This window comes from Prunus avium, chromosome 3 (assembly GCF_965620075.1).
Source record: "Prunus avium chromosome 3, drPruAviu1.hap1.1, whole genome shotgun sequence".
In the NCBI taxonomy this organism is placed as follows: Eukaryota; Viridiplantae; Streptophyta; class Magnoliopsida; order Rosales; family Rosaceae; genus Prunus; species Prunus avium.
Genome location: NC_142286.1, coordinates 25,152,314 through 25,224,052, shown reverse-complemented (window position 1 = coordinate 25,224,052; position 71,739 = coordinate 25,152,314). Strand labels below are relative to the sequence as shown.

The window sequence follows — 71,739 nt, the reverse complement described above, 5'->3', positions numbered from 1 at the left end:
CACCGAGCACTGTGAAAAAATGATTCTAATGTATTATTAGTGTGCCTGTTTGTCTTTGCCCTTCCCGTGTATTTGTATTTTTTTTATAAATTTCTCGTTTTCGGAAATAAAATAAAAGAAAGTTGCACAAGACAAAGAAGAAAAACAAAACTCACTTCCCAAACTGGAATAAAGGGAATGCGACAAACGAAAAAGAAACAAATCACACTTCCCAACTGAAATAAAACAGAGACGACAAACTAAAAAGAAATCAAAACACAATGCACCAGAACAGGGAGGAGAAGAAAGTAAAGTGAAAGTAGAAATGCTTCCCTTTTAACTGGATGCAACCGCAAATTGCTCAAGAAATGCAAAGTGGTGTCGGCTCCCTTATGAGCATATGTCTATTTAAACCACTTCTCGATTGAAAGGAGGAGTACCCTGCATTTCATCCTGCAAACTCAAGAAAAACCATCAAATAGTCTAGACATAAAAATCAATGGCATCTTCAGCTATGCTCATTGATGACCTTAACCTTGAGTTGTCACTTGCACCACCAAATGCAGAGATAAGGGCTCCTCAAAACCCTATCTTCCCAAACTCCTCATACCATCATGGCTCGACCTCAAACTTCTCTGAGGCGGTGCCGTGTAGGGCAGTACTGCCGGAAGGCATGACTGTCAGCAGACTTACAGTTGCAGATCATCTGCATGTGGCGCAGAGGTCTGACAAGATGGCAGTGGACGAGTCCCACAATTTAACCGTGCTCAACGCGGTCTCGGCCACAAATTTGGGCATGCGCCTACTGGCGAGAACACGAGAGTGCGGAGCACTGAGTGAGGAGGTGGCTGCCCTGAAGGCTCAAGTGGCAGACTTGCAGAAATGGCTCTACTGTGCCAACCAGCAGGTAGAAATGCTGCAAAAGAGAAATAAAGACCATGTAGAGCTACTGCAGATTCTACAAGCAAGAACAAACAGAGGCAATTAGCAGAGGCCTCAGGTGGCGCAGAATGCAACAAAGAACATGTGATTAGGAATTTTATGTACGCTTTCATTATTGTGTTTGTAATCACATGTTATGAAAATAGAATAAGCATTCACGCCCAATTCTGATTGTGCATTAATGAATTGAAAACACTTCCCAAACTTATATAAAACACTGTTTATAACTGATGGAGATTTAAGATTAAACAATGCCATATAGAAAAATTGGGATGGATAATCACATAATGAAAGGAAAAGTAAACAAACAAAACGTTGAACTAACAATAAAAGTTGAAATAATCAAACTAACAACCGTCTTAAAATAAAACCCAAAAACAAAATAAACGAAAAATTCAAAAGGGTACAATACTCAAAGTACTACTGATCATCATCAGCATCATCACCATCATCATCATCAACAACATCATCATCATGTGCAGAGGTCCCGGGTTGACCTGGCATCTGGAGGTGCGTCCAAATGGCGTCAATAGAGGTGCTCATATGCTGCATCTGCTGGTGGTGGTGCTGCATCTGCTGGTACTGAAGCATCTGCAAGTCCCAAATGGCTTGGAGAGAGGGCTCCCAAGCAGAAGTGTCGACAGTGGGAGCAGGTGGGAATGGCTGTGCTGGGGCCGGCCCATGTGGTGGTGGTTGTGGCATATGGGGCGGCACTGGAGCAGGTGCATTGCGCCTCTGAGAGATACTCTTGGACACATAAGTGTCCGAAATGGGACTCATGGGCTCAACAAATATATCATTAGAGCGAGCCCGAACACCTGAGCGTTCACAAATCATGCTAACAAGGCAAGGATAATATATGATGCTTTTCTTACATGCACAAGCCTTCAAGAGTTCAAAAATAATGTGAACAATAGGTAGGGAAAAAATTCCCTCATGCAAAATTTTCAGGATCATGACCCCTACTTTGGGAATTTCCGACCGTTGGCCGGATGGGTAGATGTTGTGGCGCACAAAGCTCCACAGGATGACAAAGCAGGGTGTCAACTTACCCTGAATGAGGACAGTCTTTTTGGTTTGAGATGCAAAGGCAGCAGGGTCAGCATAAAAAAGTGTTTCAGCTGCGCTTTGCATGTCAAAATCCCTACCCAGATATTGTTTCCAATTATGAGTATCCTTCTCAGGTATGTGAAGAACCTTAGAGATAATGGAGGTGGATAGTTCAAAATTTTTGCCCCGAACCTTAATGGGCACATCTTCATTATCTCCAGACTCTTCCCTAGGGAAAGCAGCATAAAACTCTCGCACAAAAGATTCATTGTATTTTTCATAGATACGAGCTAAAGGTAAGAGGTTTCGGTCCCTAAGAATGTGCTGGACCGAAATAAGTCCAGCGGTTTGGATGGAGGGACTAAGATCTAGGTTACACTCAGTAACCACAGTGGCAGTGAGCATTGCCTCTTCAGGTTGAGGTGCACTTCCTGAAGAAGATGCATCCCTTCTGGTACTCTTTCTAGCTCTAGACATCTAAGGAAAATAAACCTATATGCACAAAGCAAGACAACAACAAGATTCATGCCACAATTCCCAAACATGCAATATGCCACAATGCCAAAATGCAATCCACATTCCCAACATTCAACCACAATTACAATGAGTCAATAATAAACACAAATAACAACAACAGTGGTCAAGATAAGAGATTAGAGTAAGAAAACATACCCAATTGAGCAAAATCACACCAACACAACCACAAACCACAATCAAAAACAAAAACAAATAAAAACAAGTTAGAAACAAGAATAAACAATAAGAAAAGCAATTAGAGTAAGAAAATCAAAGAGAAAACACCAAAGAAAAAACGAAAATTACCTTGGGTGAACAGTAACCCTAACTGAAAATCTTCTAAAATTGATGAAAACACTTGAAATTTCAAGGAATAGATGCAAAAAATGGATTCTACTCAAAAAAACAAGTGAGAAAAGTGTGATTTGAGTAAGGATTAGGGTGGGTTTTGAGTGATTTAGAGGGAGGGAGAAGAGAGAAAACGAAGAGAAGGAGGCTGGCTGTCGCTGGGAAGAAGAAGAAGTGAGGAGAGAGAAGAGAGAAAAGAAAGAAAAAGAGCCGGTTTTTAAAAAAAATCGCGACGAGCGACCGGTCGCAAGTGATAGGCGACCGGTCGTTTTGAAACAGATTCAAAATAAAAGAAATACGAGAAGAGCGACCGGTCGCAAGCGAAAAGCGACCGGTCGTTTTTTCACAGATTCATTTTTTCGAAATACCAAAAGACCGACCGGTCGCAAGGCAAAAGAGATCGGTCGTTTTGAGGCAGATTCAAATTTTTAACCATTCGCGCAGAGCGACCGGTCTCGATGGAAAAACGACCGGTCGTTCGTGGGTTTTTTTTTTTTTTTTAATTTTATATTTTTTTGTTATAAATATTTTATTTATTTATTAAGGACTTACCTTCCCAACTCAGTTTTGCACCACAGCAAGTACATCAATGAAGTGGAGCAGTTCATCTTCTTGATGCAAAACATTCTCATGGTAGATTTTCAACCTATGCCCATTAACCTTCGATTCATTTCCCGTGCTAATATGTCGGATATCAACTGCACCATAAGGGTAAACATTAGTAATAACATACGGGCCCGTCCAACGGGATCGAAGCTTACCTGGAAAAAGCTTGAACTTAGAGGTAAAGAGTAATACTCTTTGCCCTATTTCAAACGACTTCCTAATGATATGCCTATCATGAAATGCCTTTGTTTTTTCCTTGTAAATTTTTGCGTTCTCATAAGCATCATTGCGAAGCTCGTCCAGTTCGCTCAGTTGTAACGTTCTGATATTTCCTGCTTCCTTCATGTCGAAGTTGTACTTCTTAATTGCCCAAAGGGCCTTGTGTTCAAGCTCGACAAGTAGATGACAAGGTTTACCAAAGATTAAGCGAAAAGGAGACATACCGATTGGAGTTTTGTAAGCAGTTCGGTAGGCCCAGAAAGCATCGTTAAGAAGCATAGACCAATCCTTTCGAGTAGGACCAACAGTCTTCTCTAATATATGCTTCACCTCTCTATTGGAAATCTCTACTTGCCCACTAGTTTGAGGGTGATAGGGGGTGGACACCTTGTGAGTTATGCCATACTTCTTGAGTAGGGTCTCAAATGATCGATTGCAAAAATGGGATCCTCCATCACTAATGATGGCCCTCGGCGTTCCAAACCTGGAAAATATTTTGGCTCGAAGAAAGCTAAGAACAACTTTCGAATCATTAGATTTGGTTGGAATTGCTTCCACCCATTTTGAAACATAACCAACCGCAAGTAGAATAAATAGATTTCCAAAAGATGAAGGAAATGGTCCCATGAAATCTATTCCCCATACATCAAATATTTCAACAATTAGAATTGGATTTAAAGGCATTTGATTTCGAGATGAAATGTTACCCATTCGTTGAAGGTACAACAAATAATCACCAAGCTGCCCACCATGAGAGCGCCTATTCCGGGACTTCCTCTCAAGCTTTATCTAGTTGCAACAAACACAGCGGTTGGGGCCTTACTTGCCCAGGATGATCATGAAGGGGAAGAAAGTCCCATTTATTATGTGAGTAGACAATTGAGAGGTGCTGAAACAAGATACCCAAAAACCGAGCTCTTGTGCCTTGCCCTTGTCTATGCTGCGCAATGCCTGCGACATTACTTTCTTGCTCACAAGCTGCAGCTCATGGTGAAATCTGACCCCGTAAGATATTTGCTCACGAGGCCGGTGCTATCTGGACGCTGGTTGCTACAACTATCCGAGTTCGATATCACATGCGCAGCCCCCAAGGCCATTAAGGGGCAGGCTGTAATTGACATGCTGGCTCTATTTCCTGAAGTAGAAGAATCGACCCTTTCTGAGCAGGTTCTGGGGGAGCTGCCGGAAGTAGTTGCTGCAGTTACAGAAGAGGAACCATGGACCTTTTACTTTGATGGGTCTTCTACGTCAAAAGGTGGAGGAGCAGGTGTGGTGCTCATTAATCCAGAGGGACAAGCTACAGCCCTCTCGTTCAAGCTAAATTTTCCATGCACAAACAACACGGCAGAATATGAAGCTTTTATTATGGGAATGTCTACAACAAGAGAGATGGGTGTAGAGAAAATCAAGGTTATTGGGGATTCAAACCTGGTGTTAAGTCAATTACAAGGGAATTTTGCTGTGAAGGAGGCGACACTGGCACCATATCGTACAACGGCCGAAAAAATCATTAATTCTTTCAAGCAAGTCGTGATGGAGCACATTCCCGGAGTCACCAATAGATATGCTGATGCACTGGCTACATTGGGATCGAAGCTCTCATTTGTCGAAGAACAGCCTAACATCACTGTGATAAAGAAAGATGTGTCTGTAGTCGAAGCAATGTTCCAGGAGGAGCTGCCGGAAGCAGAAGATGATTGGAGGAAAGCTGTGAAGGAGAAGATGAGCAAGGGAAGCGACATCAAAGAATTAAAAGATTACACGATCATCTTTGGAGAGCTCTACAGGCGCCTTCCGGGGGGTATTTTGACTCGGTGTATAGGAATAACAGAAGCGCAAAGAAGGTTGCAAGAAGTTCACGACGCCACCTGCAGCTTGGAGCCAGTGGTCAGTTTGTATAGGCGCCTGCAACGCAAGGGCTACTACTGGCTAGAGATGAAGAAGCAAGCGGCTGAAATCCAATCTAATTGCCCCATGTGTTCTACAATACCCTCCACCGAAGAATCTTTCACTATTTCATTCGCAGAGGATTGGAGAGCTCTTTACTTAGCATTTTTCGTCGAAAGGACTCTACCAACCAATCCCAAGCTTGCCTACAAGCTCAAGAAGACAGTAAAAAGGTATTTTGTAGACGGGTCGACGCTTTACCGTAAGGGGTTTAATGGCGAACCATTGAGATGTTTGGGAGAGTCAGAGGCACGTCAGGTCATGCAAGAAATACATGCTGGAGAGTGTGGAGAGCACCAGGGAATGAAGAGGCTTCACCGGCAGCTGCTGAGTGTTGGGTATTATTGGCCTACCATGAAGAAAGATGCGCACGACTTCGTCAAAAGATGCCACACATGCCAAATTCATGCCAACCTAAGTCACAAGCCTCCCACATTGTTACAGGACATGCGCACTCCTTGGCCTTTTCATACTTGGGGGCTCGATTTAATTGGAACGATCCATCCTCCTTCCGACGGTTACATATGGATTCTCACTGCCACGGAATATTTCACGAAGTGGGTTGAAGCGATCCCTCTTCGAAAGGCCACGGGAGCTGCTATTTCAAATTTTATTCGGGAATATATCGTGTGCAGGTTTGGAATTCCATACAAAATGGTCACTGACAATGGCACTCCTTTTGTTAACAAACAAGTGAGCTCAACACTTAGCGGCTATGGTATCAAGCATCGCCGCTCCACACCTTATTACCCACAGGGAAATGGTCAAGCTGAGGCCACAAACAAGACCATATTGAGGATTTTGAGCAAAATGGTACACGAGTACGAAGGAGGTTGGAGCGTCCACCTTCCAGATGCCCTGTGGGCTTACCGCACCTCTCCAAGAAGCGCTACAGGTTTTTCGCCTTATTCTCTTGTGTATGGGTCTGATGCCATTTCACCCGTAGAAATCACCATCCCCACGGCCAGAGTATCGGCTGTCAATGATCTCGAATGGGATATGAAGTCATGCTCAGATTGGCGCCTATTAGACCTCGAAGCTGTCGATGAAAAAAGAGCTGAAGCCGAAAGAAGAACATCGCTTTACCACAAAACCATTGCACAAGCTTACAACAGAACAGTCAAGCCGCAAGCCTTCAAGCAAGGGGACCTCGTGCTAAAGGTCGTCGAGCATGTGAGGAGACAAGTATCGGGGCCTTCCAAATTTGCTCCGCAATGGGAAGGGCCATTCGCAGTCAAAGAAGTTTACAGCAGCGACTATTATCGCTTGATCTCTGTCAAAGAAGGCATGCTAACGGATCCCATCAACGGGAAGTGGCTCAAACTGTACTACTGCTAAGTTAGTTTTATATTCTGCACTTTCGTTATGGCATTTCTTTTCATTTCAAATATGAACTCCTTCTATGGTCTCACTTGGTATTTTGAAAATTATTGTACGATGCACCACTATGGTAGCATGAACTTTGCAATGAAAATGAAGGAGTATTTTGAAAAAGAAAACTTGCCTCTGAAATATTATTTTATGTATCCCAAACTTACTTTGCACCAACCACTGTATATATGTACGTAAAAAAAAAATTGATAAAAACATGCTACTTAGCAGTAAGACATGCCAAGCAAAGCTACTTGGATGGGATCCCGAACTATCAAGCCCAAGCAAAATAACATCACTAAGTGAAGCCAAGCTATTGCAAACAAGACATGCGTTCTTGAGATGCTGGAACAACGAAATCATGATTCTCTTTTGGCAAACAATTGGGATATGCGAGATATCTGGGAATTTTTACAAAAATCATGATGAAAATCAAGTGCACTAAATCTGGTCCCTTCAAAGCATGATGAGAAGGTGTTTTTCAAGCTTAGTAGTTAGGCAAGCCATGCAAATAAAATTTGGGAATTCTACCAAAATTTTGACAGCATATGCTCCGTTTTTAAAGATATCCAACCTGTCAGAAAATCTCAAATGATCTCAAGCAATTCGCAAGCACAAATTCCACCAACCAGGCAGCATATATATATATATACCAAACAGAGGTTACAATGTGTCTCCAGCATCCAAAAGAAAATAAAACGTAGGTTCCAGCAGCTTGATCACAACAGCGTTACAATACAAGGATTTCACAGTACAGGTGTTAGGACATCTAAAGGGAACACAACCTAGGCAAAGCCAAGTTATACAAGTCAAAAAAACTAGTGTGTTCTTCGATGTGTCAGGCCAGCTAGCTTTACACCAAGCAAAAGAGTAACCTGCGAGACAACGTAAGGACGAATGTTAGAAGGAAATAAGCTGGTACGAAGCAAGACTGCTAAAGAAGGAGCATGAATAAGAAGGGATGAAGAGTCACGAACCTCAAAACCATCGGATGCAGCTAAAAAAGGACAGCAGAAGCCTTGCAGGAGGATCTGGTTATTGTCTCTGCCACGCAGCCAGCACCATCGGCGGAAACACCTTGGGTGAGAAGGAGGGCGCGCAGTTCCCCATGCTGATCTTCCAGCTCACGTTGCTTAGGACTCAGGGCCTCTGCCGCTGCTCTTATTTCATCATGACTGGAAGATAACTCCATGCTATGAACAGCCCGTGCCCCGAAGACCGCACGTGCCAAATCTCGCACCAAGCTCAGAAGGAAATCTACCCGAAAGCCCAAGGTCATGGCTTCACAAATTGCATCCCGCCAGCAAAGAAGTTTGTGGTCCGTAATATCCAGCAATTGCATGGTATCCATTCCGAGAAGCACTTGGCCAAGAGTCCGGAAGGCAGCGCACCGCGAAAAGAAGGAGGTGATGCTGGTACCATCCATGAAGTCTCCGTATTTGTCTATGAATTTCTCCAAAGCCGCAACTATCTCGGGATAAACAAGAGCTCCCCGAAACATTGCATAGCCAGTAAATTGATGACAAAGCGGCAGCAGCTCATCTGCAGATCGAAGGACCTGGGCTCCACTATCAAAGAAGGCCCTAAATGTAATAAAGGACCGTTCCCACTCTTGCCAAGACGTGTTAGATGAGTACCCTGCAGGAATGATCTCTGTAACAATATCCTTAGCCAAGACTTCCTCATCAGTAATAGCATTATCAAATGGAACCAACGGAAGAGGTGCTGGAGAGCTCGAGCCCGGTATTCGAAGAAGCGGTTGAATGTGGGATGAAGCGGGCGGTGTACCATGAAAAGTAAACGTCTTACTCTGGAGAGCTGCTGGAAGAGTGGGTGAGAGGTCGGGCTCTAGGTTCCTTCGAAGGAGGTGCTGGATGATGGGCGACAATGGACTCGCAGCCTGGGACATAGATGCTTTGTCTGGAGAGCTTGCTGGTACTATGGTAGAAGAGGACTCGGCAAGGGCCGCTTCGACCAGTGAATCGAATGTGCTGGAGGAAGAAGGTACCACAGGCACAATTGCCATACCATGAGCAACATGCCCAGCCTAAATTTTTTTTTTTTTTTTTTAAAAAAAAAAAGGGAAAGAAAAAGAGTAAGCAAGATAAGAATGAGGCATTTAGCGAGCTACGTCATGTGCATAATTAGAAGGCAAGAGAAGGATTGCCCGACTAAAGAAGAATGGAAATAGGAAAAGAATATGTAAGCAAAGCAAACAATGGATACCTCTTGGGTACTCTGTACAGAATCAGCAACAGCAGCAGCAAGGTTTTGGTCATCAGTAACATCGACAATCTGCAAAGTGAAGGCAAAGGGTAAATAAGCTGCTCACGGAACGAAGAAACAAAAGCAAAACAGGGCATGAGATGGATACCGATTCAATGTTGATGCGACGCGCATTGCTATTTGTGAAAACAGCCGAGCCACCTTGCTGTTCCGGGAAGCTGCTGGAATGTACAAATGCATCCCCAGCATGATTGTGGTAATCACCCTCACCAGAATCCTCGCAAGTGCCGCCAATGCCACACACGTCCTCTCGCTCAGGAACACTAGCCTCAGTCTCGATGGCATCATCGCCATCACTATCATCATCAATGGTCACCACAGCCTCATCTCCAGAAGCCTCACTATCACTTGTACGAGCCCTGGTAAACCGTGCATGTAGGATACGCATGCTACGACGTTTCAGAGCCACGTCGGGACTCACAGGAGCTGCATCGCCTCTTTTCCTCTTCGGGGTGGCGCCCATTTTTTCTTGGGAAGAGAAAAGAGGGAACTTTAGATGAATAAATAAATAAATAAAAAAGAAGAAGGCAAGGCAGGCAGAAGAAAGTGGTCGGCACTTACTGCAGAGAGGGATGGTCTCCAGCGCCTTGCCGGTGCGGCCCTGGCTCTCGGATGCAACAGGTTTCGAAGGCTGTGAACACGCTGGGGGAGTTACTTCTTTAGCTCGGGGAGGGCCACTCGATGCCACCTTTGGGATGAACCTTTTAGGTTTACTTGCGGTCTGCTCCTTCTTCGCGCTTGGCTTCTCCTCCCGTTTTTGTTTACCTGATACCGGTGTTGCCCTTTTTCCAGAACTGCAGGGGCTCTGTGCTCCCGGTTTTTGCTTTGACTTGGAGAACTCCTCGACAATGTCGCCACTTTTAGAAATAAATGGCAGGTTGCGTTTCACGCTCAAGGGGATTGCTTTCTCTTCCGATACTAGACCAACAAGGCGAGCGGTAGTCGGAGGCAATTTGCCACAGGGGGAGGACTGGAACTCGCGCATGGAAGCAAGGCAGCGGTTCCAGTAGGCTTGATATCCGGGAGAGAAACCACCAATTCTTCTCTTGCCGGCTAGGAAGGGGGGCCTAATGTTGTCCGGTATGTTGCGGTTGCTCCAAAAGGCCCTATGAAGTAGGAAGGGGTCACCGTGGCTAGGATCGTGTGGCACGCCTTGGTCAAGTCCAAGCTGTCGTCTGACCCGGTGGGGTGAGTAAGTCGCGGAGACTTCCGAGCGGTTGTCGCCTAAAGTGGGCAGTGGGAGGCATGCGGCATTCAACAAGGAATATCTTCTGAAACTGCAGCCTTGAGACATCACGGCTGGAACCTCAACAATGTCATCAACATCAGCATAAAAGGGCACGAAAGTGAAGGTTTCCGCTGAAATGCCGTACGGGCGAAAGATGAAGTACTCGATATCATCTAGCAACTTTAGAAAATCCTGGCCTTTCCTCTGCACCTGCTTGAACCACCTGCAGACAAGAGGGAGACTGTCCGGCATAAAAGAACCATTGCCCGTGTCGGCAGACTGCAGAGCACGTGAATAAGGGAGTGGGCACACATCCAGCCCCTTGAGGTGCTCCCACAGAAACACTTGCAAAAAGCCGGAATTCAGAATAGTCTCCACGCCCATGGTTCCCGCTGCATTTTTCTCCAAAATTTGGCACTGATCAAGCAACCCATACAAGTGCCCTAAGAACACGGGGGCTAAAGGAATTGAGTCACCCCGAGCGATAGCCAAAGACAAAGGGAATACTCGCTCGTGTAGGCAGTCCTGGGAAAAATCACAAAGGACAAAACGCCCAAGCCACAGTGATATAAACGCAGCCAGCCGCCAAGGCCCTCGCTTATTCACATCACCAAAGTACTGTATCCAGTTGCTGAAGCGAAGTGAGGTGCTGGGAGAAGTAGGAGCGCCCTTTCGTAGGACTGCAAGAATGCCTATCTCTGCCGGAGTAAGGGCAATATCAAAAGGACTCCGATTACCGCAGACGGGGAGGCGAATTATGTTGGCTACGTCCTCGAGAGTCGGGGTAAACTCTCCCCACGAGCATACAAAGGTGTGAGTAGCTTTGCTCCACCTCCGGACCACATGACGGAGCATCCTCGCTTCGATATGAATATCCCACAGCTTGGACAGGAAAATGGCATCAAGAACTTGCGCCCGACGAAAAATATCGCAAGTAGATGGGTCCAGTAGCTCACGATCAACCCATTCTGACCAGCTTTTACTGATGCTGCAAGGATGCTGAAAGAATAAGGGGACGGCTGGAAATAGGCCTTTCTCAATGCAGCACCTGGATACGGAAGTGGGGTCAACCACGGAGACGGTTTCAGGCAGTGGCTCATCGCCAACGACAGGGTTCTCACAAGCTTTTTCGAGCGGCAAGAGCGGCCCTCCCGCTTTGAGACCATCATCCATCGAATATAGGTGGTCCATCATGATTGGCGGAAGATCGATAGATGCCATGATAAGGGCCACTGAGTCACAGATATCTGCAAGAAAAAAAAGAAGGAAAAGTGCGTAAGTTCCAGCACCTTCACGAATAGCCTGAAGACCCAAATTCTCACTATATCAAAAACAGGGGGACAGAAAAAGGAAAACACGCACGCGCATATGCACATCCCCACCATCCTTATGATTTCACGCCTATGCCATACCTACAGAAAAATCAGGCCGAAGCATCCGTACAACTTCACCCCAAAAGGAAAGGAGGGGAAGAATCGAAGAAAATTAAATTCTTCTCTTCCCTTTCCGCGCGGCATTTTCAACAAATATGAGCGCATATGGGTATATATACGCAGTAAAGGAATCAAGAAGTAAAAGGAGGAAGGAGAAACGATGCTTACCACCACTCTCACGCGTGTTCTTCCCAGTGGGCTGTCAAGTCGAAGGAAGAGAAGGAGAAAATCGAAGAACTGCTCTGCAATTCCCTCTCAAAGTTGCACCACGCCTTGCGAAATGGCTTTCTCGAATTTAGCCACGAAAGAATTGAAGAGGAAACTCGAGGGATTAGGGTTTTAAAAGAGGAACGGTGGCCCCTCTCAGCAGTTGCGAACGGTTTCTCTAACCGGCGGTTATGGAGTACGCCCCTTAGCAATTTCCTATCTCAGAAGGTCTCCAAGCCTGGGCTTGAAGAAGAGCTAGTAAAATCAGAAAAAGAAGGTGAGAGGTTGGGGTGCGCACGCACGGAAAGAAGAAGCAGAAGACGAAAAGGGGAAAAGAAGAAGAAGAAATAAAAGGAAACAGACTTAAACGAAGCGCTTACCTGCGAAAGGTAAAAGGCTGCTGGAAGACCATCATGGCAGCAGCACACACACGCAGGAAGCGAGAAGGTCATATCGTCTGACATCGATTTGACTTTTGGGCCGGGTTTGATTATTAAGCCCATCTCAAGATCTGCTCATGGCCCCAATAATCAAGGGGGCTAATGTTGAGGCCTAAAAATCCAGGGGTTAGGCCCAAGCTTATTCTCGGCCCGGCGCAAATAATTAAATCACAAAAGAAACCCGACCGGGGCATAATAGGGAATTGTAGGACACCTACACGAGCCACGGGTCACACATCACGCCAAGCAAGCATGCCAAAAACGCAACGGCTATATAAGTTCACGCTCATGAACCTATCCGGTGTTATTTAATTCGAGCTCGGCTTATTATAGCACAATTAAACTCAAGCACAAGCACAACGAATAAACATGCGATGCCATCACGCCATGCTACAAGCTCAAGTGGGCCCAAGCCGCGTAATCACCCGGGGCTTGCTGAGAAGGTTGTGGCATGGATGGGTACGAGCACTCACAGGGCCCATTGAGGGACCGAGGGATGGAAGCTTTAGGCTACTTGGGAGCACTAAAACTCAGGCCCATTCCTCGGGCCCAAATACATGGGTTAGCATGAGAGAGAGAAGAATGGGGTCCAAAGCCTTAGGAGAACATCCCATAGGCTGCTGTAGCATTTAGGAAAATCCATGACAATTAGAATGCCCAAAAACGAGTAAACCACTTCCAGCAGCTGGACGAAAGAGTGCGGGCCGCTGGAAGAGAAAACGCCAATAACCCCAAAGCTATACGCGAAGCCCAGCCCAGCGTCTCAGCATCGAGCTCCACCCATATCAGAGCTCCCATGTGGTCAACAAAGAATCACAGCAAGGACCATAGGAAATCCATAAGTGTAGGAGAAATACCCAGTGGACAAACAACTTCCTCTGTTCTCATTTTTCCTTTGTAAGCTCTGATTTGAAAACCAAGGGAGAAAGCAAGTGGCGCCTTACCCCCATGGAAAGGCTCAGCCGCACAAAGCCTTGGAACCACAAGAAGCCATTGATCCAGGCGCTCTGGTCAATGATTTTGCACAAGAAAGGGAGTAATCGGAGAAAGGGAAAGGAAAAGTGGGAATGGATGATCGACGAAATTAGGATTCCAAACCTATAAAACAGAGCTTCTTCTACCCAGCAACACACACCATTCCAGAGCAAGACCAAGCTTTGTCGAGCAAACTGGAATTTTCCCATCTTCTACTCCAACTTTTCTCTCTGTTCTAAGATAGAAGCCATCCTAATTCTCCTCTCCCACTCTAAAACCTGTTTTCTCTGCAAGAAATTCATGCTTTGGGCTCTCTGTCTCTCTCTCTGTCTCTCTCTCTCTCTCTCTCAAATTGCTAAACCTGTGAAAGCTCAGCTCCCATGCCACAAGCTCCTCACGCTAAGTCATTAACGAATTTCATGCGTTCCTCTGGGTGTTGGTGAAAAGAACCCGAACGTATTTTTCTAAGGCTTCAGCAAGTCTTTTAAAAATTCTTTCGGGAGTCTGGTTCTTGAACTCAGGCATCAAGAGGCTTTTTGTTCGCTTTCTTCTCGCAGCAGCCCAAGCCCTTTCGTTAGGCTGCTGGAACAAAAAGACCCCCACAGGAATATCTTTGGATATATTTGGAAAGGAACCTGCATATTGAAAAAAACCAATAAAAAGTTCAGTCAGATTGACTCATTTTCTGCTTCACCGTGATGAAATGAAACACATTTTCAGTATTAAGGCCATTAGAACTCGATTAATTCTCGTATAGAGTTTGTCATACCTAGCTAGCATATAAGATGCATACACATACTTACATATCACTCTATTTTTGTAAAAAGAAAAAGTGCATCAAATTCACTTTAAGCAATTAGGCTAACAGACATAGATAAGCATAAACCAATATAGTCTAATTAGCCAAGTGAGCAGGATATATATCACAAGGTCTGCAAGATGACCTTGAGCAAATCAAATACAGGAAAGAATACAAATGAGCCAATTTCATTGTCCTTTCCATTCTTAGTGGTTTAACTCTTAGCACTCACATATCAACCATATACATGCTATGTGGTTTACACCAGGGATCTTGTTGGCCATATATATATAATGATAGCTCACATATCAATATCTTTGCAAATTCTCATGTGGCCACCCTCACATATCCACCCTCACCCCACTCTGCACCCCATGAGTTTTTGACTAACCAATACTTGGTACCATCAGCACCTGTCCCATACCCAACTACAGTGACACCATGGTTCAAATGAGTTCCACAATCTCCTGTGAGAATTCCACATGAGTAAAACTGGAATTCGTATCCACCGGAGTCAATTGCAACAGAAACAGGTTGACTGGCCACGACCTTCAACAAAGCCAACTCGTTGGCTGGTACATCTTCATAACCTGTGATATTTGCTGCATGATATGCTACCTTGTTCTTGTTGCAAATAACATCAACTCCTCTATAGGGGTAGTTTGATTCAGCTGCCAGGCCTTTGTTGTGCATTACAAACTTAAAGGCATCATCCATGAGACCACCCTCGTAGCCTTGGTTCTCACCCTGAGTGTCACAATCCACTAGCTCTTGCTCCGAAAGAGACACGAGCTTCCCACTTTTCAGCAAAATTTGTAGTGCCTTATGTGGCTGCCACTGCAGAAAATGCCAACAGCATCCTATATATCATATCACAATACAAGCCCGAGTTAGAAAAGATTAATGTGAACCACATAGTTGAAAACAAAAATATAATTATGATGAGGGTATTAGTGGCTTTGGCTAATTACCACATTCACCCTGGTCCTTGATGGGGGTGACAGCTCCCTTTTTTCTCCAATCCATGCTGGATGGGATTGCAGTCACGTTCTCATATCTAAAAGGTGTCTTAGATGACATGGGATTGAGGGATGTTCTGTATCGGTTGCGAGAGGCTTGGAATTCTTCATGACTCTGGTCTGCAAGTCCATTGATGTTTAGCTTGTAAGGCTGATTGCTAGCATAGTTGAAGGACTCTATGAACTCCACATTGTCCTTGAATATCTGGAAACGCTTTTCCCTCTCTTCATCGTCCTTGTAGATGCGTCCGTATCAAGCCATCCACTGCTCATGTCTATCTAACACGGAAGTATGAGCATCAAACAATGTGCGGCAGTTGGCTTGGGAAGCCCACACCCCCAAGAATAAAAGTGTCAGTAGAATAGATGATGACTTTCTAAGTGTGAAAGCCATTATTTACTGGTTGAGGATTTGTGTAATGAATTTTGTTTATGCTTATAGAAACAATCATGTAGTATCTAGCAGGCACACATTTTATCCCTCAAGAGATCTACATTTTATCCCTGAAGAGATCTAGCCAGAGTATCTGCATTTGAAAAAGGCAATTGAAGAAGTTAAGAAGAGTTCAACAGCAGTTCGAAATCAGAACACATATAAATCAAATTAATAGAGGCAATATAGCATTGCCAACCCGATTACTAACCTGATTCTGAAAATAAACTAGAAAAGCTCGAATGGTTTCCCTGTAGGGTTTTGATACTCCCGTCCATAGCGAATGTTCTCCTTCCACAATATCATACCTGTCAAATTCTCAACTCAGCAGACTGTTACTCAATACCCCACCATAGTAACACTTAGCACGTAAATGAGAATAATTTAGGATATAGAATAACATACCACCTAGAAATGACAAATACAAAAGAAAGTAGGTAGGCCCCCAAGCCCAACTATATACATTGTTGAAAATCAGAAGAAATGTCCATAAACATCATCATACTTCACTATTTGCTCCACATTTTTGCCTAACATCAGTTCTAATGCAGAACACTGCTAAAGAATTTCCATAAATAGTAGTAAAAGCTAAAAAAAAAATGGTAGCAAAACATTACCATTCATATTTGGCTTGACGCGAATCAAGAGGTAAACGGTGACCAAGCAATCTCCGGACTGCCACAGCCTTCCAAGGTTTTAGACTTCCGAACTCCTTTGCAGGCACTTGCACACCATGGGCCCTTCACCTCCATTTAGATGCTTCCACCCCGAGTCTTTGGTTGTGTGGCGTTCGTCCACCTCTATAAAAATCAACGTGGCAAACTTGATCCATGTGCGCTCCAATTTTTGTGGGCTATGCCGCCCATCAAAAGGGATACCGGTGCTATCACCCCTCTAGTTACCTATGTAACTTTGGATGTCACTTTTATAGAGTTTGAAATGTTCTTCCATGATCCGATGTCTGCCTCTCCTCCTCAAAGGGACATACAAAGCGAAACAATGAGCAAGGAGACTCTGGAAAATCAAGAACTTGAAGACTGGAGCAAAACAAGTCCAAGCAGTAAACAAATAGATTAATCTGCCTAGAAACGACCAGTCGCAAGGAGCCCAGCGACCGGTCGCCTCAAAGCAGAGAACACGACATTTTTTCGGAATATATCAACTATGGTGACGACGACCCCCCTCACATCTCAGAACCCATTGATCAATCTCCTGAGAATAATCCTGAGGTAAGTGCTTCTCCTACACCTACTGATTTAGTTGATGAAACTGTTAGATATCAATTACCCGCTAGACAGAACCTTGGAAAACCGCCAAATTGATATTCTCCGGATAATGGCAAAGCATCAAAGTATCCAATTGCAAGCTATGTTTCCACTGGAGAATTATCCGAACCTCTCAAAGACTTTGTTCATCAGTTATCCACAATTCACATCCCAACCTAAGTCAATAAAGCCTTGAAGGATCCAAAATGGGTTCAAGCAATGAAAAAGGAGATGCAAGCTCTGGAGAAAAATCAGACGTGGACACTAGAGAGCCTACCTCAAGGAAAGAGGACTGTCGGATGTAGATAGGTGTACACTCTAAAATACAATGTTGATGGGTCTATTAAACACTAAAAAGCAAGGCTTGTGGCAAATGGATACACACAGACTTATGACATCGGCTATGAAGAAACATTTGCCCCTGTTGCAAAGCTCAACACCGTTCGAGCACTATTATCCATTGCAGCAAATCTTGATTGGTCTCTCTACCAATTTGATGTGAAGAATGCCTTTTTGCATGGAGAGCTCACGGAAGAAGTATACATGGATATCCCACCAAGGTATGTGTAAAATCCCACATCGACTAACGGAGAGTGAATGATGTGCCTTATATGTACATGCCCACCTCTATCTAGCACGAGGCCTTTTGAGAGCTCACTGGCTTCAGAGTCATGGAAACTCTGAAATTAAGCGAGTTTGGCCTAGAGCAATCCCAGGATGGGTGACCCACTGGGAAGTTACTCGTGACCTCCCAGAAATAAAACCGTGAGGGCAGAGAGGGGGACCCAAAGGGAACAATATCGTGCTACGGCAAAGCCGATCTCGGGATGTGACAATTTGGTATCAGAGCCACTCTGCCATGTGGTGTGAGTGTGTCGACGAGGACGTCGGGCCTCTAAGGGGGGTGGATTGTAAGATCCCACATCGACCAACGGAGAGTGGGTGATGTGCCTTATATGTACATGTCCGCCTCCATTTAGCACGAGGCCTTTTGGGAGCTCACTGGCTTTAGAGTCATGGGAACTCCAAAGTTAAGCGAGTTTGGGCTAGAACAATCCCAGGATGGGTGACCCACTGGGAAGTTGCTCGTGAGCTCCCATAAATAAAATCGTGAGGGCAGAGAGGGGGGCCCAAAGCGGACAATATCGTGCTACGGTGGAGCCGATCCCGGGATGTGACAGTATGTTACATCTACTCATGCTGATGTAGTGTGCGGATTACGAAAGGCATTGTACAAATTGAAGCAGTCTCCTCGGGCATGGTTCAAGCGTTTTACCTTTGCAATGAAGAAATATAGTTTTAAGCAGAGTAACTCTGACCATACTCTGTTCTTAAAACACCAGGGAGGAAAGGTGGCAGCTCTAATAATCTATGTTAATGATATGATTATTACTGGGAATGATATGCAAGAAATCTCTCAACTACAAGACTGTTTGGCAAAATAATTTGAAATTAAGAAACTTGGTGGACTCAAGTACTTCTTGGGCATTGAAGTTGCTCAATCAAAGCAAGGCATGTTTCTCTCCCAAAGAAAGTATGTTCTAGATTTATTGGCAGAAACAAGAATATTAGATTGCAAACCCGTGGACACTCCAATCGTCCAGAATCACCATCTTAGGGAGTATCCTAATCAAGTACCCACTAACAAAGAAAGATATCAAAGGTTAGTGGGGCGATTGATCTACTTATCCCATACCTGACTCGACATCACATATGCTGTAAGTGTTGCTAGTCAGTTTATGCATTGTCTAAGTGAAGATCATATGGATGCAATTCTTCGGATTCTTAAATATTTGAAGTCAGCACCTGGAAAAGGACTTATGTTCTCTAAAAATGGTCATCTGAATATCAGTGGCTATAGAGATGCAGATTGGGCGGGGAATGTCATTGATAGACGATCAACATTAGGTTACTTCACATTTGTGGGAGTTAACTTGGTTACTTGAAGAAGCAAGAAACAAAATGTCATTGCCTTGTCTAGTGCAGAAGCCGAATTCAGAGGTGTGATCAAAGGAATTTGCAAACTCCTTTGGTTAAAGAGATTGCTTACAGAGATTAGATATGCACCTACATCTGGAATGCATCTACAGTGTGAGAACAAGGCTGCAATATCCATTGCACACAACCCTGTTCAACATGATCGCACGAAACATGTTGAAGTGGATCGACATTTCATTAAACAGAAACTTGAGGACAAAGAAATTCAACTTCCGTTTGTCAAGTCAAAAGACCAGCTGGCCGACATATTGACAAAGTCAGTATCTAGCAGAGTATTCCACAACTCATTGATCAAATTGGGCATTGGCGAAATCTATGCACCAACTTGAGGGGGAGTATTAGCATATGTAGGAATTGTTAGCTAGACCAGCTGTAGGTTGGTTGCATTAATGCAGTTGTAGGTTAGCTGCATTAATGAGGTTGGCTTGACTTTGGGAGGCGGCTGCAAATTGTTAGCTAGACCTGCTGTAGGTTGGCTACATTAATGAGGTTAGCTTGACTTTGGGAGGCTGCTGCAATCTCCAGGATTAGGGGCACAAGGATACCTACTTGTAATTAATATTGAGCTTAGTTAGCAAGCCTACTACTTGTATAAATTCATGCTGTAAGTTATACAAAGCATTAAGTTGACGAAATCAGAAAATGTTGTGTAGGTCATATTCTCTCTACACTCTTCACTCTACCTACTTGATATTCTTGCACATGAGATATTCAAAGTTTTATTTGATAGAATATATTAGCAAGCTAGCTCCTAACACCTAGCAAATACAGGCATTTTCACAGCCAATGAATGATATGTACAGTTGCATATATGGATTCTATAGCCTATATCTAGGTTATAGCTGAAGTTGAGAAGATTACATTTCCCCCTTTGATTTGATCAATATATAGATTATGCAATCGGATAGGAGCCAGGCCACAAACACCTTCTGGGGAACTAGCATTCCTAAGAATTTTCATATAGCCATTCTCACCCCAGCTCTCACCCAATTGATTCTTGCGTAACCAATACTTGTCGCCGTCCTCAGTTGTCCCATACCCAACGATGGTAACAGTGTGGTCTAGTGTTGTCCCACAACCTGTGGCCAAGAACACCGCATTTTGGTAATGCATAAACTCCTGCTCGGCAACCTCGGTGCCTATTGCATAGACACAGCCTTGAGTAGGTCGCCTTGACTATTGGCATGCACCTCTTGATTTAGACAGCAGGCTGATTTGCCCTGCCAGCGTCACATGTTCCCTGCACAGCATGGTACGGGTAATTTGCTTCACTTGCGATTTCCTCTGTTTTGTTGGTTGTATTCAAAGGAAGTGACCATCAAACCACCACCGCAACCTTGGTTGCCATAGCCTCTGTGCAAGATGATGTGGCTTGAGATGCCTGTTAAATTCAGAGAAACAAGCCAGCAGCCCACTCTTAACAACATCGATATTGTCCCCAACTTAACCACCTACAAAGCCCAGTAGGTGTGGGGTTTTATCACAAAAGGCCTCAGTGATATTACTAGTGGAACCATTCATTACATATTGTATTTTTATTTAGTTAAGTTTCCAATGTGGGACTTATATTCTTCAACATACCCCCTCACGTGGGATCACCACATAGTGGACTACACGTGGAGCCAAGTCCACATCAGAGTCAAACATTCAAGCCCAACACGTGAGCATCACGTATTGGGTAAGGGTAAACATTCAAGTCCAACATGTGAACACCACATATTGGGTAAGGGTAGGCCCAATTCAAGCTCAGTCAATCAACTCGCTCTGATACCATGTTAGATTCAGAGAAACAGGCCCGTGGCCCACTCTTAACAACACCGATATTATCCTCAATTTAACCACCTACAAAACCCAGTAGGTGTGGGGTTTTATCACAAAAGGCCTCAGTGATATTACTAGTGGAACCATTCATTATATATTGTATTTTTATTTAGTCAAGTTTCCAATGTGGGACTTATATTCTTCAACATACCCCCTCACGTGGGATCACCACATAGTGGACCACACATGGAGTAAAGTCCACATCAGAATCAAACATTCAAGCCCAACACGTGAGCATCACGTATTGGGTAAGGGTAAACATTCAAGTCCAACATGTGAACACCACATATTGGGTAAGGGTAGGCCCAATTCAAGCTTAGTCAATCAACCCGCTCTGATACCATGTTAGATTCAGAGAAACAGGCCAGTGGCCCACTCTTAACAACACCGATATTGTCCTCAATTTAACCACCTACAAAACCCAGTAGGTGTGGGGTTTTATCACAAAAGGCCTCGGTGATATTACTAGTGGAACTATTCATTATATATTGTATTTTTATTTAGTCAAGTTTCTAATGTGGGACATATATTCTTCAACAATGCCGAAGTCCCCGAGATGATGAATACGGCAAACACCACAAGGTAGTGAGTGGAAAGCTAGTTGTGAAGGAGCAGAGCATAGTATCGAGGGTTTATTTAGAAGATGATCAGCATATGTTTGCATGTGCACTGCACACAGTGATGATGTAAGTGATGATGTTTGCATGTTCCTTCTAGAAGTTGATATGTTGTCTTGTGGAAAATAAAGAAGTCCAACTTGATCATGCAGCCAAGTTCTAACAATTTGTATGCGAAGAACTCCAAATGGGAGGGTTCAGTATGCATGCAGCCAAGCTTTAATTATTGTCATCTTCGTTAATTAACGGGCCACCTCTTGATGTAATCAGTACAATACCAGCATACTATTTTGTGGGGGAGTTTCAGCCTTAATTTTTGAGATGTGACTAAAAACTCTACCAAGTTTATCCAGTCACCAATCCTTAATTTCCTACCGTGTTCGACTAGAACTGTGGATTGATTTGGTCATCAAACTTTCACATCGAGCTAGAACAATCCAGTCCTTTATGTGAATTTGATGTTCAAGAATGCTAAATCGTTGCAGTTGCTGTCTAACTCAGATTTGCTGTTAGTATGAAAATTGTATTGTCATTTCCTAGACTCTAGCATAAGTTGAAAATTAATTTGTGAGGAATTGTTACTGGATGTTTTGGCTCAACTCATTCAACCACATACTTTTGAGGCATGATTTGACCATATGAGAAACTTGACAACAGGTAAATCATGACATAATCATGCATTCATTATAGGATTCCTAGTTGGAATTATTTTCACACAAGTATTTTTATGTTAATCCTATTTTTAATAGGATTAGATTTTATCTCTTCATATTATTTCCTACTTGATTGGTCTAATTAATTTGTTTAGGTAGATATTGTTTTAGAAGTTTGGCCGTAGTGGAAAGTTATTAGGTTTTCTCACATCTTGCACTAGTTGGCTTCATCACATAGCGTGTAAATGGAATTAGAATTTATATTGATAATTGGATAATTGTTTGGCTGCTGTTTTGGCGTCTCAAGGAAGAGACCTCTTTGCATGATGTTTAGGAGTTTTAGTTTGAATAGGTTTTAGAGTTATAGTTGCACAGCAAGTGTGGCAACATGGGTTTCCCTCTAGGGAGAGAAACCTGCTTTTAATAAAAGGAATGAAAAGCGGGGCTTTTCAATGCAATTATATTTTTGAGCATATTGAATCTTTTAGGAAAAGCTGTCGTGCTTATTTTCTTTGGTAATTCATCAAGTGCTCTTTTGTTGCTTGGTGACTTATCAAATCTATTCATCATTCATATTGCATATACATATGCATGTCGCGGTGACTCATACGGTTGAGGGCATCAAGACTGTTGTGGCATTTATCCTTCGGTGAGCTTGAAGCAATCGTGCCCAATATTGCGTCCAACATAAGGAGTGTCAAAGATCATCCCATGACAGAAGTTGAGTTACGAAGAAGTCGGTAAATATTATCTAGAATGTGTCTATAGGATAAGTGTGTGAGTACTTCTGGTAATCATCGTTCTATAGTGGATTTGTGTTGGACTGAGGAGTCCCGTGGATTTTTCCCAAAGGTGGGGTTTTACCATGTAAAATAATTCTCTACGTGTTCCTTTATTTTATGTTCAGCACATTTCAGGATTGATAAGCCATATCAATCCTGCTACCAAAATTTATTGATTATAATATTAAATTGGCCTATTCACCTCCCTCTAGGCATTTTTGGTCGTCCTACATGTATTTTCATTTGCAAAACTAGTGGTGGTGCAATGCAAGCTTCCAACGTTCCTTTTATTGCAAATGGTAGACTCTAAAGGGATGATGAGGTGTGTATTTGTGGTTGAACAAATTTTTTATGCATGCCCTGCCAAATGGGAAAAAACTAGAGAAAAAAGAGACCTGCTTTGTTTTGTTTTTTTTTTTTCTATTCGGCGTAGACCAATGAGACTTTTTGAGGTCGTCGGTCCTGTAATCCATCGTAATTTGTGCATAATCAGACTTTGGGCAGTTTGGCGGAATGAATTGGAGGATTTCAATTAGATTGATCATGACCTTGAAAAGACAAAAAAACTAGTATCATGACTGATGTTTGATGAATTTATAAATGTTTGGAGTGAACTTATTAAATTGTACAATAGTCCAAAATATCGTGTCTTACAATTTCTTGTAAAGCGGTGAAACTCTATAATCAAAAGTACTTATGGCATTATTTGACATAAATTTTTTAAAATGTACTCTGTTATAAAGACACATAGGTTTTTTTGTTGTTGATAAAATGTGAATATGCTTCTTCAAATAAAACTACTTTCAACAAAAGTCCGCCAACAATATATTTCCTATAGAAATATTTTCAAACGGGACTATAAAGTGACATGGGTTTCTGACATGGGTTTCTGACATGGGTTTCTAGCCTGTGGATCAAAATCAACAAGGCTCAAGTCTACAAGTACTAACCATGTTATTAGTCACAGAGACTCTGTAGGTTCTTTGTGTAGTTTTCACCTCTCTTTTTCTGAGAGTTTTTCACCTCTCTTTTGTGAGAGCCTTTTATCTCTCCTTTGTGAGAGTTTTATTTGTATTGTTATGGCTTGATTTTTTCAAGCTTTATCTATTTTTGATTATTCTGAGTTTGCAATCTTAGTTGGGATGCCTAAGCCAGAGTTTATTCGATCCTGCGTGATCGTTAGTGGAGGCGCACCAGATTGTCTTAATTTTGATGTTCGACCGCTCCGTTATTGTAATCGCCCTTTATGGCTAGTTTGTTTTGGCCCCTTGTGGCTAATGGCTTTTTTGGCTGAATTATGAATGTAATCCTAGAATCTCAACCAAAAAAAAAAAAAAAAACTACATAAAACATTAATCCATATTACTTCTTGGGTTGTTGATTTAAAAATGTATGTACGGGAAAATTTCAAAAACTCCACCATATGTTTCCTATATACACCAATTTTTGAATACCAACTTATGCAATAGTGTTTTTTTTTATCGCATTACATATTACGTATTATATCAATCTAATGCATTACATACATAGTTTACTTTTAACAAGGGCTCCTGATAAACCTGGCGACTAATTGCATGTATTAATTAATGCCATTTCCTTATAATATTATTTTCTGTATAGAATATATCTTGCACATGGGATATTAATTCAAAATGTTCTTTTATTCGTGATGTAGTTGGATATAAATATATTTGCTAGCTCCTGCCTAGCCGATACAGGCATTTTCACAGCCAATCATTAATGATAATACACTCACTTAGATATGGATTCCATATATAATAGCCTATATAAATATATATAGATTATGCAGTCGGATAGCTGTTGCGTCGATTCAGCTGCACCAAAATGGATTCAGCTGCATCCTCAACTTGTGATACTCGCAAGTGCACGAGCCGTTGGTAGTTTAGCATATGTAAGTGCGAGGTCGATTCCACAGAGATTGGTGATTGAATGATCCAATTTAGTTTTCCTACACAAAATAGAAATGAAAACAAAAGAAACAAAACAAGAAGAAAGAATGTACATTACAAGAAAAATAAATTACAACTAAGAAAACATTAAGGAAACTAAGAGAACTTTGAGGAAGAAAGGAAGTGTTTGAGAACTTTGAGGAGGGAGAAGAAAGTGTTTGAGAACTTGGAGAAGAGAAAGGTGTTTGGGAAGTGTTTGAGAACTTAGAGAATTTGGTGAAGGAATGGGAATTGTGTTTGAGAACTTTAGAGAAGGGAGAAGTGTTTGAGAGATTTGGAGACTTTTGGAAGAAAATGTGTTTAAGAGCTTTGAGGATTTTGGAAGAGAAGAGACATGTGTTTGAGGAATTGGAGAATGTTTGGAAGAGAATGTGTTTAAGAAGTGTTTCAAGAACATGGAGACTTTTGAAGAGAATAGAGAAATGTTTGGGAAGTGTTTGAAGATTTAGTAAAAAGATCATATTACAACAATTGAGAACTACAAAGGGAAACTAAGAGAATTTGAGGGGGAGAAGGGAAGGGAGCTCTAGAGAAGTGCTTGAGAGCTCCCCCCCCTTGGGGTGTGATTACAATTGAATTATCTAATCACACTAACTTCACCTAACACACAACACTTAATTCACCAACTTAACCTAACACACAATTGCATTTGAAAACAATTCCTCTTGTCTTTAGGCTTAGTGTTGCAGCCCCACTTCATCATCTTTTGGCTGCTGCAAAATTCCACTCAAAAATAGGTATTGAATATGCTTCACCAAACTTTCCCACAATCAACAACACTTCATCATGCATATGTCATGCATGACAATGCATTGCAGCCAGCTTGTGGGCTCGTTTTGGGCTTGTGTCTTCAATCTGAAAAATCTGAAAAAATATGGATCTTGAAGCTCTTTGTCTTATCTTTCCAAGCATATGCAGCCCAGCTCAAGGAAAAATCGGAAAGGCCTTCAAATGTGATTTTTGGCCCAGTAACGCAGATGCTGCCGAATTTGACCTTAAGTTGCCAAAACATGTATAACTTTCTCTAGAAGACTCGGAATCATGAACCGTAAAATTATACAAAAACTAGACTTCCGTATATTTCCAATGATGTATGGCTCATCATCTGGTTCTTCTTGAGAAAGTACAGTCCAATCCGTGAAGTTGACTGATCTGCAGACACCGTTTTGAGCTAACTTGTCTCCAAAATGCAATTAGTGAGTCTCAAGCTTATAACACTGAAACAAACACAAAACTTATTAAAAGCACAAGTTTAACTCAAAAACATAACCAAATCATAAATTAGAAGGGTACAAAATGATATGTAAATATGCACCGATCAATAGCAAGCCTCCTGAGCAAGGCCACAGACACCTTCTGGGGCCCCAGCATCCCTAAGAATTTTCATATAGCCATTTTTACCCCAGCTTTCACCCCATTGATTCTTGAGTAACCAATACTTAGTGCCGTCCTCAGTCGTCCCGTACCCAATGGCGGTAACAGCATGGTCCAGCCTTGTCCCACAATCTGTGGGCGAGAAGACCCCACTTTGATAATTCCTAAACTCGTTCCAGGAAGCAACGATGGCTATTGAGACTGGGTGCATGGACACAGCCTTGAGTAAGTCGTCTTCACTATTGGCAGGCACCTTTTCATAACCAGTAATCTGGACAGCAGGCTGATTAGCGTTACATGTTCCCTGCACAGCCTGGTACGGGTAGTTTTCTTCGCTGGCAATTCCTCCGTTTTGTTGGATGTATTCAAAGGAACTAAGCATGAAACCACCACTGCAGCCTTGGTTGCCATTGCCGCTGGTACAGTCCAGAAGTTGTGGCTCGGACAGTGAGATCAGTTTCCCAGTTTTGATTTGGATAATCCCTTCCACTGCTGCCACTGCAGAAAATGCCCAGCAACAGCCTACATATATAATACAAAAACAAAAACATCAATACTTAGTAAAGAATATGGATGAGTTAAGAAGGTAATTAATATAAGGAAGGTGGATCTCTTAATTACCACAGCTTCCTTGATTTTTTATGGGGGTGACAGCTCCTTTCTCCCTCCAGTCAATGCTAGGCGGAACATCAGTCGGGCTGAGGTCTTTGTACCTGAAAGATATGTTTGCGGATGAGGTTAATTCAGTGGCCCTGTTGTATCCAGTACGCTTCCGGAGGAATTCTTCATCGCTCAAATCAGAATGTTCATTCAGTCCTAACTTGTAAGTCTTGTTCCCTTCAGTGTTGAACTTCTCCACAAACTGCACGTTGTTCTTGAATATGGCGAAACGCCTTTCCTTCTCTGCATTGTCCGCATAAACACGGCCATACTTTGTCATCCATTGATCATGTTTTGCAGCAATGGAAGCTTCGGACAGTGTGCGGGATGTGGCTTGAGATGCCAAAGTCCCCAAGACGATGAATATGGCAATGACCACAAGGTTTTTCTCAATTGTTCGCAAAGTAATATTGGCTTAGGTTTTAAGAAGTGATATTGGAAAGCTTAGCTAGCTGTGAAGAAGCAAAGCATACTATCGTGGGTTTATATAGAAGATGATCAGCGTGTTTGCATGTGAACACAGTGTTCATGTTATTAGGCGCATTGGGAAGGCAGCGAAATTTCCAGGCACGTACGTAGCCGGATACTGTTAAGTTGATATTTTGTTTTGTTTGTGGAAAATTGAAGGGTTCTTCCCATGTAGACCCTTAAAGCATCCACAATCATGCTCTCTATTTTTTAGTTAAATTTTAGTTAAAAACATATAAAAGTTATTTTAGGAGCTCTCTATAAAATTTAAACTCCAATCATGCTCTCTAGTTTAAGGAATCATAAATGCTATAACTCTTTTTTAATTTGTCCATCTCTATTAAAAAATAATATAAAAAATAGTTAGCATTAATTAAAGGTTTGAAATACTCATTAAATAAAGCAATATTAAATTATAGAGCCACTAGGAGTCATTTCTCTCTACTCAGATTTAGGAGCTCCTAGAGGTCTCCCTATTTTGGGAGGTGGATAGGGAGCGTAGTTGGAGTTGTATTTTTCCAATATTCCTCCTTAAAATTTGTCTAAGGACATGATTTAGGGAGCCTATTGTGGATGCTCTTACAACTATTATATTCTAGATACAAACCCACATACTTTTAAACCTTTACTTAAAACTCAAATTTAAGCCAACGGCTCTAACCCAGTGGAAAAGGGCCTTCACTTGTAGACAAGCGGACGTCTCAGGTTCGAATCACCATGACATCTTGATTGTGTTTGTGTGTGTGTGCGCGCGTAAAATCCCCCTCCTTTGTAGTTTAGACTATTGTTTGTACTATAAAAAAATCCAAATTTAAAATAGGTTTCAATGTTAGATAGATTTGTCCTAGTATCATTAACTAAATTACAATATTCTACCTTCATATTTCTAAAACATTTTGAACAAAAATTCCCTAAATTAAATATCCAATCAATAATGTACCTATAAAAAAAAATATAAATCTATATCTAAACCCTATTCATTATTTACAAAAAAAAGTTTGTCAGTTACTTTTGTAATTGAAATTTCTATACATTTTTCAAAAATGAAAATTAGGTACATAATAATTTATATAAAATATAGATACATTATTTACAAAATAAAATATAGGTACTATTTACACACACACAAAATGAAGGTAGTTTTTTGCTAGAAAATAGGTGCGTTGTGTAATTGAAATTTTTGCATATTTTTCATAAATAAAAAATAGGTACATTATTTAGAAAACAATAGGTTATAGCAACAAAAAAAGGTACATTATTTAGACAAAAAATTAGGTTCATTATTTAGCAAAAAAATTGGTACATTATACTAGGTAAATTGTTATTTATAAAACAAACAATAAATCAATTATCAAATTATTTTTAATAAAACAAGTAACATGTACATTATATTTTTTGAACATAATTAATGTAACTATTATTCATAAAACAAAAATAAAATAGATTACTAACCATGTATAAAAGGAAAATAACATAAAAAAATTTATTATTAAATAAACCAACTAGGTAGTACTTTTTTTTGTTGCCAAAAACTAGCTAGTACGTTATTTAATTCGGAGACCGCTGCAGCACCATGAGATGAGAGACCGACTTCAATCGGCCCACCAAGAAATCGGTACGATGCGGTGCGGTTTTTGCAAGCATTGATGGCAAAGGATTGAGGCAGACATCTTGGGGACTCGACGACCATTTCATGGCTTGAAGTCAGGGGATGAAGAAGCAAAAGAGAGAGAGAGAGAGAGAGAGAGAGAGAGAGAGAGAGAGAGAGAAGAAACTGATGGTTGGGAGAAAAGAAAAAAAAAAAAAGAGTGGTGGTGCTCAGAAAAGAGGGGAAACCCTAATTTTCTTTTAATATGTTTTAAATTCTTTTAAAAAGTTACTAGCCTCTCTGCACGGCTTCCGCGCTTGCGAGAGGCTTTTTTTGAAAAATTTTAAATTTATTTTAGAATTCAAAAAGATAATGGGTAATTGTGTTCCATAAAAATAGGATCTATTATCTGATTTTTCTTTTAATTTTAATTTTTTTAATATGAAAAAATGTGAACTTACCATATTATCCTCATTTAATTAAGAATTTCAATTCTTAATGTTTGCATTAACCAAGGACATTTTCTGGTATTTTGAATGTTTCACCATTCTCTACCTTTTGCTTTATATATATAGATAAATACTATGATTATACCCATATTACACAAGAAGAAGATCAGCAAGAAGAAGATCAGCCTGGTGGTATTTGGGCTTTATTCTAACATGCATGTTAGGGTTTGAGTCCTCATCAGAGCACCAAAATTTTGCATTATTAGGCAATTGCTTGGTGGCGGTCTGATTTGGATTTTCGTCGGTTTGGGAGAATTTAAATCGGTTCATGATCAGTTCGGTCAGTTTTCCTATCGATTTCTTTGTTATTAATTAAAAAATAAAACCAACTGCCAGAACCGATCATTGTTTTTATTCTGCATCATTATGCTAGGAGCTTCTACAATGAAGAATTTAGAGTGAGGAGCTTATTTGAGGGGTTGAATCCGACCATCAACAAATGTGAAGAAATCAATGAACTTAAACATTTTAATTGGTTTGATGGTGGGATTGAACTCCACAAATAAGCTCTTCACTCTAAATTCTTCATCGTAGAAGCTCCTAGCATAATGATGCAGAATAAAAAATTAACGGGCCACCTCTTTACCTGATGGGTACAAAATGTTGGTCTACCATGGGTCCAGTCCATGAGAAAGGACAAATCATGACATGGAATTGTAGAATAAATGTGCATGCATGAGATACACGTTGGTGGATGTTCAATTGGTGGCTTGCTTTGTGCATTCACAGTGGCTGTGGAAGTGGTCCCTCCCATGTGGAGGATTATTTGTTTGTCAACAATTGATGGCTTGTGCTTTCGACTGGGAGGCAAGGCAATGATAGTGCCTACCAATGGCTGCATTACTTGAAATGATGTGGAGCCATTGTGACCGAGTGGTTAGGCTGGTTTTGAAGTCTTTGTCTCCACACGTTGATAGCCTTCGTTGCTTATTCATGCAAGGTGTGCTTGTGTCGCACCAAAGGGAAGGAAATGAGGGAGTGGGCTGCCTGTGAGATGCAAGCAAGCAGTCCCGCCACTACTACAAAAAACACTTTGCGCGACGAAATTTTGGTCGCGCAAAGATCGTAAAGAAAGGTTTTGTGCGACGAAAATTATTTTTTGTCGCGCAAAGATACTTTGCGCGACGAACTATAACAACTTTGCGCGACGAATACTAACGTCGCTAAAAGATACTTTGCGCGACGAATTATAACTACTTTGCGCGACAAATAGTTTCAACTTTGCGCGACAAATATTAATTACTTTGCGCGACGAATAATATTATTTTGCGCGACGAAAGTTAACGTCGCGCAAATACACTTTGCACGACGAATCCTAATGTCGCGCAAATCTTTGCGTGACGAAATATTCAATTTTTTTTATTTTTTATTTTTTAAAAAAAATTTAATTAAAATTAACTAGTTTAATAGTAGTTTAATAGTTTGCGCGACGAAATATTTTGTCGCCCAAGGTTTTTGACATTTTGTTTTATTATTTCTTTTATATCAATTTCATTATATTAATTTTTCAAATTTTTACTTTTTAAATTTAATTTAATTGTATGATTTTTTTTTTAATTACTTTAATTTAAATTGACATATTCAAAATAAAATTACATATGAAAAATAGTGGTCAAATTATCCAATATATATAATATTCAAAATGTACACATAAATTAACAAAGTACAATAATAAAATCTTCAAGCCTATTGTGGTGGTAGTGGCGGAGGATATGTTTCGATAGCGTCCAAATCCTCAACTTTAGCCGTCAAAGTCTCGATGATTCCCTACAAAAAAAAAAACAAATATTGTCAAATAACAACAAAATAACAAAAAATTGGCATAAACTCAAAACTAACTCCAAAAACACATATTAATGAAAAAAAAAATTAAACTTTGGAGAGAATATACCTTTTGGCAAGATTTTGAGTGAGTGAGAATGAGAGGGAGAAGTGAGTGTGAGAGAATAGAGAAGATAGTGAGAGAGAGATGAAAGAGTGAGTGAGAGTGAGAGATGATGAAAAGAGAGAAAAGAGAGTGAGTGAGAGTGAGAGATAGTGAAGAGAGAGATGAGAGACTAAGTGAGAGGAGTGAGTGTGAGAGAAAGGGTAGGATTTGGGGAGAAGGAAAGAGAGAGGAGAGGTAAGAGTAGAAGACATTGAGAAAATGGTGGACATGTTATTTTGGTTTTAAAAACCGTATCACTTTGCGCGACGAAACAATATATTGGTCGCGCAAAGTCTCGAAAATTTTTTTAAAAAAAAATTCCCATTTTTGGTGCGCGCCCAAATTTTTAGGGTTTTGCGCGACGAAATTTTGGTCGCTCAAAGTTTTGCGCGACCACAATATTCCCGCTTCCCATTTTTGGTACCCGCCCAAATATTTCGGGTATACTTTGCGTGACGAACGACTATATATTGGTCCCGCAAAGTCATAATTTTTTTTTTTAAATTCCCATTTTTGGTACTCGCCAAATTTTTAGAGTATACTTTGCGTGACGAACTACTATATATTGGTCGCGCAAAGTTGGAAAAAAAAAATTTAAAAATTTCGCATTTTTGGTACCCGCCCAAATTTTTAGAGTATACTTTGCTCGACGAACTACTATATATTGGTCGCGCAAAGTTGGAAAAAAAAAAAATTTAAAAATTTCGCATTTTTGGTACCCGCCCAAATTTTTAGAGTATACTTTGCGCGACGAACTAGTATATATTGGTCGCGCAAAGTTTGAAAAAAAAACTTTAAAAAATTTCGCATTTTTGATTTTTTGGGTATATTTTGCGCGACAAACGACTATGCAAAACTTTGCGCAACGAATTATATATTCGTCCCGCAAAGTCGTAATTTTTTTTTTTAAATTCTCATTTTTGGTACTCGCCAAATTTTTAGAGTGTATTTTGCGCGACGAACTACTATATATTAGTCGCGCAAAGTCGTAAAAAAAATTTTAAAAAAAATTCTCATTTTTGGTACCCTCCCAAATTTTTAGAGTATACTTTGCGCGACGAATTATTATATTGGTCGCGCAAAGTCTTAAAAAAAATTTAAACCTACTAATAAATATATATGCTATTCAATTTCTTAAGTGTTATACGTACAAAATAAACAAATTTAAAGCTACTCAACGATCCAACCGTCAAACTTATTTGTTTATACTTCGAGATCGTATACGCCAAAATTCGGAAAAAATAAACATTAAGAGATCAAGTAATGGGACAAAACATTTCGACGGTTATAGAAGAAAAATCAAGATTTAACGGTTATTTCAACTCTGATTTTGATGATTTTTTACAGCTACACTCCTTGACCCTATATGAATACAATGACTGCATTCGATCATCAATTTAAAATATTGACACTAGTGGATACCACAAAATCTTATGTTATATTTAATGAAAGTATAAATAAACTCTTAATTGTTAGTGAATATATTGTTTTGATGGCATACACATTCTATGAAACTAGTTTCAACGATCCAACCATCAAACTTATTTGTTTTCACATCGAGATCAAATACGCCAAAAATCGGGAAATTTTTTTTTTCAGAGATCAAGTAACGGGACAAAACATTTTGATGGTTATAAACGAAAAATCAAGATTTAACGGTTATTTCAACTCTGATTTTGATGATTTTTTACAGCTACACTCCTTGACCCTATATGAATACAATGACTGCATTTGATCGTCAATTTAAAATATTTACACTAGTGGATACCACAAAATCTTATGTTATATTTAATGAAAGTATAAATAAACTCTTAATTGTTAGTGAATATATTGTTTTGATGGCATATGTATTCTATGAAACTAGTTTCAACGATCCAACCGTCAAACTTGTTTGTTTATACTTCGAGATCGTATAACCTAAAAATCGGAAAAAATAAACATTCAGAGATCACGTAATGGGATAAAACTTTTCGATGGTTATAAACAAAAATCACGATTTAACGGTTATTTTAACTCCGATTTTGATGATTTTTTACAGCTACACTCCTTGAACCTATACGAATACAATGACTCAATTTGATCTTCAATTTAAAATATTTACACTAGTTGATACCACAAAATCTTATGTTGTATTTAATGAAAGTATAAATAAACTCTTAATTGTTAGTGAATATATTGTTTTGATGGCATACGCATTCTACGAAACTAGTTTCAAAGATCCAACCGTCAAACTTGGTTGTTTATACTTCGAGATCATATACGCCAAAAATCGGAAGAAATAAACATTCAGAGATCAAGTAATAGGACAAAAATTTTCGACGGTTATAAACGAAAAATCACGATTTAACGGTTATTTCAATTTCGATTTTGATGATTTTTTACAGCTACACTCCGTGACCCTATATGAATACAATGAACCAATTTGATCGTCAATTTAAAATATTATATTTTTCTAACAAAATAATTTTTTTTATTTATTTATTTTTATTTTTGTAAAGACTTTGCGAGACGAAGTTTATAAATTCGTCGCGCAAAGTCATGCAAAGATTTTTATAAAAAAAATAATTTTATTTATTTTTGTAAAGACTTTGCGCGACGAAATACACTTCGTCGCGCAAGACTTTGTGCACCGAATTTTATTGTTTCATCGCGCAAAGTCATGCAAAGATTTTTACAAATAATTTTTTTATTTTCTTTATTTTTGTAAAGACTTTACGAGACGAACCACACTTCGTCGCGCAAAGGTTTGTTGCGCAAAGTGACTTTGTGCGACGATTTGTGTTTCGTTGCGCAAAATTTAGTCGCGTAAGACTTTAAGCGACGAAGTTTCATTTTCATCGCGCAAAGTCACTTTGAGCGACGAATTGTGTTTCGTCGCGCAAATTTTGGTCGCGCAAAGGGTTTTTTTTTACTAGTGCGCAAACTCCAGGAAAATCCATCAAGCCAAGTATTCCACTCCACTCCAGGAGAGGGAGAGTGAGAGATAGAAATAAGAGAGTTCCACTCCAAGTTATGTGAGCGTGAGAGAGTTCCACTCCATAATAGTGAGAGAGATATTGTGTACCACTTCTTATAAGTGTGTGAGTGAGATAGAAGTATTGAGCGTACAGTGTGGTGTTTTGTACTCTTGTTTCTGCATCAAGCCTTGGGCATTAGCTTGATAAGATCTTTTTTGTTGTACCAGTTATTTGTTATGGAAGAGTTTATATCGATGGTTGCCCCATGGATGTAGGCATATTGCCAAATCACGTTAATTCATTGCTTTCATTACTCTATTATATATATTTTTTATTCAAATAAAAATAAAGAGATGGATTGTAGTTGAAGAAAAATGACTTTGAAGGGGTTAAGCTAAATTTACTAATATATTATATTATTTATTATTGGTTGAGTTTGTGAATTCCCATTCTGGTACTACTAACCGATCCTAACACAATACCAATTGCTGGAGGAATTTCACCCTTAATTTGTGACATGACTGAAACTCTCCCAAGTCTTTCCAGCAGTCTGCAATATCCGTAATTCTCTACCGTGTTCATGTGAAATTGTGGATTGATGTTGGTCATAAAATTTTGAAAATCGAGCCAGAATAATCCAATCCTTGACGTGAATTTGGTGTTATCAAGTTAAGGATGCTAATTAATATACTGTGTAACTCAGGTTTGCAAGACTAGCAGTGGGGCAGGAAAGCTTCCAACGTTGCTTTCATTCCAAACGGTATATAGACTTAAAAGGGATTGTGTTGTGTGTATTGTGATTAAGTAAACTTTTGATGTCTGCCCTGCCAAATGAGGAAAAAGAACAGAGAAAAAAGAGGCTTGATTTGTCATACTTTTACACTGAGCGAGACCGATGGATTCTTGAGTTCGAGGTCGTCGTCGTCGATCCTGTAATGCATCATAGTTAGTGCGTAATGAGATTTTGGGTAGCTTGGTTGGGACTCTATAGTCCAGTCTTAACTCTCAATCACCAAACTTGCATACAATCATGTAATGCTTTTTAAACTTTGTATCTAATTCAACAATATATAATGTTATAAAACTTCATTAAATCCCAGGTGTCTTTTTGTTTCCTAGTTATTTCTCTCCCTACATTAATTTGATTGCATCCACAACTTGCGCAAGAAAATGAGCTGGCTGGCATAATTGGAGGCATAATTCGCGAAAATCATCATTCACCCGATGTCTATGGAGGTATAATCGGAGCAAATCATAATGTATGAAAAGAGTCTTAGCTAAGCATGGCCAGTTTGGAAATGCTTTTAGATAATCAAACAAAAGCGCGTTTTTGCATTGTTTGACATAAAAAAATTTTAAAGTGCTAATGGCCTATAAAAGTAGTTCCAATTACTTTTTTTAACCATAAAGATAAAGAGCACTTGAATTTTTAATAAAATTTACATATGCTTATAATAAAAATATTTATCATCAGAAGTGCTTCCTAAACAAATATTCTATATACTTTCTACAAAAGCATTTTTCAAATAAAATTAAGTGACCAGAGTTGTAAGGCTCAAAATCAGCAAGGCCCGCGTCTACAAGTACTGACCATATATTATTAGTTGGGTCATTATATAATAGGCCCTTGCAACTTTAATAGTCTATACAAAAATTCATCTATATATTTACTTCTAACCAAAACCCAGTATTGAAAACAGATGCCATGAAGGATAAAAGTTGCCCATTTCTTATTACTTATTTACAAAACCCTGCTATTTTTGTTATCCAGCGATTTTTCCTAAACAATCCCTAATATCTAGCCTTTCCATTATTATGGTGTTGCTGGACTTAACAAATCAGAACATTCTCATAATACATATAATATATGTTTGTTCATAAATAATATGTATATATAGCTATACATATAAACCATAATTACATATAATGTAGGTACATTGGATGTCGTATAATGTAGGTAATTTACCTAAACATATTTTTGTAGTAGGTATATTATTCAAATGGTAGGTATATTGGATGACATATAATACCTAAATCCTAATCGTAAATACATTAAAATTAATATAGGTATATTGGATGTCGTATAATGTAGGTATATATATTGGAACAAATATTTATGTACACTTTTTATAAATTAAAAACAGGTACACTATTCATACTAGGTACATTATCTTTTTCATAAAACAAACAATAAAAAGATTATTAGTTATTTTTCATAGAACAAGTAATAGGTACATTATTTTTTTCAACATAATTAGTATGTACAATCACTACTACAAAAAACGAAATAGACGACGGGAATCCACCGTCGTGTAGCATGTTTTAAAACCGACGTGAAATCGACCGTCATCTTTTAACACATAAAATAACGACGGAAAATAACCAACGTCGTTAATATATTACACGTCATAAAAAATACTAAAACCGACGTCTACTTCATACATAAAAGCTTAAAAAGACAACATTCGACTATATTAAACGACGGTTTTAGTAAAACACAGATGTTTAAATAATGTTAAATGTCAAAAACAACTACAAACCCGACGTAAATATGATTATCAACGGCTCTAATTAAAATAAAACCGACGTGTAAAACGTAAAAACCATCGTGGTTAATATATACTACGTTCACTAAATAAAAAAACTGACGTCTAAAACATATAACATGGTAAATTAGACGTCACTTTTGTAAAAAAAAAAAGTGACGTTTGAAAGATTTAACATGGCACATATTTACTTGGACTGACATAAAAAAACAAATAACCACGACCCTTCAGGTCACCACAGACGTTGAAAATGATTTTGACGGCTTGAACAAAGAAATAAACTATGTGGATTTAATATTACACGTCGGTTAATTAAAATACTTGTCATGTTTAATCCATTTATTATGGCCTAGGAGTCACATTTTGGGACGTGGTTCGTAATTTACAACGTCGGTTTTTATAGACTTTGACGTGGTTGGCATTTTAAAAGTCAATTTTTGTGAGCCACTTAGACATGTGTAATCTCTGAGACGTCATTGCTTTTAGCCTAACTGTCGTTAAGAAGTAAGGAAACGCCTTGAATTATGGATTTAACGTCGGTTATTGTAAAATGAATGTCGTGGTTAGAATTTTACTATGTCTCAAGAATCCAATTATTCGACGCTGTTATATACTTACTACGTCGGTGATTATTTATTCCATGACGTGGCTAGTCTTTGTTAAGTCTCTTTTATAACCTTTTTTGACGTGTGTATTCTCCGAAACGTCAATTGTTTAATTATAACTAATGTGCAACAATGTTTTTACGACGGTAATCATCAATTGATTATATCAGTAAATTCGTCGGTTTGAGCTCTGCCGCCGTGTTATTCTTTATTGTACGTCGTTGATTATTTCATTTACCATCGTTGTTGTTAATATTTATTAACCGTTTTGAAATTAATTTTAATTAACCAACGTGTTTTCTTTTTCAAATGGCAGTTTTTATTTAATTTTTGCTTTGTCATTCCATGTCGTTTGTGAAAACCTGATGTTGGTTGTTTTGTAGACGTCTCTGTTTGCGATTTTTGTAACTTGACCGTCGTATTTTCAGCTTTAACCCATTATTTTTAATTTTTGATTTTTCGTGCTCAAAGCCTGCAAAATGAAAATGTGATCGGAATTAAAATGATATACAGAGCTGCATAACTAATGTCATACATTACAACAATCAATCAATCCATATATCTTCACACCCATCTCTAATATTCTCACTCCCAAACTCACCCCCTAGGTCATCAAATGTGTCAACATTTGGTATCTCTCTAGTAAATGGCTCACACTCAATTCTAATATCACCTAGCACATCATCACCAATAACATCATTATATTCTCTATTAGGTATTGATAACACTACCGACCAACCACGATGCATAGGGTCGTCAACATAAATTACTTGTTTGACTTGAGAAGCCACAACAAATTGGTCATTCCTATGTCCAATTTTACTCAGATCTACAAGGGTAAATCCAAGTTCGTCGACTAAGTGTTATCTATCCAATCACACCTCAATACTGGGATTCTAAACTTTTGGCAGTCAAGGTCCCAAATTTCTTGAATAACCCCATAAAAACCCATATTGGAGACAATAGGGTTTTTATCTTTGGCACTAGCAACTTGCATAGTATGTGCAAGTAAATAAACTCCACTATTCTGGACAGTTTGCACATCATCCTGTGCCTTGGTGTTAAATTTGACACCATTAATAAGATAGCTCCTATATGATGGCACTGCCATGCTTGGACCAGCTGCTAACCACCTCAAATTTTCTGATACGCCATTATTGTCTTCCCCATTAAGTTCACTTTGAACCTGCAAATTAAACATATATCTTAATTCAATCTAACATATATATAGAAAGAAAGAAAATTAAAAGTTCAATATGTCATTCAATAACATATATACCTTAAAGCGTAGCCATTGAATGAAAGTGCTATTGTGCTTATCTTGTACCCACTTTGTTCTCTTTCTAAATTTTGGATAAGTGGTCTTGATGTGGATCATATGTTCCCTACAATTGACACGAAAAAATCAAGCATTACGGTCCCTTGTATATAAGATAAACATAAGGAGTAATAATATTTAAAATGGCTACATAAGAAAAATTAAACTCATACGTACTCGATATAAGGTAGGACTTCCTTCGTATTCTCCAAGACATATAGATATGCCTGGTTCAACAAGTCCAGATTAACTAAGCTCACTGTGGAACCTGATAATGGCTTTGGAACTCCCATCTTCTGGCTTGAAGGCACTCCAACTGTAGTAACATCAGATAAATGCTCGGTACAAAACTCTACAGCTTCTTCAGCTATATACCGCTCAGCAATGCAACCTTCGGGACTAGTACGATTCTGAACATACCCCTTTAGCACTTTCAGATATCTTTCAAACGGATACATTCATCTAAAATACACTGGCCCACATAGACGAACTTCTCTGACAAGATGTACTACTAGATGAACCATGATATCAAAGAATGAAGGGGGAAAGTACTTCTCAAGCAAACACAAAGTAACTACTACATCTTCTTCCAACTTATCTAGCTTGGAAACATCTACCGTCTTTGCACATATAGAATTGAAGAAGAAGCACAATCGAGTTATTACATACCTTGCAGGCTTCTCCAAAACAGAATGAATTGCCACAGGGAGCAATTGTTGCATCAATGTATGACAATCATGAGATTTAAGGCCAAGAAGTCTTGAATCTTTTAAAGATACAAGATTTTTTATATTTGAAGAATAACCTTCAAGGACCTTCATACCATAGAAAGAATTGCAAACCGCTCTCTTCTCTGCTCTTGACAAATTCCAAGGCCCTGAAGGCAAGCGAGTACGTCTTTCTCCATACTCGGGTTGCAAATCAGTTTTGACCCCCATGTTCAATACGTCCAACCGAGCAGCAATCCCATCTTTATTTTTTCCAAGGATCTCTAGCAATGTACCAATGATACTGTCGCAAACATTCTTCTCAATGTGCATAACATCTAGGGCATGCCTCACAGGGAGGTATTTCCAATACTCGAGATCAAAGAATTTTGATTTCTTCTTCCAACAAACTCTATCACCATCATTCTCACCAACACTTCCCCCATTTTTCGAGCCCCATATGTAATTAATATCTTCAACCATATGCAGCACTTCTTCTCCGGTTAATGGCTCGAGAGGCATGCCATATTCAGGTTTCCCATTAAAAGCTGCACATTGCCTCCTATATGGATGATTGATTGGTAACCATTTTCTATGCCCAATGTAACAAATTTTGTGGCCATTTTTCAACCTGTGACTAGGTGTATCATCGCCGCATATTGGTCAAGCTTTATATCCTTTAACGACACAACCAGATAAGTTTCCATATGCAGGAAATCATTAATTGTCCACAGTAATACACCTCTGAGTGTAAAGTATTCTCCTATGTGGGCATCATACACTCCTCTAATCCCATCCCACAGAGATTTTAAATCGTCAATCAAAGGCCCTAAGTAGACGTCTATATCATTTCCGGGCTGTTTAGGACCGGAAATCAGTAAGGTCAACATCATGAACTTCCGCTTCATGCATAGCCATGGTGGGAGATTATATGTAACTAACATAACTGGCCAACAACTGTATCTGCTACTTAAAGAACTGTGGGGATTGAATCCATCAGATGAGAGAGCCAATCTCAAGTTTCTTGGCTCATTACCAAAGTCTGGCCATTTATCATCAACAAGTTTCCAAGAAGGGGAATCCGCTGGATGAGACATATGACCGTCAACTGATTTTCTTGCAGCATGCCAAGTCAAACTCTTAGCTGTCTTATGTGATTGAAACATCCTTTTAAACCTTGGAATTGGAGGAAAATACCACACCACCTTCGCTGCCACACCCTCTTTCAAGAACCCATCTTTGGTTTCCTTCCACCTTGAGATACCACAAGTAGGACAATTAGTTGCATCCTCATACTCCTTCCGATACAAAATGCAATCATTGAGACATGCATGGATTTTCTCATAACTCATCCCTAAAGCAGACAAAGTCTTTTTTGCCTCGTACATAGAGGAAGGTAGTGTATTTCCTTCTGGAAGCAATTCTCCTTGAAGTATCAATAATTCTGTAAAGCAAACATCACTCATCCCATATTTTGCTTTCAAATTATATAACTTCACCAAAGCCGACAACTTCGTGTACTTACTGCAACTAGGGTACAAGGGTTCATCGCCATCCCCAATCACATTGGCAAACTCATAAGGATCAGATCCAATATTGGCAAAATCATTATCATCCATCCCTAATTCTTCAAAAACATAACTGAACCTACTTTGCTCATCTTCTTCCACATTTCTACTAGCATTGGTAGACCATTCCCAAGGTTCTCCGTGCCATGTCCAAATCTTATAGCTTTGGTCAATTCCATTAAAGTATAAGTGTTCCCTTATAATTCCAACCCCAAACAATCGAATATTCCCACATTTAACACATGGACAACGAATATGAGTTGTATTTCCAAGATTTTCTACAGCAAAATTCAAAAATCCTTCCACCCCTAACTCATATGTCTTCGATCTTCTATCTGCATGCATCCATGACTTATCCATCTCACACTCTATAAAATCATATAAATATATATATATATATATATATATATATATATAAAGTGGAAAGACCAGCAATGAAACACTACCTCATTCAAATAGCAGAGAACAAATTAAAAATTAAATATAAAACATGAACAAGACGACGGTTTTTACAAAATAATCATCGTTTAATATAAATTCAGACGACGGCATCTATAGTTACCGTCGTCATTAAGATCCCCAAACCCAGAAATTTGTACGGGGTTCTGGTAGCCTAAAGACGACGTTTAATGGAGAAACAGTCGTCTTTAGGCTACCAGTTGCGGCTTAAACGCAGACGACGGGAGTAAATGAACAACCAACGTATAATAAACATTTAGACGACGGTTTGATCCGTCAACCGTCGTCGTCGTTAAAAAAAACAGCTCAAATCTCTCATCCCCATTCCTTTTCCAAGAACCCATGGCCAAACAAACATAATAGAACCCAAACAGAGAGTAATTATTACAAGAATGCAAACACCAAAACATAAAGAACCCTAATATAGCTACCAATGAAGAACCCATAGCTACCAACGAAAATATTTATGGATTTAAGAAGAGATTAGGGTTGTACTTACATGGATATTGAGAGAGAGCTGAGAGAATATAACAACTGCTTGAGAGAGAGCTTGGAGAATATACCCAATGCTTTGAGAGAGAGCTGATAGAATATAACAAAAGCTTGAGAGAGAGCTGAGATCTAATACCTTAATATAGCTACCAATGAAGAACCCATAGCAACCAACGAAAACATTTATGGATTTCAGAAGAGATTAGAGTTGTACTTACATGGATATTGAGAGAGAGCTGAGAGAATATAACAACTGCTTGAGAGAGCTTGGAGATATAACAAATGCTTTGAGAGAGAGTGAAAACTTTAAGACAAATTTATGTTGAAGAGAGAGAATGAACTATTTTAGACTAAAAGGGAAATTCTGAAAATTTTAGGTCGCGGTCAAAAAATTTAAAGTACCGCGTTTTTCAACGACGACGATCAATACTTATATATAGACGTCTAATATTTACTTACGACGGCGGTTTCCACACAAGACCGACGTTGTAAACATATCATACGTCGCTATATAATAACCGACGTCGTAGACTAAATTCAATTAGTCTTGGTTTACGTAGTTGACCAAAAACAGCAAGAGAAAACCGGCGTCGTTTCAATAAACCCTCAACCCTAAATTTTACAATAATTTTACAAAAATACACAAGTATGAGAAAAATGAACCGAAAATTGCTATGGACTCCATACAACAATGCCTTCTACAATAGTAGGCTAAAATATGGATTTCATAATTTTGAATTTATGGGCACCAATGGATCACATAAACTTTAGGGTTATGTTATGTAAAGTATAACGAGTGACGTGCTTTGTCTCTAAATTTGATTGAATTTTGTTATCATTTGAACTTTGAAAACTAAAATTACATTTTTCAGGCCTTAACGGGCAAGATAATGTCTCAATGAGTGCATAGAATTTGTCGGTATATTTTTCGGATTTTTTTTTGAATATATTATTAATATTAGTAATTAAATACAATAAAAAAATATTTCTAAAATTATATTTTTTAAAGCTTTAGGGGAGGGACAATATTTCAATGAGTGCTTGGTAGTTGTCAGTTTAATTTTTGGAATTAGTTTTGAATTTAATATGGAATTAAATAAATTATAAAAGTCATTAAAAATTAAATGAAAAATGACCTAGCTGACGTTGTATCCTTTTACAACGACGTTAAACATCACAAACTGACGTTATATATTGTTTAGACGTCGAAACGAATAAAAAACGACGTCAATTGTTTGGAGAACCAACGTGGGTTATTGTATTACCACGTCATCTTATTTTAGATCACCGACATTGTTTATCTATACAACATCAAATTTTTAATAAGAACCGCCTTTGTATATTTTTAAGACGTCGATATGGTTATACTAATAGACGTCGTATATCGGTACAAAATTCATCTGTACAAGATGAATTAATTATAAACTGTCATGTTTATGACTCTTACATGTCATATTTAAGAATTGCCGTCGATGTTATATTTCCAGTTACAGCAAGACGACCATTTTGTACACATATGAGACGTGTAAATTAGAATCAGACGTCGGTTTTTGGGAACTAAACAAGTTTTTTTTTTAAATATTAATTTTTTTTATGGTTGTTCAATTGATTACAACAAAAATATTTATGTACATTTTAAATAAACTAAAATAAACCTAAACATTGTTCATAAATATTTATGTACATCAATTATCTTTCCGTAATAACTTGTTCACGAATTCTGCCCATTCATGCCTAACTTCATCAATATCCTCTTGTTTATACTGAACTTTATCTTTTTTCTTTTCAAACTGCAAAATAAACCAAAAAACCGACGTGTTATGAAGATACAAACGATAGTTTTGAACAAAAATTTGACGTAGTAAAATAAAGAAAGTATATCTAAAACTTTTCCTTTTACCTTCATCTCGAAATTTAGGTCTGGATCATGAATTATATCTCTCATGAATCGCATCACGTAATAGCCACACTCTACACTTGTTGGTTGTTCAGGAGTGCCGTGTAGATTTTTCCAAATGGCCTGTTTACGTGATGAATTTTTGTTTATATGAATGTTAAACATTTTAATTGACCTGTTACAAGAAAACAAATGGTGTTAATGACAAAACGAAAAATTTAAATACAAATAGTAACCGTCGTGGTAAATTAGTCAAAACGACGGAGTTTTAAAAAAAATGACGTGATATTTTGTTTCAAACGGCAGTAAAAAATTACCGTCGTTGTGTAAGATTATAACGTCAGTAAGATGAAAACGTTGTATAACAAAAAATTGAACAGAAAAAATTAAAACGTTCTTAAATAAAACCCAAATGACGTGGTAGTTAAATTAACACGACGTTTTTAAGACAATACTGACGTAATAAATATTTAAAACGTCGGTAATAATTTACCATCGTTGTATTGTCATTATAACGTCGGTACAATAAAAAACCGTCGTATATTCAAATGCTTTAAAGGAAAAAAAATCTTAGATCAGAAGAAATCAACTTACGTATTCACTATATTTTTCATGTCGTCGTCAACGGCGCGTTTTGGCAGTGAATTCATGTAATAGGCAGTCTCCGTTGCTGGTCTCACAATTACCATCACCCAATGACCCCTACACATAATGATCCATATAGGTTAAATAGTACTACAAAGAAAAATATTACAAGCTTAGGAAAATACTTTAAATAGGTTAAATGGTACTAACCCTGGATTATAAGGGACCAAGAAAAATTGATTCCCATATGCTGTTTTCAGGCGGTTTGACAGGTTTTTTGTTCGTTCTGATAGAGATCCAGAGTGAGAGCTAACTAGCCCAGGGTCCATGAGGCCAACAAGGTTTACCATATTTGCCATTTTTAAATAGTCAAATAGGAACCTAAATATATGAAAGTCAATTAAATGATATTTTAATTTAAAAGAAAGGGAAATGTAAAATAAAATGGAATTTCTAGAATTACCTCATGTATACTGATATCACTGTGGTTCCAATCTCAACCATGGAACCAAACTGCAAAATATCTTCAGTGAAGAGGAAGGTATCATGCTCAAAGCCAAACACTTCCTTGGGCATGTGAATTGACAGAGCCTCGTTAGTAGGCAACAACTTGGTTTGGACATGTTGGCATAAGGCTAACAGAGGAGGTGGCATGTTTAGCTTTGAGAGATCCTGTTAAAAGAAATAAAAAAAGAAATATAAGTTATAGACGACTCTAACTAAACCCAAAAAACAGACGTGGTATATAATATAAACAATGGTTTCTAGTAAATACTGACGGAGGAAAGGTTATAGACGTCGGTAAATACATATCAGAGATTTTACCGTGTGCTCTTACTGTTTTCCAGCAGTATCAGCTTCAGGCTTTGGATCTTCTAATCCCAAAGCTAGGGGTTTGATACCAGTGGCCCCAGAGCAGCTTGCCTTATCAGACATTGGATTTTTTGGGCTTTGATCTTGAGGGGGTAAAGTAATTGGAGTAATTGGAGTAATTGGGGTTTTGAGCATCAGGCTGGGATCAAAATTAGGAACTAGTTGACGGAAATGTGCCAACATAGCCTCCCTCTCTACTCTAACTACTTCCATTATAGTTTCCCTTGACCTCGCCTCAATCCTCAAGGTCTCTTCTCTGACTGCCTCCATCACACTTTCCTTTAATTTGTCACCAAATTTCACTCTCTGCTGTTTCGGCAAATTGAAGAACTGAGTTGGGGAAACGCCAGCACCAACTCCTCTGACTCTCCCACCATGCTCGGGGGTTCCCAAAGCAAGAGTCAGGACATCATTGCTCCCGGAGACAGTCAGAGTGCCTTTGGAGAGTTGCTTTTGTAAATCATCCTAAAAGAGAGAAAGAGAGATTGTTAGAAACTGATAAATAAACCGACGTAATATATCATTTACAACGACGGTTTTCTTAAATAACTGACGTAGTATTAATTTAACACGTCGGTATTTAAATACCGTCGTTGTTTATAACTTACAATGTCGGTAGATAAAAACCCATCGTATATTCAAAATCAAAACAGATTAAAACATAAATCAAAGACCGTCGTAGTATTTAAAGTAAGACGACGGACTATTGAACAAACAGACGTAGGACTTAATTTCATACGGCTGCACAAAATAACCGTCGTTGTATAAATATTCTAACGTCTAGATGAGATAAAACTGTCATAAATTTTAATGAAGAAGTGAAAAAACTCGATTGAAATATGCATTCTTTTCCAGAAATTATGCACCACAAATTTCAGTGAAATAGACAAAGAGAGGGAGAGTGTGTGCATGAGTAAACTTAAAACAAAACGGCAGTTCATACAGGAATTTAAGCCGTCGTATTAATTCTATATAGACGTCTGATTTATTCAAAAACCGACGTTCTATTCATTTTATAACGGCGGTAAATAAAAACTGTCGTGGTGTTTATTTTATAACGTCGGTTATTTAAACGTGCTACGTCTATACGAAAATAAAAAACACTCTGTTTTTCAAATTTAGAACAGAGTTAGTGAGACTTACGATTATTTTTGCCTTCTCTGCAACTTTTGGATCAGGGATGTTTCCTATTTTATCTTCTCTTGCCTTCTTCTATAGAAGAGCTCGATCGATTTCTTCACCGGGCATGGTTTCTACCAATTGGTCCTCCAAACCAACATACCCTTTTCTAGACAACCTATAGTTGTACTCCAATTTCTCCCTCCTTTGTATCGCTGGCAGTGATCACATTTCTTGACATATTCGGGGGAGTCGTGGCGCATGGTTGTCTGCCGCGCAAATCTCACGGCCTGGAGTTCCAGGCCGAGGGGATGTGCATTAACACGGGGTTTCCTGCTTTTGGGTGCGGTGCGGTTGTGCGCGGGCGTGCCAGCACGGTTTACCGTGCGTTGATGTTTGGTGAGTGTTGGATGGGTGAATGGTGCGCCTGTTTCATCTGACTTCTTGGTCAAACGATTGTAGCCGAGAGAGGAACTGGTCTCGGCTGTTAGGTTCACGGCCTGAACTACAAGGCCGTTGAATGATGGTGTTGGTGGTGGGTTTTGGGCGGTGCTCCGGCGCGCTGCTCAGGGAGCGACGGTCGTGTGATATATGGGGTGAGTGAGCGAACAAACAGAGATGGTGCTCCGGCGCCTTGAAAATCAAGGGTCGTATGATGTATTGATAAATGGATTCTGCTTACAACCTAACACTACTCCTGGGAAAGCAAGTAAAGATATTGAAAGTGCATTACAGAAGAAAATAAGTTGCTCCGTGGGAGGCTTGTTTTGGTGTTTGAACCCTTTGAAAGTAGCTCGAGTCTTGTATTTATAGGAAGAGTCCCTAGATGAGTAATCGAGGCTGAATTTACGCATAGTGGAGTCTGATTAGCGCAAGTGGGCAATCCAATCGACATTTGGGATCGTGAAGTATGGTGATGAGACCCCAGAAATCCTGGTGAATCTCGGCCGCCGCGCTCAATCGTGGGTTTTGAACCTCTGGCCGTGGAGACGCATTTATTGCCTGGATAGCTGGTGAACCAACATCTCAAGCTGTCAGAATCTTTGTGAGAATGTCCACGTCTAATCACTCTGATCTTCATCACCAAATCCTGACTTCAGTCACTTCCCACCTTCCCTCATGCATTAAATGCTACTTTGTGGCCAATGGGTTTTGCTGCATTAAACAGGCACTACTTCATTAAATGAAGCCTGGGACCCTGCTGTCACGTGATGATTTGCCTTTAATGCCTTGGCCGCAAATTTGTTCGGCCTCGGCCCCGGTCTATGCTTGAGGCCGAGATGATCGTGCCTTAGCATTTCCTTCTTTTATTTTTAAGAAGGCGAAGTACCCTGGCGAAACGCTGCGTTTCAGCCTCTGCAAACAAGTGCCAGGGCCGAGATAAAGGGCTCCTTCGGCCTGCTCATGGCCGTGATTTATCAGGCACAAACAATGGTATGCCAGAAGTAGCCTATGTTTAGAGCCTTATGGGAGAGTGATTTGCCCCCAGAGTGTTTGCCACACTCGCCGTCGCGAATCTTGCAAAGAACCTCAAGTGTTTGAGGGTACTTTATGCAAGTGAGATGAGGGCCAGAGTATGATCTGCGAATGAGCTTGTCACCTTGCATGTAGTATCTCACGGCTTTCTACTGGACTTTCCTAGCTTCAGACTTATTCGTTGGCAGATTTCCATTCATCAAGTAGTCGATGATGGGGTCTTGACAATTGGGATCCTCATTGATCTGCATTGTGTTTATCGGCTCTATTTCTTTGATGCTTGATCAGTCAAGGTGTTCGACTAGGATGGAGTGTCTAAACTGGGTATCCAGCGCTGATCCTAGGCTTGCCAGTGAATCTGCATGCGCATTCTCTGCCCGGGGCACCTGACGCTTGATTCGTGATCAACTGGGAATCTGAGTAGATGGCTAGCTTCTTGATCGCTAGCTCCTTCGCCAAGCGCAGGCCAGCGAGCAATGCCTCGTTGTTCGAGGTTGGGAAACTAAGTGTGATTGCTTGCTCCAACAAGGTTCCATTTAGGGTGATTATGACGACGCTTGCCCTCACTCCTTTGTGATTTGACGCTCCGTCTACATGAAACTGCCACATGTCTTTAGGAAGGTTTGAATCGATGGGGGAGGTATCGTCCGGTTTTTCCTTGCTATTCGTGACCAGCCTATCTTCTTCAGCTGTCGAAGTAAACTCTACAACAAAATCTGCTAAAGCCTGAGCTTTTATAGCAGTCTTCGGCCGATAGAGGAGGTCGTATTGACTGAGTTTGATCGCCCATTTCATAAGTCGCGGAGAGGCGTCGAGGTTGTGGAGGATCGATCGCAAAGGAAATTCTGTCATGACAATTATTCGGTGAGCTTGATAGTAAGGCCTTAGTTTTCTCGCGGAAACCACAAGCGAAAAAATGAGCTTCTCCATGTCTGCCGCGCAAATCTCACGGCCTGGAGTTCCGGGCCGAGGGGAGGTGCGTTAACACGGGGTTTCCTGCTTTTGGGTGCGGTGCGGTTGTGCGCGGGCGTGCCAGCACGGTTTACCGTGCGTTGATGTTTCGATGAGTGTTGGATGGATGAATGGTGCGCCTGTTTGATCTGTCTTCCTAGTCAAACGATTGTAGCCGAGAGAGGAACTGGTCTCGGTTGTTAGGTTCACGGCCAGAACTACAAGGCCGTCGAGTGATGGTGTTGGTGATGGATTTTGGGCGGTGCTCCGGCGCGCTGCTTAGGGAGCGACGGTCGTGTGATATATGGGGTGAATGAACAAACAACAAGGATGGTGCTCCGGCGCCTTGAAAATCAAGGGTCGTATGATATATTGATGAATGAATTCTACTTACAACCTAACACTACTCCTAGGAAAGCAAGTAAAGATATTGAAAGTGCATTACAGGAAAAAATAAGTTGCTCCGTGGGAGGCTTGTTTTGGTGTTTGAACCCTTTGAATGTAGCTCGAGTCTTGTATTTATAGGAAGAGTCCCTGGATGAGTAATCGAGGCTGAATTTACGCATAGTGGAGTCTGATTAGCGCAAGTGGGCAGTCCAATCGACATTTGGGATCGTGAAGTATGGTGGTGTGACCCCATAAATCCCGGTGAATCTCGGCCGCCGCGCTCGATCGTGGGTTCTGAACCTCTGGCCGTGGAGACGCATTTATTGCCTGGATAGCTGGTGAACCAACATCTCAAGCTGTTAGAATCCTTGTGAGAATGTCCACGTCTAATCACTTTGATCTTCATCACCAAATCCTGACTTCAGTCACTTCCCATCTTTCCTCATGCATTAAATGCTACTTTGTGGCCAATGGGTTCGCTGCATTAAACAGGCACTACTTCATTAAATGAAGCCTGGGACCCTGTTGTCACGTGATGATTTGTCTTTAATGCCTTGGCCGCAATTTCGTTCGGCCTCTGCCTCGGCCTACGTTTGAGGCCGAGATGATCATGCCTTAGCATTTCTTCTTTTATTCTTTAAGGAAGGCGAATATGCCCTGGCGAAACGCTGCGTTTCAGCCTCTGCGAACAAGTGCCAGGGCCGAGAGAAAGGGCTCCTTCGGCCAGCTCATGGCCGTGATTTATCAGGCACAAACACTCCATTTTTGGGTTGCGAGTCTCTGCGTCGAGTAGAGCTTTTGAAGTGTAGAATACCCGATGTTATGCCCCCAGCTCTTCTCGGATGAGAGCTGAGCTGACAACTGAGTTGGAAACCGCCAGGTAGCTGTACAAGTCTTCATATGGTATCGGTTTTGATAGTAGGGGAGGTGTAGTGAGGTAGGTTTTTAAGTTTTGAAAAGCTACTTCGCACTCGTCATCCCCCTTGTCCTTGTGTCCTTTCTTCAAGGCTTTGAAGAATGGTCTTGTCGGCTGCGCAAATCTCACGGCCTGGGGTTCCGGGCCGAGGGGATGTGCGTTAACACATGGCTTCCTGCTTTCGGATGCGGTGCGGTTGTGCGCGGGCGTGCCAGCACGGTCTACCGTGCGTCGAGATGTTGATGTGGATAGAATGGTCAAGTGGTGTGCCTGTTTGAACTCGTCTTCTAATCAAACGATTGTAGCCGAGAAAGGAACTGATCTCGGCTGTTAGGTTCACGGCCTGAGCTACAAGGCCGTTTAGGGGTGGTGCTGATGGTGGGTTTTGGGCGGTGCTCCGGCGCGCTGCTCAGTGAGCGACGGTCGTATGATATATGGGGTGAATGAATGAGTAGCAGAGATGGTGCTCCGGCGCCTTGAAAATCAAGGGTCGTATGATATATTGATGAATGGATTTTCCTTACAAACTAACGCTACTCCTAGGAAAGCAAGTAAAAATATTGAAAGTGCATTACAGGAAAATATAATTTGCTCCGTGGGAGGCTTTTGTTTGGTGTTTGAACCCTGTGAATGTAGCTTGAGCCTTGTATTTATAGGAAGAGTTCTTGGAGGAATAATCGAGGCTAAAAATCTGCATGGTGGAGCCTTATTATAGCAAGTAGGTAGTCCAATCGACATTTGGGATCGTGAAGTTTGGTGGTGTGACCCCATAAATCCCGGTGAATCTCAGCCGCCGCCCTGATCGTGGGTTCTGCGCTTTTGGCTATGGAGACGCATTTATTGTTTCTGATAGTTGGTGACCTAATCTCTCAATCTGCAAGAATTCTTGTGAGAATGTCTGCGTCTAATCACTCTGATTCCTATCACCAAATCCTGACTTCAATCACTTCCCACCTTCCCTTGTGCATTAAATGCTTATTCGTGGCCAGTGGGTCTGCTGCAATAAACAGAGGCATTGCTTCATTAAATGAAGCGTGGGACCCTGCTGCCACTTGATGATCTGACTTTAGTACCTTCGGCCGTGATTTTGTTCGGCTTCGGCCTCGGCCTATAATCAAGACCAAGATGATCATGCCTTCACAACTTTTCCTTTGCTTTTTAGGAAAGCCAAACATCTTGGCGAAATGCCGCGCTTTAATTTCACGAGCAAGTGTTAGGGCCGAGAAAAGGGGCTCCTTCGGTCAGTTCATGGCAGTGATTTATTAGGCGCAAACATTGCCCCCACATCCCCAGATTCTTCGGTCTCGGCATGGGTAGGGGTCGAATGGATTCCAGGGGATGGACCCTTTGCATTCCTTCAGAAGTGATTGACAACTGGTGCATTAAATGCGCAGGCCAGTCGGCGCATTTAATGCCCAAGCACGTCGTGCAGGCCATCATTGCCCAGACTTACGCGAGGCGTCGCTTCATTTCGTCAGACGAAACGACGGCCTCTGGGCTTTCGACACGTCATCGTGCTTTTTGAGCACGCTGTCAGAACGTTACGTCTCTTCAGAGAGCCACGCCCTTTCGTTTTCGAATTCTAGCGCCAATATAAAAACCCAGACTTCTTCGTCTCTTCTTTACGCTTTCAGAATTCTCAGACTCCCAAACTTTGCCAAAAACCTCTCTCAATCCTTCAATCCCACCACGCTCATAAGTCCCCAAGTTTACCAGAGAACCTTGCCTGTAACCACGATGTATGGGGATGGAGAACTTGGTGCAGTTCTCTCCTGCCGTAGCGTCCCCTTGTGGGTGTGACATGCGCTTGTCCTTGTTCCTGTTGCTAAACCCGTCGCTTCTTTGGCCTGCCCGCTTAGTCAGCTGATCTTCCTGCTTAGTAGACTTCTTCCCAGCGATTCGATCATCGTCCCAGAGCGCATAGCGTTCCGCGGTCACGAAGACCTCTACCAGAGTCTGGCTGGGAGCGATAGTTAGCTCGCGGTATAAGTCGTGTTCAGCTAGAAGGCCTTTCTTGAAAGCAGAGGACACGATCCGGTTGTCACATCATTTAATGTTGGCCTTTTCTGCTTTGAATCTCTTGATGTAGTCTCGAAGGGATTCATCGGACTTCTTGCGTAGGTTGTACAAGTGATCGGGGTTCTTCTTGATCATCCGGTAAGAGGTGTACTCTTTGGTGAAGACGTAAGCCAGCTCTTTGAAGCTGCTGATCGACTCGGATGGTAGAGTGTGGAACCAATCTTGGGCTGCTCCTCGCAAGGTCATTGCAAACTCCTTGCACATCAGCGCGTCGTCAGCCTTGTGGAGGATCATGACACTTTTGAAGTGTTTTAGGTGGCTCTCGGGATCGGAATCCCCTTTGAAGTATGTAAACGAAGGCGTTGAGAATCGCTTCGGGCGAGCAACCTGCTCGTTTTCGGGGGTGAAAGGCGTAGAGTTCGCCTGGTCCATCTCCTTACGTAGTGCATCTTCAAAGTTCCCGCCAATCTTCAAACCTCGAAGTCAGTCATTCACAAGCCTCTCAACGTCTTCCGAACACATTGCCGGTTGGTCACGCTGGCAACCTTCGCGATTTGGACGACACTGATTGACCTCCTCATTGATTCGCAAGGTTCGAGCTTCTCGACCGCTGCCTAGGCGGCGTGTTGGTGGACTGCGCTTGCGAAGGATTCTCTGTAGCTTGTCGACAAGGATCGACTCTTCAAGAGTGAGCAGCGAAGCGCCTTTCCTCATGGTCCTCATTGTGAGGGTTATCAGGTTGACCTCCCTAGGAGCCTAGCCTTTCGTGAATGTTCCCCTACGAGTGGGCAGCGGAGTGCCTTTCTTAACGATCCTCATTACGATGGTTGTCTAGTCGACCTCCCTGGGAGCCTAGCCTTTTATGAACATTTCCCTATGGTCCCATGCGGGTGCAGATGTCCAATCGTGGGCCCAGCCTTTCGCGCACGTTGTTCCTTAAACATAATCTGGATGGGTGACTTTGTCCGCTATGAGTGTCTCGCGGATGCTTGTGGCACGTCGGCAAGCCGATCACATTGTTGCCCTTCCCCTTGTCTACTTACTCCTGCTCGACCTGCTTGGTACCTATTGAGCTGCCTATCGGCGCATTCGTCTATCCTTCTCTCTTCGCCCAGTTGTCCAAGGCCAAGGTTTTGAGCCAAGCTTATTTGGTTGAGGAGCTGCCTCATCAAATATCTCTGGTCGTCCATTCTCTGAGTTAGTTGGTCAACTCTTAGATTAAGGTCTGCTTGACTTCGTCGATTGGGAGGAGAGAAGTGTGTGGAGCCCAACTGCATACGGGCTAGGGTTTCAAGGGAGGTGTACGTGGGAGCGTGCGTCGAGCGTGGAGGCAACGGAGGGAATGCTTGAAGTTGTTCCAAGATCGAGACCAGGTCAGCGGCGGCAATGAGCCCACCTTGATGGGAGGTTCCACCATGCTCGGTGGTGGAGCCATGAAGGTGGCTAGATCCGGCCACGGGGCCTTGGGTTGACATGGCAACGTTGAGGTAGCCGTGATAGGAGGTTGCGGGTCTCACTTGAAGGATCATGCGTCGGGCTGACCGACGGATCGTGGATGAAGTTGACCGGAGAATCGTTGATCGGGTGGACCAAGGACTCGTAGGTTAGCCACCAACTCATTTGGTATTTTCCTGATCATTAATGATAAATGTAATTAGCGGGCATAATAAAAGCTTGATTATATCCCAACTATAATATCACTCGTGCCTTGATAAATAATAAAATTATTAAATAAGGCATGTTTATAATTTCATAATAAAATATTAATTATTAATATTTATTAAGAATAAACACTAATTCAAAATAAATATCAAATACCAATACTTATTAGGAAAGTGTATTAATAAAACATTAAACATTAATATTAATATGATTATTAGAAAATGTCAAATGACGACTTGGAGAGAGAGGGCTTATATCTGTTTGGACGCGAGATGACCTATTTGCAGAACCGTTCGAACCCAAGCGCGGAGCTCAGTAGCCATTGATGCGACGAAGAGGCTGGATGTCACGGGAGATCGACAAATCCGAGCCTCCTGGAATCTACGGTGGCCGCGGAAAGGCGAGGAGAAGAGCAGAATGGCCTCCTGGGAGCTGGGCAGTTCCGACGGAACTGCAATCGGCGCGTCGGAGATTCTCCGGTATTGAATGGCGCTGCAATTTCTGGTTTTTTACCGATCGGAGGATGCTGGTTTCGATGGCGCTAGTGGCGTCGCGAAACGACGTCGGGACGGACCTCCAAGAAACTTGGCCGCGACTTCCAGTTTTTCTGGAGGTAGTCGTCGGCGAGTTTCCGGCGTCAAGTGGCGGAACTTCGTGCTGGCGTCTACTGTTCGGACGTCGACAAACGCGATGGTACCGTCGGTGTGGCCAGGCGACGAGCAGAAGTCGCTGATTCGTAAATGGCAGCGGCTGTAGAGAATTTCGCAGCCGCCTGGGGCTGTATTCCGGCGGCTGTGAGTGGGAGAGCTCGTTCCGGCGTTTGCAGTCCAGACGATGGGCGGAGGCCGTCGCTTTGAAGATGGTAGCAGCTGGAACTTTTCTCGACGCCTTTTGGGTTGTTTTTCTGCGGCTGCGTACGGTGCCAGCCGCTGGGCTTGGAGGTAAAGGACCGGTGTTCATAGGAGGAGAGGTTTCGCGTTGGCTGGCAGTGGCACGCTGGTTGCAGATTGCACAACCACGGGTGTCTAGAGAAATTCCTCTTGATCTCGATTTTTCCTCCTTTTTTTTTTATACAGAGAGGAAAATGGCCATCGGGTGGCTTGAGAAAATTTCGCCAACAAGAGTTAGTTGTTTTCGCGGTGTTCTTCATTTTTGGGCCTCTCACCATGGTGATTTGAAAACTTTGGATTGATGATGGAATCAATGAATAAAGGGGGAAATGGATTTCCCTGATTTGGATTCGAGAGCATCGCATTGAGTATATCTCGAACCTCTCAATGAAAGCACCAATTTGTGGGAGCAAATTTCCCCACCAGAATATTCGAATGGGAAGATTCCTCTTTCTTCTTCGCCGCCTCTTTCTCCCTGCAAAATAGAACAAATGAGAGGACCACGCCCGGGGGGTGTTGGCCAAAGGCCCTCCGATGCCTAAATTAGTTCAAGAGTTTATAAGAAAAACACTAGCTAACTAGAGTGCGGAGATATATGTGTTTATGGTATAAACCGGGTGGCCGGAGCCGAGGGGAAGAGAGGAGGCGGCTAGGGTTTTTGAGAGGAAAATTTAGGCAGAGTTTTGGTAGTAATTCTGACGTACCTCAACCCTTGTGTGTGGCCATCTTTTTATAGAGGTCTCGGGAGCTAGGGTTTTAGAGGAATAATTCCGTAGATGGAAAGCAATTATTCCTCCCCAATTTGGGATTGATTTGATTAATTAGAGATTTGATTTATTAGGAAAATAATCAAATCCCTAATTGTGGTAGGTATCAAATCAATTTCCGACTTAATTAGGTAACTCTCAATTTAATTGAGTAACCCCCAATTAGGTTGAGTAATTCCCAATTAGGTCAAATAATCCCCAAATTGAAGGAATTATTTGACCTAGGGTTATGATTTAATTCGGTTCCCACAGAAGTCATTGCAAAAGCTTAACAAATCGATTTTTTTTTCAAAGTTAGGAAGTTTCTCATACACACTGTCAAGGTGACATAGGGGTTCGAGCTTAACAAATCAACATGAATATAATTACCACTTAGAAAAATATAAGTACTGAATAAATCGATATGAGCTATATTTTTGCCCAAAACATTCAGATTTTGGCACAAGCACAACTATAATGGTAACAGATGTACAATTAAGAGTGTCACTAGTTGTAATTATGCATGCTACAATTCTCTTCGATTACGCAATGTAAGTTTTTTTTTATCAATGGGAGGGTGATTCGAGGTTTTTCAACATTGTACATAAAAGTACCTTTAGACTAAGCGCTAAAGGTTTCAACATTATTATGCAGTGTAATTTGGTTTCATCAACTTGTGTGTATGTTTTCTACAGAAAGAAACTTCAAAATTTCCATTTATTTTGAATATCTATAAACAATCAGTAAGGATACAAATACAAACATAGGCAGAGGCAACAAGACTGCAATTAAAACAGGACATGAAAGGATGAAAGGACAAAATGGAAATCTACATGTAAGGATAGTTTTGTGCCAAAGTAAACCATGGAAAGAAAAGCCCTTGAGTCAATCATGATGAGCTTGAGCAACTTGAGCAAGGGTTCTTGAAATAATAACGTCTGAGAATCATTTTCCACTTGTGCCAGCCACCGGCACAAAACGTGTTCACCTGCTTTTGGAGTTCCAGATACTCGAAATTGTAGAGTCTATTGTCTTTGTAAACTCTACTGAAGAAACATGCCACGTCCTTGCTGAGAATCTTTCGCATGATTTTTTTCTCAACCAGAAACTCGACATCTTTATTCGACTTGATAAGGTTATCCAAGACCACAACATAAGAAGTGATTTGATATCCTAAGGAAGGCTGACATTGTTCGTAGGCAATGAGGTTTCCAAACAGAGATTCTCTGTTCTCCTCAAGTACTAGTATTGGTGGGATTTCCAGCACACCATTTTTGAAAGTTATGTTAAGCATGCTATTATCTTCTTCCTTCCCACATTCAAATTTGACTCCAGCTTGACGAAGTACCGTTACAGATGGAATCAAGTCTGAAACTATTGAGTCGTCGTCAGACTGGCTTTGCTCGTATGATCCAAGTAAAGAGTTTCTGATGAAATCAAGTAAATGCCTATTTTTCAATTTTCCACTAGGCTTTGGGGATTGTAGCAGCACGTATGATTTAAGGACATTGAGAATTAACATAGGTAACGGAAACATTGCTGATTCGCCGGTGAGGTCAAATAAGCATTCAAGAACTCTCCAAGGAAGTTGGTTTTCAAGTAGAAGCAAGTCATTCATAACTTCCCAAAGGATCCCTGCATTAGAAAATATTAGATCTCCATCGACTGGAGAAACTTCTTCAGTACACCTGCGTAAGAATTCAAGAATAAAGCAACCATCGATCACCATCATTTCAACAAATTCGTCATCGCTAAGATCTACTTTTTCCCCATAACAATCTCGACAAGCACTTTCTATAGGTCGAATGCCTTTGACAAGATCCTCCATCTTGGTTTCCAGAGGTGGCTTTCGGTCAATTAAGAGGGAACGCAAGTAATGTAGCTTAATTTTTTCCATGCCTTTTAGGTTCTCCTTTCCATGGTGAAAGGGTCCGATTGAAACTACGGATGGAATGAAAGCTTTTTCATTTTGCTTGCGTAGCACGTTAGGGATTTTGTATATGCAACGATGAACTGAAAATGGATCTGACCCCTTTTTAAGCTTTTCTATAAGAGAGATTGATAACAATTCATCGGCATTTCCATTCTCATTTTGTGCTGCCGACACAGATCCTTCCCCATCCTTATTTGTATCCAAGGAATCATCACTTTCATTGCTGTTTGGAGTTGTCATGAACTCTCTTTCTTACTCCAAATTAGTCTAAATCTGCTTTTATATTAATAAAAGGCAAACAGGATAATTAGTCAACAAAACTTCCAAAATTTTGAACCAGTAACAATGTCGCCTAATGTTATGTAACGATTAAATATATGTTTCATTGACTGTTTAAAGCTTAATCTCATTTGATGCAGCAGAATTAGGCTTCGTAGACATATGATTAACGATCATCTGAATTGGTGTAGAAAGAGTTGAAATCTCCATGGTATATGATAATTTCTTTTTAAAAAAACCTTTTAAGTAAAGATTAAAATCCTAAAACTGAAGTGTTTACACATATTTGATTAATTACACATGATATATATTTGAAAGAGAAGCATGTTGCTTACATGACTATGTAAAAGAGGATGATCGAAGTTGGATGCGATTCAGCTTACAGTTGGAATCTCTGTGGTCTTGCTTTCATTTAGAATGGGGGAGAGAAACTGCAGTGGGCGATGAATTGAATGGCCTAGAGCCTTCTTCCGATTTACATATCTGCATCCTATATAATAAATAATTAACATCATCGACGCCGCCGGTGGTCCAGAAGTCATGTAAGTATAGAAAATTGAAAGTAGCTGAATAATTAACAAATGTTAAAAATGTATCATATGATGCAAGTCTACTTAAATAAATTCAGGTCTTTATTTATTCCTGCATTATTTTTTGTACTTATATTGCATCTTGTTGCAGTCTTGCTTGGATTTACTTGTTGTAGGTCAACAATGCCACCGGAGATTCTGTTTTTGAGTAGGTAGAAGGAATTATATAAGGTTTCATGGAGACACTCTGTGGTTACTTTGGATTATATATACACGTTTCGTTTATCACGTGTAAGTTTGGATTATTATGATTTAAAATGGAAATATCTCCATAAATATTCAACGATCCGATTTTTATTAAATCTCCTTGATTTACCCAATCTCCTTATTTATGGAAAAAAAAAATAATTCCCTTAGATAAGGAATTATTCTCCCATAAATCATACCAAATATAGCACAAGATGATAAGGCTATATAAAGATAACATTGTATCACAATGAGTTAACTTCCAAACCCTAACCACTCTCTCTCTCTCCCATAGAGAAAACTCCCTTCCTTTCAGAAATATCTGTATCTTTTAAAGACCATATTCTGACTTAGGCATCGGAGGGCCCCTGGCAAACACCACACCAGTGTTCTCCAATTGACCCTTTTTATTTTACAGGGTTCTTGGAAGAATTCATTAAAGAGGTGCGAGCATCTTCTATGAATCTACCCGAGGAGAAAATTGCATCCAAAACTATTAAAGAGGTGCAAGCATCTTCTCTGAAGTCTACTTAAATAAATTTAGGTCTTTATTTATTCCTGCATTATTTTTTGTACTTATATTGCATCTTGTTGCAGTCTTGCTTGGATTTACTTGTAGGTCAACAATGCCACCGGAGATTCTGTTTTCGAGTAGGTAGAAGCAATTATATAAGGTTTCATAGAGACACCCTGTTGTTACTTTGGATTATATGTACACGTTATGTCTACCCTCTATACCGTTAATCACCTGTAACAAAAAATAAATAAACAAAAATGTTAACAGAACTAAAACTCTCTCCGTCCTTCACCCGATGCCGTCACCAAAGATCGAAAAGTTCATTTCTATAAAGGCTTATTTACTGTAGTACCCCTACAATAATTTTCCACGACTTCTTCAATGCATTCCATTTGTTTCAATTTCGTGTCAAAAACCTTCTCAACTGTAAAATAATAATCACAACAAATCAAGAACCATCTGAACATCGATCAAATACTGGAGGGAGATCCAAATCTAATAAATGATCAAATGTATGATCACCACTAACCATTTTTTATAACAACTTATGTAGATTTGACTAACTACACAACTGGCGCGCAGATCCTCCCCAGGATTTCAGTTTTGCAACTGAATCCCGTTCTGATACCAACTGATGCAGCGGAACAAGAACAAAAGATAATTTTCAAGCAAACTTAACTCCGTTGATTCTAAGAATACCCGGAATTAAAACTCTAATCTGTTAATTCTGAGAATACCCAGGAAAAGAGTAAAGAGATGAGAGAAAATTCTCAATCTTCATTCAATAACAAACATCAACTCCCCTTTCTTACAATTTCATGCATTATTTATAGGAGTCTCTCAATCAAGATGAGATAACTCCTCATAACTCTCCTAAACCTTTCATATCCCAACTTCCCTCCTAATGATAACTTCACATTAAATCTCCCTAACTCACAAAGATGAAAAGACTCTCCATAACTTTATTCATGAACCTAGATAACTCCCACATACGAAGAGACACTTATTTAATATAGGTTATTAAGACTTTCCTCATGCATGAACGTGATCCCAATGGTCCATGTATGTATTTGCTAAACTCGCTGCATCAATAAGTCAATTTTTAATGATAATAACAAAATGCATTTCATACTCAACAAAATACTAGCAATAACAATTAAAACAAGGGGTCGCTTTCTCGCTACTCGAGGAGAGTCGGGCATCAAATATTAGGGTTTAGGTTTCTCATGTTCAGTCGTCATCCCCTCCTCGGCCTAACCACGCTAGTTTTCATCCACGTTCAGCCGCCGTTGTCGCCCTCCTCATCGCTTTTCTTCCACATCAAGTCGTAGGCGTTTTTCTTCCATGTCGAGTCATTGTCGTCACTCCTCTCCTCGACTCTAGGGTGTTGGCCTCGTTGTTGTCTCTCTCATATCCTGGGCGTTGGTTTCATCGTTCACTTTCTCCTCGGTGCGTCAACGTCTCTAGAGGTTGCCTTGGTATGGTGGTTTAAGCTGGTCTGCTTCTGTTATTGTGCCAACAGTCTCCAACTCAACAACGATCATGGTGCAAGGTGCTTCGTTAGGGTCGGTGGCCACGGTGGAGGTGGCTTTCCTCTCGCCCCCTCCATTGTCCGATATGCGATCTCAAGTCTTACCTTTAGGAGAAGACGGCCCATGTCTAGAGATTTGGCGTGGGTGACTCTTCACCTAGGGTCTATACCTTTGATCCTCCTTTTCACAATGTTGGGCCAGGTTTTTGGCCACTAGGGTTGTTGGGTACCATCTTCTCACCCATCTTTACTGGTTTGGCTAGTTACTTTGCAATGGGAACCGTGAATCTGGGTGATGTTGGTGTCCTTCTTGACAAACCTATGGAGATTGGCCTAGTGGAGTCTCCTAGACGTCTTCCTTAATGTGTTCTTGGAGCATTCGTGGGGCTTGGCATCCGATGAATGCTCTTATGCCTGATCCCCGTGTTCAGGTTGTGTGGCTAGGCCAGTTTTGTTATTGTTGCGTGGTGTTTTCTTCGTTCTCCCCTTAGCTAATCTTTAATTTTCCGTCTTTTTCAAGGACTATGTTTTCATAGGAGGTTTCTTTGTCAGTGTTGAGATGATACGGCGTGCTTGGGGGCTTTTTTATTTATTTTCTTTCCTGACCTGTTTGCAGTTAGTCTCGTCTTTGTGTTGCTCCTTGCATATTTCTCTTCTTTCATTGCCAATTGCTATTGGGGGTAGTTGGAGATGGTGTGCTTAGTTACTGTTTTCTTTCTTCTTAGCATATTGTGTTCTCTGTCGGATGTTCTCACTATCTTGTGACTGTGCAAAGGACTATGATTTCATAGCATGACTCTTTTGACAGTTGGATTGTGTTGTAGTGTTCTCGTCGGAGGTCTTTGCGTCAAAGGTCTATGTGTCAGTTTGCTGTTTTATTTTATCTTACTCTAGCATTGGTCTTGTGTGACTGTTTCAGACTCTCTTGTTAGTCTATGACATGTTTGGTACTCTTTCCTACCTTGAGGTTGTCCCTCAGGAAAGTTTTAACGAGGCTACTGTTTCGTGTCATTCTATGTACGCTACTTTGATTCTATGAATTAATGATTTCCATTTCTATAAAATAAAATAATAAAAATGCATTTCATGTTATGATGATACCTAGAACAGGGTAACTTGTCTCCATATTATAACCCTTATTTACAATAAAGTTACAAAAACTGTATTGAGAAGACAACTTAGAATGGAGAATCAGATTCACTATAAAGCAAGCAACATGAACTGATGCTTTGTCTTACTACTATCGTGGGAACATAGAATTTCAGCAACCATCCAGGTGACGCCACGTGGAAATTGGAATATGCCCTAGGTCAAGTAATTGCGTCAATTAAATTCTCATTTAATTGGTCAATTATTATGATTTAAAATGGAAATATCTCCATAAATCAACGATTTTCATTATATCTCCTTGATTTACTTAGGGGATTTACCCAATCTCCTTATTTATGGAAAAGAATAATTCCCTTAAAAAAAAGAGTTATTCTCCCATAAATTATACCAAAGATAGCACAAGATGATAAGGCTATATAAAGATAACATTGTATCACAATATTACCATATGTGTTGTATCAAAGTCAAACTGTAATTGTATAAAGCAAGCATAAATAGGAATCAATACTCATCGAGCTATTCCCCAAATATCTGCTCTGTTCTAATTCTTCTTCACTGCTCTAATTTTTCTATAGTAAGCACCTACACTATCCTCCCATGAATTTTTCTTTTAAATTCAATTGTCAAATTAGGGAAAAATAAAAGGGTATATATAGGATGAGTCTGGTTCAAGAGACTTTTTAACACAAAATAAGACACATATATGTGATTTTATTTCGCAACTTGCACAACATTGAGAGAAGTACAATTGCATAATTGAAGAGCAATTTTGTGGTACGTAGAACAGAATGGAATACTACAATTGCCAGGATAGTTTTGTCCCGAGAGAATCCATAGAATCAAATGCACAACAGTACGTGAACCATTACGAGCTAGAGCAAGGATTCTTGAGATAATCCCGTCTAAGAATCATTTTCCATTTGTGCCAGGGACTGGCAAGATATGCGTTCACCTCCTCCTGGACTTCTGGGTAAGAGTATTTGTAGAGTCTAGTGTTAATGTAAACCCTACTGAAGAAACCGGCCACCTCCTTACTGCTCCAAACCTTTTCTAAGATTTTTTTCTCAGCCAGAAACTCTACATCTTTTCTAGATTTGAGAAGGTTATCCAAGAGCAAAACATAAGAGGTAATTTGATATCCTAAGCCATGCTGACATTGTTCATAGGCAATGAGGTTTCCCAACAGAGATTCTTTGTTCTCCTCGAGCACTGAAATTGATGGAATTTTCATCACTCCATTTTTGAAAGTTATTTTAAGCATTTTATCACCTCCATTTCGGTATCTAAATTTGACTCCAGCAAGACGAAGCTCTGTTACAGAGGGTATCATGTGGGATTCTTCTGAGCTTGCGTTTGACTGGCTTCTCCCGTATGATCCAAGTAAAGAGTTTCTTATGAAGTCAAGTACATGCCTATATTTCAAATTTTCATCACTAGGCTTTGGGGGCAGTCCCCTGGTGTATGCATTGAATGTATTTTGAATAAGCTCAGATAAGTCAGGCTTTTCTAATTTGCTTGTGCGGGAAAATAAACATTCAAGAGCTATCCAAGGAATTTGATTTTCCAGTAGAACCAAGTCATTCAAAACTGCCCAACGCATCCATGATGTAGAAAATAGACGATCTTCGCTGTCTGCAGAAACCACACCAGCATATCTTGCGAATCTGTTGCAGAATTCAAGAATAAAGCAACCATCAATCACCATCATTTTGATAAATTCGTCAGTAGTCATACCAATATTTTCTGGATAACAATTGCGACAAGCTTGCTCAATAGTTCTGATGGCTGTGACAAGATACTCCAGATTGGGCTCTGGAGGAGGTTTTCGGTCAAGGTCAAGGAGGCAACGCGAGTAACTTCGCTTAACTTCTTCCATAGTTTTAAGGTTTTCCTTTCCACGGTGAAAGGGCCCAATTGAAACCAAGAACGGAACAAAAGCTTTTTCATTATGCTTGCGTAGCAAGTCAGGGATTCGATATATGCAACGATCAACTGAAAATGGATTAGATGCCTGCTCAAGCTTTTTTTCAATCAAGGATGCTAACAATATATCTTTATTTTGATTTTCATTATTTGCTTCCGGCACGGATCCTTCCCTGTCTTTAGTTTCAGGTTCAATCAAGGGCTGGTTACTATCATTGCTCTCTTTCGTCATCGACTCGTTTCCTGACTCCAAATTAGTCTGCATCTGCTCTCAATCAATAAGAGGAGAAAATAGAAACTATCACAAACACATGTCAATAAAATTACAAAAATCACAACCAGTAAGAAAGAATCTCCCAAAATCTGATCTGCTTCATGTACGAATTCAATGTTTCACACGACTCTTTAACAGGTCTATTAAAGCTGAAGGATATACTATTACTATTGCATCATACATATGTAGAAGGGAAACATGTTGCTTACTTGGCAATATATTTATAAGAGGTTTAAACCTTGGCCGCTGTTGAAGAAGATGATCGAAGTTTGTTGCGATTCTGCTTACAGTTTCAATCTTTCTTTCATTAACATCTTCTTATAGCTTTAGCTAGGTGGTAGGTACATACAAAAACAATAGAGTTTACAGCTCGGGGTCCAGGTCTAATTATATTTAATTGCATCCTTGCCGCCGGAGACCCAGAAGGTATGTCTATATACAAGTCTTTATTTAAAATTTGATCACATGATATCATGTACTTGCATAAGTCCAGGTCTTTATTTATTCTTTCTTGCACATTAGTTTACTGCAACCATGTTGCTGTCTCTTGTAGTTTGTTTCGATTTACTTGTACGTTATCACTACTGTCGAGATTCTGATTTTGAATACTGAAGGAAGTTGAGGTTCCACCCCAAAACCAATTGGCAATGGGGGGAGTAGCCCAACTCCTTATAAGCCCTTGCTAGGTTTCACAACTTTCCAATGTGGGACTCTTTGCCTTCACATTCTCACACGCCCCCGCATATGTGACGAATTTTCAAGCCTAACACGTAGACAACACATTGGGTGACGTGGAGCACGTATGGCCGTTGGGCTTTCATATGTGGACTAGCCTACTCTGACACGAGAGTGAGTACCATTAAACCAAAAGTACAACAAATACTGGCAAACATATATTTTTTTTTTTTCAATTTCATCAATGCACTAGGTGTCATTCAAATTTGGGACAGTCTTAATTATTGAAGAGAGGAGTATCATTAAACCAAAAGTTTAACAAATATTGGCACACCTTATGTGACGGATGAGGTGGAGAGCCACATCAATTAAAATTAATTTGACATTTTCTTTTATTTTATAATTTACTGACACTTTTTAATTGATGTGGTTGTCCACTTCATCTGTATTTGATGCATTTGTTACTCTCACATTTTGAGCATTAATGGCTAAAAAAATTTATAACCACATGCACAAAATCAAAAAACTCTACACTTTATAGTGGACATAATTAATATACATATAATCTACCTCGCCAAAAGGTAGGAGAAAGAGAAGGTATTTGAAATCTTTAGATTCAGGTTATAAAATTCCATGTGAATTTGGCCCAAATCCAATCCAGTTCATTAAGGCAGACACAAACAGGTCAGACTATAATGAGTGGAAATTTATGAGTGGTAAGTTATAAGGGGTTCACTTTATAGCCATCAGATCAATCCAAAGGCTAGGGAGAATTGAGATAAAGTTTTGCAATCGGGTAGGTGAGGAACCCAAACCCGAATTTAATATCCAGCATTGAAGTTGGTCCCAAAAAAAAAAAAAAAAGAGGCAAGTTCGAAGTTTGAACAGAAAAAATCAATTCGAAGTTTGAACAAAAAAAACCCATCACTCTAAAACCCATAGCTCTGAATCAATTCGAAGTTTGAACAGAAAAAACCCATCACTCTAAAACCCATAGCTCTGAGAAACTGCTAAGCTCTGAGAAAAGGTTGAAGGCAACGATTAACGACGGTTGAAGGAAACGGTTGAACGCAGCGCAACTCCATTCTCTAAACCCTGAAAAAGTATTTATTTTCAGTGGAAGGGGAAGTGGCGAAGCAGTGGAAGGGGAAGGAGAGAAGCCGTATTTGTTGGAAGTGAAAGGTTCCATTTGTGGAGCAAAGCCGCACAAAGACCCCGCTCAGACACCTTGCGATTGTTCAATAACCAACATTTGGTGAGTAATTTATGGAATTTGAGTTTAGGGTTAGAGTAAAGGTTTTCCCCAATTTGTACCATCAATGTTGTTGGATTTGGCATCTCTTCCTTGTGCTTCACTTGCATGTTAATTTTTGCTTGTGTATATGTTAAAAAATGAATGAAAATCAAGTCAACAACATGTTAATAACATGTCAATAACATATCAATAATGATATGAATAAGATAATGGTGTTGAATTGGAGGAGACCCTGAAGTCAATAACATGTCAATAACATATCTCTGGCGCTATAATATATATATTTTTTGAAATAAATATTATTTCCCTTGTTGCTAAATTTGCCTGTGAAAAATGAGAAGATATAATAATAAAGTCATGAATAAAAGTGCAAAGCATTTGAAATGAAGGTTGATCCATGATCATAGTAGCTCACTGAAGAAAAAGCTAGAAAGAAAGAAGGATGTGGCAATGGCTTAGCAAGCAGATAGCAGAGCAAATTCTTTGCTTTGCTTCCTTCCACTATCTTTCTTATTTATTTATTTATTTTGTGTTGTGTATGAGATGACAATAATTGTCATGTGTGTGAAGTGCAGAACTTGCCTAGATTGCACTCACACTCACTCATGCATCAACCATTGATTGGAGTTTGTATCCAAAAATAAAATACATGCTATTGGTTGTAATTCACAGAATCATTGCATTAACAGGTATTTGCACAAAATTTGTCATATTGCTTTGATGATGTTAAAGGCTGTGATCAGTAATCCCTATGCGCATGTACTTCATAAAATTTGTAATGTGCCTGGTTGACTAGTTATGTAAATACTAAATACCAATATGATTGTGCAAATACGTGGTGGTAGTATATGTGTTAACGTTATTTCATCTTGTATTTTAGGAAATGGGATCCAACGTGCAGCTGGTATGGCCAGAGTCAGAGGCATATGCGTCACGGGTGAACAACTGCTCACATGCAAATTCAACCCTAGCTGCAATTCGAGCGAAGTTGAGTGCGGAACAATTAGAACAATTCAAGACATCATGCTTTGGCCATCTTCTGAATATAGACAAGATTCAGTTTAGCGGGCAAATTGTGCATGGAGTTGTGTTGCGTCGAGTCGCGGGGCAGGGTGTGAAAGACTTGGATGGACTGAGTTTCTTAATAGGGTGCGACGTTGCTCAGTTTACTCGTCAGGATTTCTGTTTGATCTCGGGGCTTCGTTTTGGGGAAGTGCCTGAAGTTTCTAGTGGAGAAAGTGCTGAAATTAGACTTCAGAAAAGATATTTTATAGACGAAGGAATTACATGTAATGCTTTAGAAGAAGCATTTATGAGGTGCAAAGAGAGAGATGACGTCTACAAGCTAGCTCTTGTTTACTTTGCTGAGTTAGTGGTTTTGGGAAGGGACAAGCATTTGAACATCAATGTAAATTACCTGACCCTTGTAGAGGACTTGGATGCGTTCAACAGGTATCCGTGGGGTTCGGTGTCGTTTGACAAAACCCAAGACAGTCTATTTTCTGCACCAACAAAGTATATGAAAAGCTTTGAAAATGAAGAGGGAAGAGAGAAGGGGAAAAGTAAGGTAACGGGAACAAGCCGGAAAAATGAGAAGGGCAAGAAGCATAAGCATGGTGAAGTGCAAAGGGGTGGGTGGAGTTTTAAAGGTTTCACGTATGCTTTCCAGGTACATGGTAATAATGTTCATGTCAGTTATGCTTTGTGAACTTTAAAACTTAAATAATGACTTTTGTCCTGTGAATTGTGTAGATTTGGGTATATGAATTAATTCCTAGAATGGTGGACCTGAATTACTGCAAGGTTGTTGATCCAACAGCTGTCCCGCGTATTTTGCGATGGAGAACGACTACGTCTATGCCCGAGATGAGGAAGTTGAACAATTATTTTTTCCAGAGCAAAGAGGTTTGGTTTGCAGCCCTTGAAACTATTTATAAGATTCAATGAAATTATTAAGTAGAATGATTGAATATGAATATTGTCTGTATTCTGAAACAGTCAGTTCAGTTGCGGGCGCTACGTCCGAGTGAAGAGGAAATGAGACAATCATATTGGAGTTGGCCACAGGATCGCCCTGCTGTTGTCTCGGCAGAGTCAATTCCTTCTTCATGTGCTGATCTTGATGAGTTGAACAAGCTGGTAAGCTTGTTGAGGTCCGAGTTGTTTCAAGTAAAGCGGGAAAATGACGTCCTTGAGTTAAAGGTCATACGGATGGAAAAACTTTTGGACCACTGTTTAGGTCCTCAGTTTGAGCAGGAAGTAAGGAGGGACCTAGCTTTACTGAAAGAGAGGACGAATCGTTGTGCCATCTCACATATATTTACGGGATCTGACGAAATGGATGATAGTGAATGGGATGAAGGGCCAAGTAACAAATATGAGGGAGAGGAAAAGGACGAGGAGGGGATTGAAGGGGGTGAAGTGCAAAGAAAACCAAGTGAGGTAGAGGAAGCGCAAAGGAAAAGAAAAGAGGGAGAGCAAGTGAAAATAAAAAGCAGCAAGGGAGAGGAAGCGCAAAGAAAGAGCAGTGAGGGAGAGGAAGTGAAAAGAAAAAGCAATGAGGGAGAGGAACTGCAAAGAAAGAGCAGTGAGGGAGAGGAAGTGAAAAGAAAAAATAGTGAGGGAGAGGAACTGCAAAGAAAAAGCAGTGACGGAGGGGAACTGCAAAGAAAAAGCAGTGACGGAGGGGAACTGCAAAGAAAAAGCAGTGATGGAGAGGATCCGCAAAGAAAAAGAAGGGAGGGCAAGGAAGTGAAAAGTAAAAAAAGTGAGGAAAAGGAAGTGCAAATAAAGGAATGTGAGGAAGCGGATGATGAAGTTGTTTTGGTTTGTGATGACATTGGTGAGAGCACGGCGGGGACAACTGTTGAGTTTAATCTCGGGGATATTGATTTGGATCAACCTACAGCTGTGCTATCTGAGTTGAACGTTTGGTTGAATGATAAAGGTAAAGCTGTGGAACAAGGGGTCCAATTACGAAAGAGAAAGAGGATTATTCCTATGTGGAAGATCATTGAAGCTAGTGAATTGGTGAAAAAAACTGTGCCAGAGACAACCCGACTTCGGATGTTAGACCCAATGAAGGCGATTCCGCATGATGATATGGTGAAATTGCTGAAACTTTGTTGGGAATGGCGCCTTAACCCAAAGTAAGTCCCTTGTTTTTTGAGATAGAAGGCATTAGTGTATATATTTTTAAATTGTTGTGATCTAAAACTTTGTTATATTCACAGTTTAGTGATGCAATTTGGCCACGTGGAAGCTGAGATTGAATTCTTCGCTTCCCTCGTAAAAGCTGACGGTTGGCTGACAGGAGATGTAAGTTTAATTGATTATGCATTTGTTTTAATGTACATAGATTATGAGATTGACTAGAAAAACATGTGCAGCACATTGATTTGGGGTTGTATCTCATCCGGAAGCGACAACAAGATTTGGAGGTTGTAGAAATATCGAACTGGACAACGACCGATGTATTTTTCATGGTATGTCATAGGGCTTGACCAAGTGCAGTTAATAATTACAAATTATCCATACTTGCTTTGTGGAGGTGTTTAACCATTGATTGTTTTCTATTTCACAGAATCACATCCATACTTGCTTTGTGGATAATAAAAGAAAAAAAGAGCAGGCTGGGTGGAAAATTAGAAACAGTTTAGTGAACGTTGTAAATGGCAAGGTTCCGGCGTGTGGGGTGGATTGGCAGAACGTGTATAAGGTGTATGCCCCTTGTATGTTGACGAAGCATAAGCATTGGGTGGCTCTAATGATTGATCTGGTTAAGTGTGAAATCAAAGTGTACGATTCAATGGTTTCAGTTATTCCAGATGAGATGTTAAAGGAAGAACTCGCCCCGCTTTCAATTACGATTCCAAATCTTCTCAACTCCATCGACTTTTATGAAGAAGGTGTTTACGCAAACGACTGCAGCAGAGATTGGTGGTGTCCATGGCCAATAGAACGTGTGGATGTTCCACAACAATCTAATCAGTGAGCACAACTTTTTCTTTAATTTTATTACTTGAAATTGTCAATTACGTTACAATGTCATTACTTGAATTGATCGAGTTCTTGATTTGCTTCAGAGGCGATTGTGGCATGTTTGTGTTGAAGTACATTGAGCTTTTGAGCGCTGAGATTCCGTTAGCTACTTGCACCGCGCAGAACATGCCCTTTTTCCGGTTGAAGTTGGCTGCAGAGATATTACGGGGAGATGCTTACATGCCATGATAGTGGTTGAAATGGGTTCAGGTACGTGATGATTAAATTGGTTTTGGAAATCTCCAATTTGAAAGTCATGTAAATACACAATACAGATCCACGGCTCCTTTTTGAATTCTACCTCTGCTCCTCAATTCTTCTTCGTCTTTCTCAATCTTAGTGTATTTTTGTACATAATTTTAAGTTTAAGTTATTGGACAACAATTAGAACCAAAATATTATTATAGCGGATGCATGCTTTCATTTTGATTAGTGTGATACTACGCTACGTTTATTCTCATATTAGGCTAAATGTATATAGTAGCTGGATGCAGAGCATGGACAGAAAAATGAAGAATCTGAAATGGAGATGCAGAGGCTTAGTGAGGAGAAAAGTAAATGGATCTGTAAATCTAGTGCACGTGGGCAAATGTAAATGGATAGGCATATGCGTTTTTGAAGTTAGGCACATGCCATTCCCATACATAGAATGTGCATCTGGAGTGTAAAGTTTTTTTGGATTTAATGAAACAAACATCTCTGTAATATTGCCCTAACTCCTTCACGACATAACCTTAACCAAACTGCATTGAATTGGGATTGGAAGACTGCATATGTGAACAATGACTGATGGCTTTTTAAAGTGTATTACATTATTGCAAAGTAATATGTCATGATTTATCCAAGCCACCATTCCAAATATCACATCCCAATCTTTAAGCCGTTCACCATGCCTTAACTTAATCGCAATGGGTTGCGTGTGTATTGATTGTAATTCTGTAAGGGAAATAGGCGGCTATGCCCTCGCCTCCAATGTTTTATTCAACCATGCCCTCTTTATAGAAACACATGCGATATACATGCAGTAACCCTTCAGTAAACATTCAGTAAACCGTCAATAAACCTCAATAAAACTTCAATAAACATTTCCCATCTGCAATGCTATAAAAACTTCCTATTGGTTCCGTACCGCCCATCGGGTTTGAATCCCTCTTTCCTTTATAATCGGTTAATAAATTCGTTGATTTTCTTTATTTTATTGGTCTTGGGCAACTCAGTAGCATAAAAGTAATGTATATTGGTGCATCTATATTGCTTGTCTATTGCGTCTATATTGCTTGTCTATTGCGTGCATAGCGTATATTTATTGCGTGTGTATTGATTGTTTATTGCTTACGAAGGAAATAAACAACAATACACAGGCAACAGACAAGCAATATACACACAATACACATGCAATCTATACGCAATAGACATGCAATATACATCAGTCCCTAATTTCACCATCCATAAGGGAGTCGTATCGATTAGGAAATTCTACTGAATAGTTGTTCTTCCTACTAATAAACAATCAATAAACCTTCAATAAACATTCAATATCGGACAATAACATGCGAAATACATGCAGTAAACAATCAATAAACCTTCAATAAACATCCAATATCCGATAAATAACATGCGATACAGATGCAGTAAACAATCAATAAACCTTCAATAAACCTTCAATAAACATCCAATATCCGATAAATAACATGCGATACAGATGCAGTACACAATCAATAAACCTTCAATAAACATCCAATATCCGATAAATAACATGCGATACAGATGCAGTAAACAATCAATAAACCTTCAATAAACATCCAATATCCGATAAATAACA

General features: G+C 40.1%; 6 protein-coding genes and 2 pseudogenes across 7 annotated transcripts; 2 read left to right on the top strand and 6 right to left on the bottom strand.

Annotated features, from left to right (window-relative positions):
* Positions 1 to 1,460: 1,460 nt before the first annotated feature.
* Positions 1,461 to 2,448, bottom strand: LOC148295788 (uncharacterized). The gene is made up of 2 exons (XM_088250588.1): positions 1,698 to 2,448; positions 1,461 to 1,666 (listed from the first exon to the last, which is right to left on the bottom strand). Exons 1-2 carry the CDS (start codon positions 2,446 to 2,448, stop codon positions 1,461 to 1,463), a joined length of 957 nt encoding a protein of 318 aa, XP_088106714.1.
* A 1,962-nt stretch (positions 2,449 to 4,410) lies between these two features.
* LOC110761419 (uncharacterized) lies at positions 4,411 to 6,945 on the top strand. Its single transcript, XM_088250587.1, has one exon. It carries the CDS (start codon positions 4,411 to 4,413, stop codon positions 6,943 to 6,945), a length of 2,535 nt encoding a protein of 844 aa, XP_088106713.1.
* Positions 6,946 to 14,673: 7,728 nt separating this feature from the next.
* LOC110761420 (senescence-specific cysteine protease SAG39 pseudogene) lies at positions 14,674 to 15,786 on the bottom strand (annotated as a pseudogene).
* A 10,370-nt stretch (positions 15,787 to 26,156) lies between these two features.
* On the bottom strand, positions 26,157 to 41,029 carry LOC110761421 (uncharacterized; annotated as a pseudogene).
* A 7,318-nt stretch (positions 41,030 to 48,347) lies between these two features.
* Positions 48,348 to 48,962, bottom strand: LOC148295787 (uncharacterized). Its single transcript, XM_088250585.1, has one exon. It carries the CDS (start codon positions 48,960 to 48,962, stop codon positions 48,348 to 48,350), a length of 615 nt encoding a protein of 204 aa, XP_088106711.1.
* Positions 48,963 to 56,337: 7,375 nt separating this feature from the next.
* On the bottom strand, positions 56,338 to 58,263 carry LOC110761423 (UPF0481 protein At3g47200-like). The gene is made up of 2 exons (XM_021963891.2): positions 58,151 to 58,263; positions 56,338 to 57,809 (listed from the first exon to the last, which is right to left on the bottom strand). Exon 2 carries the CDS (start codon positions 57,774 to 57,776, stop codon positions 56,493 to 56,495), a length of 1,284 nt encoding a protein of 427 aa, XP_021819583.1. The 5' UTR covers positions 57,777 to 57,809; positions 58,151 to 58,263; the 3' UTR covers positions 56,338 to 56,492.
* A 4,175-nt stretch (positions 58,264 to 62,438) lies between these two features.
* LOC110761424 (UPF0481 protein At3g47200-like) lies at positions 62,439 to 64,281 on the bottom strand. Its single transcript, XM_021963892.2, has 2 exons — positions 64,156 to 64,281; positions 62,439 to 63,937 (listed from the first exon to the last, which is right to left on the bottom strand). The coding sequence occupies exon 2, from the start codon at positions 63,935 to 63,937 to the stop codon at positions 62,615 to 62,617; it is 1,323 nt and encodes a 440-aa protein (XP_021819584.2). The 5' UTR covers positions 64,156 to 64,281; the 3' UTR covers positions 62,439 to 62,614.
* Positions 64,282 to 65,574: 1,293 nt separating this feature from the next.
* LOC148295786 (uncharacterized) lies at positions 65,575 to 70,633 on the top strand. Of its 2 annotated transcripts, none has more exons than XM_088251264.1 (9): positions 65,575 to 65,876; positions 66,757 to 67,545; positions 67,629 to 67,781; positions 67,875 to 69,025; positions 69,110 to 69,194; positions 69,266 to 69,361; positions 69,460 to 69,866; positions 69,962 to 70,127; positions 70,399 to 70,633. In XM_088251264.1, exons 2-8 carry the CDS (start codon positions 66,760 to 66,762, stop codon positions 70,104 to 70,106), a joined length of 2,823 nt encoding a protein of 940 aa, XP_088107390.1. In that variant the 5' UTR covers positions 65,575 to 65,876; positions 66,757 to 66,759; the 3' UTR covers positions 70,107 to 70,127; positions 70,399 to 70,633. The 2 variants fall into 2 exon arrangements, with proteins under 2 accessions (XP_088107390.1, XP_088107389.1); XM_088251263.1 differs by having other exon boundaries at positions 70,384 to 70,633.
* Positions 70,634 to 71,739: the final 1,106 nt, after the last annotated feature.

Coding starts and splice junctions, on each gene's coding strand:
- LOC148295788 (XM_088250588.1), bottom strand. CDS start 2,448: ATGTCTAGAGCTAGAAAGAGTACCAGAAGGGATGCATCTTCTTCAGGA. Junction 1,667..1,697: donor TATATTTGTTGAGCCCATGA/GTCCCATTTCGG, acceptor TGTGTCCAAGAG/TATCTCTCAGAGGCGCAATG.
- LOC110761419 (XM_088250587.1), top strand. CDS start 4,411: ATGAGAGCGCCTATTCCGGGACTTCCTCTCAAGCTTTATCTAGTTGCA.
- LOC148295787 (XM_088250585.1), bottom strand. CDS start 48,962: ATGGAGAAGCTCATTTTTTCGCTTGTGGTTTCCGCGAGAAAACTAAGG.
- LOC110761423 (XM_021963891.2), bottom strand. CDS start 57,776: ATGACAACTCCAAACAGCAATGAAAGTGATGATTCCTTGGATACAAAT.
- LOC110761424 (XM_021963892.2), bottom strand. CDS start 63,937: ATGCAGACTAATTTGGAGTCAGGAAACGAGTCGATGACGAAAGAGAGC.
- LOC148295786 (XM_088251264.1), top strand. CDS start 66,760: ATGGGATCCAACGTGCAGCTGGTATGGCCAGAGTCAGAGGCATATGCG. Junction 69,026..69,109: donor GAATGGCGCCTTAACCCAAA/GTAAGTCCCTTG, acceptor TTATATTCACAG/TTTAGTGATGCAATTTGGCC. Junction 69,362..69,459: donor CGACCGATGTATTTTTCATG/GTATGTCATAGG, acceptor TCTATTTCACAG/AATCACATCCATACTTGCTT.